Source organism: Nicotiana attenuata, unplaced genomic scaffold (genome assembly GCF_001879085.1).
Source record: "Nicotiana attenuata strain UT unplaced genomic scaffold, NIATTr2, whole genome shotgun sequence".
In the NCBI taxonomy this organism is placed as follows: Eukaryota; Viridiplantae; Streptophyta; class Magnoliopsida; order Solanales; family Solanaceae; genus Nicotiana; species Nicotiana attenuata.
The window spans coordinates 5,151-65,083 of record NW_017672097.1 but is presented as its reverse complement, the minus strand read 5'-3'; the positions used below and the strand labels follow the sequence as shown (position 1 = coordinate 65,083).

General features: G+C 39.2%; 2 protein-coding genes across 5 annotated transcripts; both read right to left on the bottom strand.

Moving 5' to 3' along the window:
- Window positions 1-2,354: 2,354 nt before the first annotated feature.
- Window positions 2,355-7,090, bottom strand: LOC109211790 (GATA transcription factor 8-like). 4 transcript variants are annotated; one of them, XM_019375370.1, is made up of 5 exons: window positions 6,901-7,090; window positions 5,708-5,804; window positions 5,251-5,311; window positions 4,603-4,862; window positions 2,355-3,500 (listed from the first exon to the last, which is right to left on the bottom strand). In XM_019375370.1, the coding sequence occupies exons 4-5, from the start codon at window positions 4,822-4,824 to the stop codon at window positions 2,706-2,708; spliced, it is 1,017 nt and encodes a 338-aa protein (XP_019230915.1). In that variant the 5' UTR covers window positions 4,825-4,862; window positions 5,251-5,311; window positions 5,708-5,804; window positions 6,901-7,090; the 3' UTR covers window positions 2,355-2,705. The 4 variants fall into 4 exon arrangements, with proteins under 4 accessions (XP_019230915.1, XP_019230911.1, XP_019230913.1 ...); XM_019375366.1 differs by lacking the exon at window positions 5,251-5,311; XM_019375368.1 differs by lacking the exons at window positions 5,251-5,311; window positions 6,901-7,090 and adding an exon at window positions 6,811-6,881.
- A 20,127-nt stretch (window positions 7,091-27,217) lies between these two features.
- LOC109211792 (acyl carrier protein 2, mitochondrial-like) lies at window positions 27,218-31,491 on the bottom strand. The gene is made up of 2 exons (XM_019375372.1): window positions 31,174-31,491; window positions 27,218-27,825 (listed from the first exon to the last, which is right to left on the bottom strand). Exons 1-2 carry the CDS (start codon window positions 31,381-31,383, stop codon window positions 27,649-27,651), a joined length of 387 nt encoding a protein of 128 aa, XP_019230917.1. The 5' UTR covers window positions 31,384-31,491; the 3' UTR covers window positions 27,218-27,648.
- Window positions 31,492-59,933: the final 28,442 nt, after the last annotated feature.

The following is a 59,933-nucleotide window of genomic DNA, read 5'->3' as shown; positions in this document are numbered from 1 at the left end:
ATGTGTGTGTAATAATAAATTTGAAATAGCTACTCCTATAGTTGGTTTGGTTCGGTTTTTTCTGATTAAAACTGAAACCAAACCAAATTTGATCGGTTTTTAAAATTCAAAACCAAAACCAAACCAAACCAAAAAGTATCGGTTTTTTTGGCCGGTTTGGTTTGATTTTCGGTTTGGTTCGGTTTCTCGGGTATTTATGAACACCCCTAGCTCTAGTAATAAAATATTTGTGTTAAATTTCTATAGTATAATGGTGCAAGTATTTGATTTTAAATACAAAGTTGTATATCCAAATGTAGTTAATTACAAGGATTTGTATTTAATTCATCAAATATTTTAATTATATCATTTTTATACTTTGAAATCACTCATATACTTATTGTTAGCAAATTATATTATATTTACTTTTAATTCTAAGCTCCAGAGTGGATCCTAACCTAGGTAATCAACTAGTGAAGAGTAATTATAAAGCACAATCGAAATCAGATGGACAAATCTTAATCGTTTTCACGAAGTATTTGACATGCAAAATTCATTCATTTTACGCTATATTTCCTTTAAGGTTAAGCACATAAGATAATTTGTTTGACAAAAAGAATTATAATATGAACGATTCAATGTATACCAAGGGGTAAACTTAAGATATTATATGTGTATAGTAAAGGGTATTATGTACTCTTTTTGTTTCAATTTATGCACATTGCTACACTCATAGATGCGTACGAGTCTTTCCTCTATGTTATCTTTTTGCCTTCATGACTTTAAACTTCATAATATGGCAACCAAAACAAAAGTTATGGTTGCCCTAAACTATGAATAACTTAGAGACATATTAGTGGATATTCATAGTTTTACTCGCGCATTGATTAACAAAATGTTCTTAAATCTCGAGATTTCATTTTCTTTTCACATTATTTATTCAAATAAGCACTTGAAAAGTTATCATACATCCAAATAGACTCAAGACTCTCTTTCAGATGAATTTATAAACATCTCTTAGTATCATCAAGTGGAAGAAAAAGATGGAATTCAACAAGTTAATTTTTTTTTACCTGATAAATAATTTAACAACTTAGAGATAGATTAGTGTATATTCATAGTTTTACTCGCGTGATTGACAATTCATTCCTCCTTGGAGCAATGGTAAAGTTGTCTTCGTGTAACCTATAGATCATGGGTACGAGCCGTGAAATCAGCCGCTAAAACTTGCATCCTTCCCCAAACCCTGCGTGACTGCGCGATGCTTTATGCACCGAACTGCCTTTTTTTCATTCCTCAAGAAAAACCCATCTCACATAGTCCTCAAAAGTGCATCAAACACAAGGAAAAAAAAAAGAGGGGACAATATCACATGTTTTCCAAGGTAAGAGCAAGAGATGGTACTTATTTTTGACTGGAATATCAAGATCAATATCACAAGAGATGGAACTAACAGACCTCAAGAACAGATAGAGTTGTAATAAAGTTTCATCATCTTCACCCTTAAGAAGAAATGATGAGAAAGTGAAGGTAAATAATAGAAGTAATAATAAAGGCAAAGGCAAGGGGTTATGTTGGCTAATCAAAGCCTTGAGCTGCAGTAATTCCTACCATGCAAAGAGAATGGTGAAGGCGTCCATTCGTCACATTCCACAAGTCAAGTGAAAGAAAAAATGTGAAGTCACATTTTATCGATTGTAACAGTAAAGTCGCTAAAGGTAGTCGGAATTATTTTACTATGATAATAGCATCTAAATAGCTAAACTTTATATATTATAACAATAAAGTCGTTAAAGTATTTTACATCTTATAACGTGATAAAAATAGTTTTGTGATTTTGTAGTTATAACGGCTAAAATTATGTGACATATATGAAATTAATCCCAAGTTGTTAGTAATTTTATAATTTAGTTGTACCAAGTGAGTTTTTCGTCTAATAGAGACGTGTGTGTAATTCTTATTGTCTCCTTTTTTCTTTGGGTTTTTTTTTTCGGGGTCGGGGGGGGGCAGTCTCTTTTTTTGATCAATATAATAGAAAATATCCTTTTAAAAAAAGATAGACATATCATGTTGTCTAATTTAACTGTCTATTTCAAAATTTGAAATATCATTTAAAAATATATTGTGAACCGGTAATTAAAGCTAGCTATAAATTCAATAACAAGTTCGGCACTTGGTTATTTACTTTGTGGGCTGAAGGGACATATTAAGAACTTAGTCGCCTTTGTATTTATAATAAATACATGACAGCCATATGTGTTGCACCTAAACTTTCTTTTTACTTAATTATGATTAATTAATATGTAGTCCCAGATTATTGATGTGAGGAAAAAGCATTAGAAGACATACTTCAAACCATAACTCATTCAAGAATATGCTAAAAACAAATTATAGTAACTGCAAAAAGAATTCCCATATTGTAAAGATGGAAAAAAGAAATAGCAATAAGTCTAACAAAAAGATCTCTAACACTGACTCCGAATCTGTTCCTAAATAACACTACAGCTGCCTAGCCTGAAACTCCATTTCTATCTAACCCTTTCGTCCCTAGCTATCACCTAAAATATGGTCATCTATTTCTCTATTCCCCCTACCTTCCTTACATCTTTGTACAAAGAACCAATGAACAAAGCAATGATAAAAACAGTAAGCAAATTAAACTAAGAACTGAAATGGCAAGGCAGAGGAGATGAAAAGACTAGGAAAAACTATTCTCTGCATTCTTGTTACTCAGGGTTGAAATCTGATTGCGCGATTGAAGTACCAGCTGTGGCATTGCTCTCAGGCGGGCCAGGGCTTAGGGGACGGATTGAGCATGGCGCAGCCTGCTTGTCGTGTGTATCCTCGGGGAAGACGTTGCTTCTCATTTCCAAGACCTTCTTGTGAGAGTTAGAGTGCAAGGATGGAACAAATGTGGGGGCTGCAGCAGGGCGGTACTCAGGGAAGAGTCGACCTTTCTTGTAGCGAACGCCACACGCGTTGCAGAGGGTTTTTGGTCCCATTGGACCTGCCCTCCATTGAGGCGTCTTTGTTATCTCACAATGCATGCATTTCCTAACTGTTTGTAGTGCCCGCTGGTAATTCTGATTCGTGTCGACTGGAACTAGAGGAATGGAAAATTTGATTCTCTTTTTCTTCATTGGAGACTCCCCGAAATTGTCAGATTCCAATGTATCTTCAGGCGCAACAAATTGCTGGTGAATCTCGGTGAAGGATGATGTTGGAGACATGAGTTGACTTACTGGCCGAGGATTAAAAGCCGCAGGGCGAGGACGCTTGCTCCGAGCACGTTGTGTACCACGACGGCATGGACTAAGAGGAGGAGTCGTTTTCCCCGCCCCCGAGCTTGATGAGCTGCTGCTGCTGCTCTCAAGCACAGAAACAGGACTTGAGGACAGGAATTTGCTATGAGATGGCTCCTTGTTGACAGGAAAATGTTCTTTCCCCATTGTCAATCCGCCACAAGAGAAGGAATCCTCCACAAATGTTGAAAGCCATTCGAGTTGAACTATATCCTCGTACTACAAATACAGAAGAGAAAATGATATCATTAAGAGTTTTTATGAAGTAAGCAATGAAACTGCATAGGCATCACCAAATTATAAACGACAAGAGTAATTAGTTGAAGGTTCCTTGTCACTATTTCTTGAGCCGAGGGTCTATCGAAACAGCCTCTCTACCTTCACAAGATAGGGGTAAGGTCAGCGTACTCACTACCCTCTCCAAACCCCACTTGTGGGATTACATTGGGTTTGTTGTTGTTGTCGTAGTAATTAGTTGAAGGACAACATACGAATTCATGTCTGATGATCCGTTTTAACGCCTAATCAAGATTAGGACACTAAACAGCACCTAATTGATACACCTAGTTTTCAATCATGACAAGATTTTCAAGAGTTAGTTAAAGTGACTTATTATTGCAAGCTAGTACCAGCTCATTTATTATGATGGTCCCTCAGACACCCACCAACCTTTACGACATCCATGTGCAAGTGCCAATGGACTGAAGAGAAATTGACTGACTTTGCCTACTATAAGGACACTCTTTTGAGCATTAAATAGGAAGACAAAGTATCATTTTGCAAATACCCATCAGAAGGTAAATACCCTCATAATAGAAGGTTTGAATTTAAAAGTGAAATTTGAACTAAAAACTTATCAACAAGTCGTTATCAGTAGAATGTGTGGACAAAATCATCAGATTCTAAAAGCTCCAAATGATTGAACTGACTGCACTTGTAGCAAGATTTTGAACAGAAATTTGAAAATCCAACCTACCATTACCATGCATTTAAGATAAATATTCAAGCATATGAGCTAGCACCATTAAAAATTCTCAGCATAATCACGAACGGAACAATCACGATAATTAGTTAAAACTAGAAGCATTTTAACAAAAAACGTATGCGTGCAAGCTGGCCCGAACACCAGCTGGTAGTCAAATGCTCAGAAAAATGATAGCAACCAATCGCGTGACAAGACATTCGCATACAACAGGTCCATGACAGTTGCTTAAATTTATAATGCACAATTTTTAAATTTTGATTAATATCGCTTAGCATTCAAATGTCCCACAATCAAGATAGCAAATTTAAGAAATCACAGTGAAGTTGCTGCACTCACAGGAACTAAGAGCTCGGCTGAGAAGTCGGAAGGTGAATTTCTGTGACTGCCAAAGAAAAGTGAGTCGGAATCCGGCAAGGGGTCGTTGCAAATGCTGGGAAAATTCTTGCAATCAGTAGAGTCAAGGTCACCACACTCATTTTCTTGGGAAAATTCAATCAAATCATCCATATGGTCAAAGAAACTGGCACAATCTATCTCATCCACTAAATTTGACCCCATGCTATATACTCTTTTTTCCTCTAAACTATAGCTGTTACCTGTAAAAAATAAAACAATACGATGAATAATGAATGCCTACATAACAATTCATCATCTTCCAATTATCCTATACTTTATAGCAATGAAGGTGAAACTGGAATGCATATAAACATTATACAGTAAGAAGATGAGCGGTACTCCCTCTGCTACATTTTATGTGACACTCCTTTTTCAGTATGTTCCAAAAATTGACCTTTTTGATATTCAGAAACATTTTAACTTAAACTTCTCATTTTAATATTATGGCATATTTAAGATCACAATTTCCAAAAATATATTTTTTTTCTTAAACATTACACCATCAAAAACCTTCACATAAAACGGACCGAGAATTCACTAGCGCAAGCATATTGTGTTTTACCCTTAATGACATGAATTTATACTCACCAATATATTAAGACATAAGTTCCAAAAATGTTTTTTTCTTAAACATTGCACCATCAAACACCTTCACATAAAAGGAGACGAGTTAGTGGCGTAAACATGCGGTGAAGGGTAGGGGCCACCATCAGCCCCAACATAGCTTCAAGCTGGAGCAATGTTGTCACAATGATGCTAGCCAGCACAAAGGGGAGCGTGGCCCATTTTAGCAGAAAAGGTTGAAAATTCTTTTTGGATTCTTGTAACTTAAAAGAAAAGCATATAAAAGATTCCCAAACTGGGATACTACTTGTACTTTCCCAAATTAATTTACATTTGGTAAAAATAAAAATAAAAACTAGAAAATAAACAAATAAGCTGGTGTGAGAATGAACAAGCACACTACTGAAAATGAGGATGAACTGATAATACTTGAATAAATCGAAGAAAATTCAAAAAAGCAAATGCAAATTCAAAACCATACCTCTTAAGAAATCCAGGAAGTCGCAGAGCCCCAAAATGCAGAAAAATTCTAAGTTATCAAAATTTCTTAAAAATTCACTCCACTAAAGAACATTCCCCTGGAATATATCAAGAAAAAAATGTTAGGAACACATTAAAAAAATGCAATAGCAGAATAAAAATTGAAACTTTATGCATAGAAGTCTCTGAAACATAAAGTATATTGGCTCGTTTAAAGCAAAACAAGTTTAAAAAAAAAACAAGTATTAGGGAAGGGTAACAGAAATACTTAACATTGTTTTAGCTTCGCTCAATTTTAAACATAAGTAGAAAAATACCTAAGAAACACTCTGAAAGCACAAGAGGAGAAAAACAAGTACCAGCAACTAAACAGGGGTCTCAAATATAAGTATCAAACTACATAAAAGGACAAAGAACCAGGGGCGGAGCTATAGCATTTGACCACCATTTGTCAAAATATTATATAGCGTATATAGATAGCGGCAAAGCCAAAAAAAATTTCAAGGTTGTTCAAAATTACACAGTGTATATGTGTATAATGTATAAAAGTAATGTATAATTTTCTATACGACTTAGTATAATTTTCGGGCAAAATGTGCTCAAATAATGCATAATTCCTAATTTGAACATGCATTTCATTTGAAAAAATGTCGGTTATGAAAATTTTAAATTTGGAAAAACTCATTTTCTAATTTTGTTCTAAAAACTTAGTAATTTCGCGGACAAACACATTTTAGAGTTTTTCTTTTAAATAAGGAAAAAAATTATGGATAAACGTAGCCTTAAACCATATATTTGTGAGAAAAAATTCGTTCAAATCTTAAACTCATGAGCTTTAAATTCTGGCTCCGCCTCCGGCTCTTCCATGTCTCTCGTGAAGCAAACCGAGTTTTAAAGGAGTAGAAAAATTTTAGGAAAGGATAAGAGGGATACTCAATTTTACAAAAAAAAAAAAACAGAACATTTCTGAGGAGTGAATAAACAGAACCAGCAAAACTAAACAGCGGACTCAAATAGAACAAAAAAAAAACACTCCGGTGCACTAAAACTTCCGCTATGCGCCGGATTCGGGAAAAGGCCATGTTTATAGTGCGCAGTCTTAACCTATATTTCTGCAAGAGGCTATTTTCGGGGCTTGAACCCAACGAAAAAGTAAAAACAACAGTATAGGTAGTGTGAATGAATGAAGTGTACCTGAAGAGAAAAGCTGAGAAGAGAAAGAATTTAGAGAAGAGGAAAGGGTTTATATATGAGTGAAATTTAATAGAAATGAAAATGAAGAAAGCTAAAAAAGGGAAGAAGAGAAAAGGAAGGTGCTGGGTAGGTGAGGCTCTTATTCATTGCTAGCTGTACTTTTTTACCAATCTCAGCTGACCACCGTCGTCTTCTTTAAGTCTCCTCTCCCTCTCTTCTCATTTGTGCACACCGGTCCCTCTCCTCTCCCACCGTTTTTTTTTTTTTTTTTTTTTTTTTTGGGGTTATACTCCCATTGTTTCATTTTAAAAAATTGGGAAATTTTCGTAAAGTACTATCTTTTTGTAGTAATTAGCCATCTATAGATACCATTTGCTATATTACGGATTATAGATACCTTTTATGTGGTTATAAGATGTATTTGATGTATTTAAGTTATTGTATTCATCAATACAGTAGCAAAAATAGGCGTGAATCAGGGAAGTTCAGCTAATTAGTTGTTGTATTCGAGTGTATTCGACTGTATTCATGGAGTGAAACATGGAATTACAGCTAGACGGATTATTGTATTCGACTGTATTCACGGCGTGAAATAGGGGATTACACTGTTTTTAAAAGGGAAAGTGAATCAATTAACACGATAGACTCCTAATATAACTCAACAAACTCAATTATAACACACAAAATTTGTATTTTCAGTTATAAAAAAGATTCTCAACCGAAAAATACCCCAAAAATATAGCAATCTTCAGAGAAATTATATAATACATCTGAATACATAAATTACATTAATTAAAAAAAACTTATGAATACATTCATGCCATATAGCGAGATAGTGAATACAATGAAATACATAGAATACAGTGGGATACATTGAAATACAATGAGAAAAAAAAGACTGTGAATACAATGAAATACATGGAATACAACGAGATATATTGAATTACAATAAAACAAAAAAGACAACGAATACAATAAAATACATGAAAAATACATCAACAAGAACAACATTAGAAGCAGGAAAACGACAGTGACGGTCGCCGTCTAACCCCACTTTCTTGCTCCAAAACGGTGGCTCCAGCGGCGACGTTCCTCCTCCTCCACCCAATAAATGTACGCTCAGCGTCTAACCGGTGGCGCTCGAACAAAACAAAATCACCAGCGTCTAATTTTTTCTCCTTCACAAAACGACTCCATCCTTTAGTTAATACATAACTTTGACTACTATTCCAATATGAATATCTAAAAGTCCATAATTTCCCTAACTCGTCCTCGAAATTCAGTAAAAATTCCTTTTCGCCAGAGTCATTATGGGTCCCAGAAGTGTTTGATTTTCGATCCTGAAGTGTTTGATTTTGGATCCGGAAGTGAAAACGTACTGTAGGAATATGCCGTTGCAGTCGTCGGATGCGGGAGGCGGAGCAATTTCTGAAGTGGGCTTTGCACAAATCCGCTGGAAGGAGGAGGAGATCGAAATTTTAATGGGATGGGGGAAGAGAATGAGATGTATCAAAGTAGAGAGAGAAAGAAAATAGTGTAACTGATTAGCGTATTTAGTGGCTTAGGGCTAGGAGGTAACCAAAATAAATATTTTGCTATAAACCTTAAAAGGTATCTATAGAATATAATTTTTTTCAATGGTATTTATTTAAAATAAATAAGGTGTTAACCTTTGCTATAGGAGGTAAAAATTCCTTAAAAATACAACAATAGCATACATTACAAAACTGCCTAAAATCGTCTAGAAATATCGATCAAAACAGGTTGAAAAAGGAGAAAAATCGATCGATTTTCGACCGACTTTAATTCGTCGAAATTAGGATGGTCGGTAATAAATACCGACTGAAGTCGGTCGCAATTTCCGACCGATATGGTTCGGTTAATAAAATTTCATATGCGACCAAAAACGAAAAAATCTACCGAAAAACCCGACCGAAATCGGTCGGTATTTTAATTATGCAATTAAAAAATGCACCGTGTAGGAACCGAAACGGGATCTGTACTGTGGCAGGATATTATTCTACCACTAGACAATTGGTATGTTTTAGTTTAAGACTATCTTTTATTTTATTTATACTCTTTAATTGCATTTTTGCGCGAAAATAACCTATTGATTTCTGTCGATTTTATTAAAAATATAAAATTATCGACCAAACTTGGTTTTTTAAAATGACCGACTGAAATAACCGACCAATTTCGGTCGGTTTTTTAATATTAATTTTAATTTATTTTATATGAAAAACTAACCAAAGCTGATCGGTTTCTTAAAAAAAAAATTCGTGGGACGCCAAAATAGTTTCCCGCATTTTGCGCCAAAAAATCCGACCAAAGTTGGTCATGTACGTAAAAAAAAATTATACTGATCGACTTCAGTCGGTTATTCAGTCAGTTTTTTGACCGATCGAAGTCGATCGATTTATTGCGGTTGATTTTGGCTGATTTTCTAGTAGTGATATTCCGCTTAATTCTATAAGTGAAGTTTAGAGAAAGAGAAGTTGTACACAGGGGGTAGGCACTTTGTCGCAAGCAACGTCACATTTCGTCAATTTTTAATTAAAAAAATATGTCAGATAATATGAAACTGAAAATATGGACTAAAAATATAAAATGACATCGTTTATTATTATCGTAATTTATTCATTTGCCTACTCTTTCAAATGGTAACACTGTTTATAAAATTTTCTACGTACACTATTGATTGTACACAAAACTTACCTCTATCTTTATACGGTAGAGGGACTATTTCTAATATATCCTCAATTCAACAAAATTTATTTCAAAATGATTCAAAAAAATATATTTCAAAATAAGTTGTCCAATTTTGAATTGTTTTACATCGAATTCGAATTGTTTCTGTTCTTTTTCAACGATTAAATTGCGGATCCTTAACGTAGATGTTCGCCCGTAATTATTGCCAATTTTGGAAAAGCTAAAGCGCGTCAATTGCCTCATCTGTAACGGCCGTTATTTTTGACATTAAGACGCCTTCACTTTGTTATTTCACTTATCGAATTTGACTTCCGCATGATACGAGCATGTAAAACTCACGGACCAATAATATCATTACACGCAGATTGCTTGACGTTGTATGCACCAATTAAGAAGGCGAGTGTTGTAGAAATGTTTCCTGTCGCGTGGAGCTTTTGGAGAAAAAATCGAACAGGTTAAAAAGTATAACTGCCGTTACTAAATGACAAAAGGATGTACGGTAAATGGCAACAGATTAACTAAACCTGCCTTTTAAATTTTTGTTAATTCAAATAAAAATCATTTTCAACAAATCGGTTTGTTTCTAAATAAATATACTTCAATGATTGGCTATATGTGTATATTATACTTTGCGTTTATACTTGGCTATTCATATTTAGAAGCATATTCAGGATTTAAATTTGAACAGTTTAATTTTAAGGTTATTAGTACTTATATATTATATTTTTAAAACTATAAGTTAATAATTTCTTTGTCGTATTATATTGGATTCAATTAAATATAACTGTATCCCTTCTGTCAATATTTACTACTAGTGTTTCTTTATTTAAAAGGAAAAAGGGGAATAAGAAATAGGCTACTTTTTCATTTTTCTTTTTTACTTGCACTTTTAACATAACTTAGATTGTACTCTTTGAATATCTTCCTTCTAAAATACTCCTCCCTTTAATTTTAATAACTTTTAACAACAATATAATAATTTAGATAGATCTCTAATTCCAAATCTAGTCCAGCGTTACAAATTAATTAGATTAATTATCATTTAAACAAGTCAATATTCGAAGCAACCCACAATTTTCCAAAATTATATGATAGGTTGGTAACAAATTGTTTTTGGAGTAATGTATAGAGAGAGCAATTTGTTATAAGTGGAAAGTGCCTATACGTAATGGCTTAAACCGTTGTCTCTATTTTCTCATTGATTCTTTATGCTAAAATTATTTGGTTGAGTGCTAATATTATTCATTAATAATAATCAATCATGAGCAAAGTAAAATTTCTCAACGAACATAAAATAATTAAAGAAATAACCAATACTGAACTATAAAAGAACTAATGATTGTCTTTTATATAAGGAAAACTAAAACCAAATTAATGATTGTCACTTCCTTCACTTCAAAGATAAGCAATTAAGTAGTTTTGTCAGTCTCATAAGTTTAAGAATCTACACTAACTTTTACTATCTGCAAATGCACATGATTTTTTTTTTTGACTTTGTTAATTCGTGCAGATCTTGTAAAAGATAAAAAATAATGAAAACTGAAAATTCGTAATGGTGATACTAACTAGAAGATTAAAATTTACCAAAAAGACTCTTCGTATATTAGAGATGTAATTATTAAAGTACATTATTAGATAACTCTTAGGGATCGTTTGGTATGATGGATAAGAAAAAATTATCTTGGGACAAAAATTTAAAATCGTCTTACTGAGATAAGTTATCTCATGATTAAAAATAGTTTCGTGATAACTTATACCCGCAAGACGGTGGAATAGTAATTCCAAGATAAAGCAGTAAAATTGACAATCACATGATTAATACAACATATCAAACAGTCAATAAGAGATAATGTCAGGAAAACTAATCACATCATAACTAATTCCAGTTTGACTAATCCCATTATAACTTGTGTTCAAACCAAAGGACCCCTTAGTGTTATATATAATCCTTAAGTCCAACATATAGAAATACAGTAAAACCTCTTTATAACATCCTCGTTTGTTCTAGATCTTTTTTGGTTGTTATAGTGAAGTGTTGTTATAAAGAACTTATATTATAATATAGCGTGGAAACTGGTTCCAAAAGAAACTTGACTTTTATAGTGAGTGGTTGTTAAATAGTGATATTGTTATAGAGAGGCCAGGCTGTATTATTAATGCTAACAGAGCACTATAATATTGAAAATTCATAGAAACCAATTTCGACTAATTTGGAATTGAGACGTAATAATTGTTGCATTAATTGTTTTGTTGTTAAAAGCTTTCAACAAATTAAACTGGAGAGTCCTTATAGACCGAAAAGAAGAAAAAAAAAATGTCAATAGAAAACAATACTATATGTGGTCATGCTATCAGAAATTGGGGTAGCTGCACATGGGAATGCATGCAAATCTAGAAGTAGATCACTTACATTAGACTTCATATTACATGCATCAAATCCAATATTCCCTTAGAAAATGTCTAATAAACAAACTATAAAGAGGTTTCTTTGCCTAATTTCAAATCAGTGCTCCACTGTGGTAATTAGTTATGTTGCTCGGATTTTTTTCGAAATCGTCGGGTGTATTAAATTCTTCTAAAATAGTATATTTTTGAAGGATCTAATACGAGTGCAGCAACATTTTAAAAAATCCGCAGAACATAGAAGGTAAGCACCGTGTCTCTAGACAATGACCCTTTTCTTATTTTTAGACACGTTCCAAATAGAAATCATCTACCTTAATTTACGTGTTGGTATTTGATTGATATGTTCTCTAAAAAGGAAAATTAAAATTTTAGGACTTGCAGCTCTAAATATGGCATGATAGATTATAGAAGCGTGTCATTAAAGATAAATAAAAAAAAAAAATTATTTTTACATATAAAATTTTACCTCTTTTTTAAAATATACAAATAAGAAAACAATACTATATAAAATGGAACAAAAAAGTATTATTTCCTCTATTTCAATTTACATGAACCTATTTTTTTTTGGGTCGGTGCAAAAAAGGACTCTTTTCATTTTTGGAAATAATTTTCCTTTGTGCAATGTTTTATAGCCCGACAAAATATACGTGCCTCATTTTACACTACAAGTTCTTAAGTCTTCTCCTTTTCCTTAAACTCCGTATCGAGTCAAATAAGTTCACATGAATTGAAACAGAGGGAGTAATATTTTCTAGACACGATGATACCACTACTCTAAGTAAAATTTTTTAGTTGTTACAATGATAGTTTGTATATTGATGTCCTCTCACTGTCTCCTAACTCCCTTGAAGTTGGACCTATTATTAATTTATTACTCCCTCCGGTTCATAATAAGTGTCCAATTTGCTTTTAGCACGCCCATAAAGAAAATACTAAATTCTATACAAAAATACTTACTATGACTAAACTACCCCTAATTAAACATTTAATGTGAGGAGTAAGAAAACTTTTTAGGGATATGTACATAGGGGTTATTTTGTAAAAACAAATTGAATTCTTTCTTGATTACATAACTGGACACTTATTTTGAACCAAAATGAAAAAGCAAATTGGACACTTATTGTTAACCGGAGGGAGTATCATATTTTCTCTAAACCAATATAGGCTTTTAGGTCAAATTTTTCTACTCTAGTTTATAACTGCACCCTCCAAGTGTATACATTATATGAAAAATTAATTCAACAGGTCATAAAAGCTATCATTAATTTAGGTATTCGATACCTGCTACCTAATCTGATGTGAGTAGTTAAAACTTAAAAAGAGTTAAATTTAATAAATAGGTGAGGTAAAGTTAAATAGAAGTATTAAATTGCATGGGGCGCCCTATTTGGTCGCCCCCTTTTAACTTATACCCGTTTTGTGTTTTCTGTTTGTATTCGTACCAATTTTTTTTGTTAAAAGCATTTTAAAAAGACGATTTTGCCCTTCTTTAATAAAAGACTATTGACAAACTGCAGGACAAAAACTTAATGATAGGTTACAAGTACTTTGGTTATAAGTACTTTACTTTATGTTCTGATAATCTAACAAACTTACTATCTAGAACCAGATAAGGAACCTGGAACTTGTTACACATTTACAAGACCTCAAGATCACAAGGTTCCAGGTTGGGACCCAGCGTGGAAATATGATTCAACTCCTCAGAATGGAAGGAACATCCGAGGGACCAGGTCACTACCAGTTCCTAAGGAGACTGTACGAAGTCAACTCTCCAGCTGGAAAGTTGCTGCATGCACACACTATAGTGCAGAACAGTGCTGCAGTCAACTTTCCAGGGAAGACTTTTACCTACCTTGCTTGTATCATTGTAAGTGATGTCACACATGTATATATGCATTCAAGGGAGGTAAAACAAAGATACTTGAACACTTAGAGATTACACACAAGCTCACTCACGTGACTATTCAGCTAGCAAGTCTCAAGTGCCTCAAGAACAAAGAACAAAGCAACTACGGACCAGTTCCCACATAGAGTTATTGTGTGTCCTTAGTTGAGTTGTAACTTTGTAATAGTTCTTCAAATTATAATTCCTATCTAGCTTATTTAGAAGCACTTTATAGGAACATCTTTGTAAACCTTAAACCTGCGTGTTTAAGTGTTGGCTAGAGTTAGTCAAGTTTTAAAGTCTTTGTAATAGAGTTATTACAAAGTGGCTTGTAATAGGTGTATTACAAGTTAGTGACGGATTAAGGGTTCAATTTCTAGGTTGCATATGTTGTAATCTGAAAGTTGCTCAATAGTGAAGTTGAAATCCTACAAGGGTAGGCCGTGATTTTTACCGTTGAGCTGGGAATTTTCCACTTAAAATTCCTCTTGCCATCTAATTATTGCTGTGTGTGTGTGTATTGTTGGACCTGATAGAGAATCTGGTTATTTATAGAAGTTGGTGGACCCATATATTCTAGGGCAAAAGGTTAAAATTGTCCCTCTACTATTGTTTATTGGTTACTTGTGCCACCCGTTACACTTTTCGACCATTTTCGCCACTGCCGTTAATGAAGTGTGAAAAAATACCCCTAACTCTAACGTTTTGACACTGTGGCAGCTGACCACATCAATTTTATCCATGTCAGCTGCCATGTCACCTGCCATGTCATTAATTAACTCACCCTTTTTCTTATTAAAATATTATCATATTCTTCTACCGCACACTACCTCGCCTTCCAACTTTACCAATAGCCATTATTCCCATCCTAAAACCACCGCTCCTCGCACTCTATGATCATTTAGAAATACCAAACAAGAACCAATTTACTCTTAAGGCCGCAAGTGCTTAACTAAAGAAACAGAAAAAATAGAAATTAATAGAAAACAATAATAACTTGTACCATAATTCCCCTTTCATAACCTTGGTCGCATAGAAACAATATAATAAATTAAACTTGCAAATTTGGTATTAAGATTCAACTTTTTCTTTCCTAAAGCACATTCCAAAATTGCTGGTTTTCCCACCTACCCTTTCTTATTTTTGTACAGATCTATGTATGTGTGGGTGTTTTCCCCTGACTTTGCCATTTTGTCGAGCATCTGGCATGGTCGACTCTACAGAATTTGTTTTCTTCAGATTTGAGAAGATTGGCCCGTTGTTGTTGTTGTTTAAGGTGTTGGGAGAAATCTCTTCATCAGCAGAAATCATTCCGCATTGGTTTTGGTCGATTTGGACGACCGAAACTCCATTTCAGGCCACCTGGTGCTCATCGGAGAGTTCCGGAGGTTTGGGGACGACGATTGGCACGGTAGAATGGCCTGCAATTTGGTGGGATGGCCTGGTACCACTCTTTCTTCGCTGAAGCTTTTGAGGCTTCTCCACCGGAGGTGATGGCTGCTCGGATAGTGGCGGCGATGACGGCAATGATGTCGGTGGTGAAGGCTCTTGTTATTCACCTACAAATTCTACGAAAGCATGCAGCAAATACATCTAAAGGTTTTATTTCCCTGGTTTCCTCCCATTTAGAAGCAAAAATACCATAAGAAAACCTTTATAGTTCCTTCTCTGCAGTCCTTTATATGTTTGAAATCAAGTACTTCGTATTAATTTGGAAGCCTTAATGCAAAAAAAATGCAGAATGTACGTTATTTCAGTAACATTAAAGCACAATTTTTTTTCATTCTTAATGGAAATGGATCAAAAGGGAAGGTGAGAAAACCAACAATTTTGGACTGGACATCCAGCAAGACTTGGATATCAATGGAAGAAGCTATATTCCATTTACATTTGAGTTGGTCTATGGGGTTTAACTTGGTGGGGTTAATTAATGACTTGGCAGGTGACATGGCAACTGACATGGATAAAATTGATGTGGTCAACTGCCACAGTGTCAAAACGTTAGGGTTAGGGATATTTTTTCAAACTTCATTAACGGCAGGGACGAAAATGGCCGAAAAGTGTAACGGGTGGCACAAGTAACCAATAAACAATAGTAGAGGGACAATTTTGACCCTTTTCCCTATATTCTATCAATTGGTATCAGAGCAGGTTCTTTCTATCAGGTTAACACCTAGAAAGGATCATCATGGCTGCTCCTCCAAACTTCGAAGAAGGCTAGTCTACGTACAGACCTCCTAGGTTCAACGGTCAATACTATGGGTGGTGGAAAACTAAGATGCATGACTTCATCATGGATAAAGACTCTGAGTTGTGGGATGTAATATGTGACGGACCCTTTGTCCCTACAAAGAACCTTGGTAATCCAGCTGTAGCCATTCCCAAGACGAGGAATGATAATGACGCTGATAGAAAGGCCACAGAAAAGAATTTTCGAGCAAAGAAAATTCTTGTGTGTGGTATTGGCCCTGATGAATATAACAGGATATCAGCTTGTCAATCAGTAAAAGAGATCTGAGAGGCTCTTCAGACAACTCACGAGGGAACAACTCAGGTGAAATAATCCAAGATTGATATGCTCACAACAGAATGTGAGCTCTTCAGAATGAAAGATGATGAATCCATGCAAGATATGCATACTCGATTCACCTCCATCATCAATGAGCTTCACTCTCTTGGTGAAAGTATTCCAAGAAACAAGCTTGTCAGAAAAATCCTTAGTGTACTGCCCAGTTCTTGGGAAAGCAAAGTTAACGCCATTACAGAGGCTAAGGACTTGCACACACTGACCATGGATGAACTGGAAACTCGAAAACGTATGAAATGAAGAAGAAGAAGGACAACGAAAGAAGAGAGCCCAAGAGGGAGAATAACCTGGTCCTCAAGACGGACAACAATGACTCAAGTGGTGAAAACAGGGACATGGCTTACTTGACAAAAAGGTTCCAGAAGATGGTTCGCAAGAATGGAGGCATTCCAAAAAAGGGAAGCTCTAGCAAGCCCGGAAACTATGACCTTTGTCATAAATGTGGCAAGCCGGGACACTTCATCAAGGATTGCCCCCTCCTAAAGCAAGATCACTATAATAACAACTTTGACAAAGCATCCAAGAGGAACCAGGTTCCTAACAAATGCTTCAAGAGGAAGAATGATGTTGACAATGTTGTAAAGCAAGCTCTTGCTGCATGGGGAGACTCCTCCAGCGAATTTGAAGAAGAAGACGACCATGGCGGTAGTTCAATGATGCAGTGGAAAATGAAACAACTGAGTGTGATTCAATCCTTGCTCTAATGGCTCAATCTAATGACGATGAAGATGACGATAGCGATGAGGTAAACTTTCTGGATGTTCAGAGAAATCTGAAATCTTACTCTCCTAAAAAGCTCATGTCATTAGCAAATGTGCTAATTGATGCTTACCATAGTCTTATCAATGATAAAAATGCTTTAACTATGGAACTAGGGAAAGTTGAACAAACCAGAGATAACTTAGTAGTCGTTGTAGTTGATTTGAAAGAAACCATAGAGAACCTGAAAAGAGAAAAAAATGCCTTAGAAGAGAAAATTGCTAGTATAGAACATGAACGAGATGATTTAATAGTGGTTGTGGTGGACTTAAAAGAAACCATTGAGTATGCAAGTAAAGAAAAGGAAACCTCGACCGAGAGAGTTTCTATCATTGAGCAAGAAAGAGATGACCTAGTAGTGGTGGTGGTAGACTTGAAAGAAACAATTGAGGAATTTAAAACAGTAAATAGGCCTGGAAACTCTAAAAAGGGAAAGGAAGTTGCAAGTGAAGCACACATTAAGCTTGAAAATGAGTTAAACTTGGTAAAGACTTAGTCTGTTTGCTGAATTTGAGAAAAACAAATAGCTTCAGGAAGAACTAGGGAAAGTAAAGAGTGATATTGAGAAATCTCCTAAGTGGACATGATCCTCAGATGCTATCACTGCCATGTACACCAATTCTGGGGGAAACAGGCAGGGGATTGGGTTTCAAAGGGAAAAGATTCCCTACAACCCTCATAGAAAGTATGTTACTGTACCTGACAATTGGCTATGTACCCCCTGTGGAACAATGGGCACCTCAAGGAAAATTGCATGGCCAGGGTTCAGTCTCATCAGAGAAATAAAGTCTTTGCTGAGAGAGAAACTGCTGCAAGAGGACCTGGTCCGTCAAATAGGAAACCATCAACTAGGAAACGCATTTTGCCTGCTTGGACTAAGAAAGCACTCATTCATCCTTTTTCTCTTAACAAGGGACCCAAACTTGTTTGGGTTTCTATATCTAACCCTTGATTTTCGTGTGCAGGGAGCAGTGAAGAGAAGCAACCAATAATGACACATGAACAGCAGCTGCTACAAGGACAGGACTGGAAATACAACTAATTCCCCTTCACTAAAAACCCTGCAAGGAGAGTGTATACCCTTTTGAAAATGGCTAAAAAGAGGGTATGCTAGGAGTTGGAAAATTTGTGTCAAAGGAAATAAGGTGGAATGCTTGTCCAGAATATGCACAATCTCAAATCCTGTGACTGGTGAGGTGATGATGTACCCAAAAGACAAAAGAGTATGTATGTTGCTGTGATTGAGCTTTTGCAGAGTGGAGACATAAGTTGGTTGGAAGCTGTTGAAGACAATACTGAACCATGGGACAAAAGTCTGGAGCATTGCACGTTGTCTATCTCTAAACAAACTGGATCTGAAGAACCTGGTTTGTGGTATGATCAAGTTGAGTAACAAGTAACATGAAGTGTGCAATGCCTGTGCAAAGGAAAGCATGCCAGATCTTCATTCAAGCCCAAAAAGGGGCAAACAACATTTCAGAACCAAGGATGAGATCTCTCAAGAAACTGTGGCTCTTGTCAAGAGGATCCAGGAACCGATAGAAACAAACGCGGCTTGCATCAGATTAAATCATGGAACAAGTTTGGATAGTGCCATAAGTGGATGAATGCTATATTCAAAGAAGAACTACTCAACCACTTAGCTCATAGAACACCACCTCAGATGGAGTTGTTGAAAAGAAGAAAAGGACTCTTGAAAATTGGGCACGGTCAATATTAGTTGATGAAGGGTCTGCAAACACCTTGACTAAAGCTGCTGACTCAATTGAGGATATCTGGGTATAAATGTTATGTTCTCAACAATGGGAAGGGCCAGCCTTGAAAATCTGATGATAGGAGAGATGGAGGAATCCTCCTGACAAACTAGTCTCAAAAGAGAACAGAAATACTAATCAAGGTTGATATCACCCATTGATTTCAACAAGGAACCGGGTCCCGCGTCAACAACAATAGAAGCTGAAAATACAAGTTGTTGGAAAGAGGGCTTTTGCATAGAGACATCACTGAATCACTCATGTATCTCATTGCAAGTAGACTAGACATCGTGGTCACAGTTGGGTTATGTGCAAGGTCTTAGTCAAATCCAAGGCATTCTCATCTAAAGGATGGTGTAAGTATCTTGAGATATCCTAGAAGAATACATAACCTGGTTCTCTACTGTCCTCTAAGTACTGGATAGGAAAACCTCGCTTGAATTGGGATAGTCTCTGAGTCCCTGTCTTGTCTCAAGAGGCTCAAGAGAGCAGAATTCAATGGCACTCTCAACAGCTGAAGCAGAATATATATAATCAGCATCCTACTGTGGTCAAGTGTTGTGGACCAAGCAACAAATTGGAAGAACTTGAGTCCAACTCAAGAGGGCAAATACAGTGACTGCTGAAGATCAAGTTGCAGACTTCTTCACCAAAAGCCTAGGGAAGAAAACATTCTGAGAAAGATTGCCTTGCACTAGGGGATGATAAAAGTCATAGTCAGGTAAAAGCTAGCTAAAGTGTTTTCTGGATAAGTCTAACTCACACATATACCATTACAGGTAGACACGCATGATGAATACAGAAGCAGATGCTGCAGTGTATAATAAATAAGGGGATAAAACTCACTTGCAAGACCTATCAGGGAACCTAGTTCTCTAACGCAGGTTAGTAGCTTCTTTGTTATTTCATGCACAATTTAAAATGTACAAAAACATAATGCCACATTATCATCAACGTGACAGTCTCTTTAAAGTCAATTCTCTTCAGCCAGTACGTCACAGGCCAAACGTCACTCCTCTTTTCTAAACGATACATCTCCCAAGAGAAAAGGGTGATGCCGTTTCAGAACGGGTCCCTCATCACAATTAAATCAACATCACAACCCTTTCTCTTCCAAACTCAAAATTCCCTGTTTGTCTTCTCTCTTCTCAAATCCATAGTCGTTCGAGAATAATCTCATCATGTCTAAAAATCAAGCAACCATTAGTATGCCTGACAACACTATGATTGAGTCCTCACCATTCAGTAGTTCAGCGGTGAACCTCTCTCCCAATACAGTCACTAGTCCAAACCCTAAAGAAGAGTCTCCTCCACATTCCACTCCCTCTCCTGCCCACTCCGAGTCCACTCTTCATCTGAACAAGTCTGAGAATGTTTGTCCTCCTCCAGTCTCACAAGTCAAACAGAGTCAACAGGGTAAACAAGAGAACCTCGTTTAGGAACCTTCAACTCTATCCATGGTTGAGCACTTGAGTGAAGATCTGGTGACTAATCATGAAGAGACTGAGATCACCGGGACAATTGTGACTCTGTAGGTATCACTCCTTCGTCTGTTGAAATCGCCGTGGAACCACAAGAAAATAAGGGAATGGAGAATACGTTTTCCATTGCGTCAGAAGGGGTCATTATAGATGAATGTGCAGGAGGGTCTAAGCCTCAGGGGGAAGAGACAGAAGAAGAGGGAGCAATTATGCCATTTGAACAACCGGCACAAGATAATGCTACTAGGGTCCCAAATGATGAACATGATCCCTCCTTGGAAGATCCAGGTCAGGAGTCATCTCCCAGGTCAGTATTGATCTTGCTCCCTCTCCCCACTTTGATGCTGAGCCTTTGAATATGGTGGGGCCTGAGATGAATCCTGATAGTGAAGAAGACACAGATGATTTGGTTTATGCTAGTTTTATCAGGGCTAGGACTAAGCCAGTGGTAACTTCAGAGTCACCTCCTAAGCGACCTACTATACGGTTGCAGCAAAAGGAGGCTTTAGAGTTTGCGCTCAAGAAGAGTAAAAGGAGTCAGAGAAGGAGAAGGTTGGTCAAAGACGAAAAAGTTGTACAAGCAGAGGATGTAGTGGATGTGGATGAGGAAACTAAAGAGGAACCTAGTTCCTTGACTCGCAAGTCTTCAAGGAAGAAGTACTCTCTCTCTCTCTCAATCCGAAAGGCACACCTCTAAGGGTGCTGAAAGTTCATCAGAGTGTTGTTGCTGGTTCTAGCGAAAAGTTGTTAAAAAATTCTAATGACAAGATAGTGAAGGAGTGTGGTAAGACAGTGAAGGAGCGTGGTGACAAGTCTGATGAGGAGGAAGTGGAAAAATCAGGTGAACATAGACAAAACAAGTCAGTGGAGAAGAAAAAGTCTGTTGGCAAGACATTGAAAAGAAAGAGGTCAGCTGCTCTTTGAGATGGTTAACAAGGTATTGCTTCCCCGCGCTGAAAGAAGATCTATTGCATCCAAAGCTAACCTATTCCTTATGGAAACCTTGGATAGTTTCTCCTCTATCAATTTTCCTGCCATAATGATTGAGCATATGCAGAAGGTAGAGAACCTTAAAGATGGGAATCCCGGACTGCCTTATGGGTTCCTTCTCACAAAGGTCTTTGAGTTTTTCAAAGTACCTCTGAGACAGGCCAAAGTGGGAACCAAAAAGTAATCATTTGCAAAAACTACTCTGGAGGAGTGTGAGTGTATTAACAAAGTCGGGGGAGTTGGAAGCAGCTCCACAATCTCTCAACTGATAAATGCTCAATATAGTGCCACAGAGGAGATCCGGAAGTTGAAGTCTAGGAACGCGGTTCTTCAGAGTCAGCTCACTCAGTTTTAAGAGGTACCGGGTTCTAGTGGTTCTCACAGCGCAGAGGTTGCACGCCTAACAAAGGAGAATGGTGAACTAAGGAAACAAGTGAAGGACCTGAAAGAAAGATTGCTCAATGAGAAAATGTCCGCGAATGCTTGCATGGATATTGTCCTCCAAACTCTTGCTTCCTCTTCCTGGCCCCCTTCCTCCAGTGTCTCTTAAAGAATGTCCCCTTAGTGTCCAGTTTCCAGTGTCTATCTTCTTAAGTTGTTTTTGGTGATATTTTGTTATTTCTGGTAATTGTTTTTTGTTTGTTCTAGACTGTGGATGAAAAAAATGATTCTGCTTCCGCTTGTAAAAGTTCAATTCTGGTTAATGAAAGTGATTTCCTTTTTGCTATCTATGTTGTTGCTCTTATATTTCTGTCTTCTATCATGTTGTGAGCACATAAGTGGCATGCGCGAGCTATGCTAGACTTTTTTATGCTGTTAACCTGTTCTGTGATTTTTTGTGATGCCAAAAGGGGGAATATTTTAATTGAATAATAAAAGAGTGTGAAAGCATGAATGAATAATAATCTGAAACTAAAATACAGATTTAGGGGAAACTCATTCAGGGGGAACTCACAAAAGTTCAGGTACTGACTAAGGGGGAATGCAGAGTTTGAGGGGCGAACTTAAGGTCCTTCTGGTTATCAATCTGGTTCTTTGTGGCTCTTTCGAGGATTTTCAATTATAAGTTTGTCATCATCAAAAAGGAGAAAATTTATAGTTTACAACTACTTTGGTTATAAGTACTTTACTTTATGTTTTGATGATCTAACAAACTTACTATCCAGAACCAGATAAAGAACCTGGAACTTGTTACACATTTACAAGACCTCAAGATCACAAGGTTCCAGGTTAGGACCCAGCATGGAAATATGATTCAACTCCTCAGAATGGAAGGAACAGCTGAGGGACCAGGTCACTACCAGTTCTTGAGGAGACTGTACGAAGTCAACTCTGCAGTTGGAAAGTTTCTGCCTGCGCACGCTACAGTGCAGAACAGTGCTGCAGTCAACTTTCCAGGGAAGACTCTTTACCTACCTTGCTTGCATCATCGTAAGTGATGTCACACATGTATATATGCATTCAAGGGAGGTAGAATAAAGATACTTGAACACTTAGAGATTACACACAAGCTCACTCACGTGACTATTCAGCTAGCAAGTCTCACGTGCCTCAAGAACAAAGAACAAAGCAACTACGGACCAGTTCCCACATCGAGTTGTTGTGTGTCCTTAGTTGAGTTGTAAATTTGTAATAGTTCTTCAAATTGTAATTCCTATCTAGCTTGTTTAGAAGCACTTTATAGGAACATCTTTGTAAACCTTAAACCTGCGTGTTTAAGTGTTGGCTAGAGTTACTCAAGTTTTAAAGTCTTTGTAATAGAGTTATTACAAACTGGCTTGTAATAGGTGTATTACAAGTTAGTGAGGGATTAAGGGTTTAATTCCTAGGTTGCATAGGTTGTAATCTGAGAGTTGCTCAATAGTGAAGTTGAAATCCTACAAGGGTAGGTCGTGGTTTTTAATCCCGTTGAGCTGAGAATTTTTCACGTAAAATTCCTCTTGCCATTTAATTACTGCTGCTTTGTGTGTGTATTGTTGGACCTGATAGAAAATTTGGTTCTCTATAGAAGTTGGTGGACCCATATATCCTATCACTTAAGCATGTTTAGGTTGAAGTTTTAGCAAATGAACTAAAAAAATTCAGCCTGTTTAGACTAAAGTTTCGGATAAAACTCAGGACAAAGTTTTAGACTACGTTACAAAACTTCAGCATGTTTTGGTATGAAGTTTTAGCAAATGAACTAAATAACTTCAGCATGCATTAGCAAAAACTCTTTAGAAAATTACATACTGCAAGACAAAAACGTAAGCATGTTTAGTCTGAAGTTTTAGCAAATGAACTAAAAAATTTAAGTATGTTTAATTTGAAGTTTTAGCAAATTAACTAAATAAGTTCATCATGTTTTATCTAAAGTTTTAGGAAATGAATCAAATAACTTCAGCATGCATTAGCAAAAACTCATTATAAAATTACATACTGCAAGACAAAAACTTAAGCATGTTTAGTCTGAAGTTTTAGCAAATGAACTAAAAAACTTAAGCATGTTTAGTCTGAAGCTTTAGCAAATGAGCTAAATAACTTCAGCATATTTTGTCTGAAGTTTTAGCAAATAAACTAAATAACTTCAACATGTTTAGTCTGAAGTTTTAGCAAATGAACTAAAAAGCTTAACCATGTTTAGTGTGAAGTTTTAGCAAATGATCTAAATAACTTCAGCATGTTTAGATTGAAGTTTTATCAAATGAACTAAATAGCTTCAACATGTTTAGACTGAAGTTTCGGATAGAACTCATGGCAAAACTGTAGGCCGTAGGATATATAACTTCAGCATGCATTAGCATGAAGTTTTAGTTTCATATGAAACAACTTCATGTTACATTAGCATGAAGTTTTAGCTTCAACGTGTAACAACTTCATGCAAGTGTGATTCTGAAGATGAATATGGATAAGTTTCTAATTTTTGAAAAAGTTACTGAGAGGAGAGGAGAGGAGAGAAGGATATCTTTTTTCACGAATGAGGTTGCAGATCACGTGATTAATGCGTGATGCACGTTTTATATCTTTTGTGGGTAGTGTAATTGTCATATTATTACGAATTTTTTGTCAGCTGGCTACCAAATCAATAATGTTTAAAATAAAGTACAGGTTAAAAGGTGGCACAAATATAGGATACGGCTGCAAATCTCATGATCTATTTGAATTGCTGTTTATGGAGCCGCTACAACATAAAAAAAAAAGGTATCTCATTTATCTCGCTAAAGTGTATAAGAATTGGAAATTAGGCTTTATTACATTAATAAAAAAACAAATTTAAACGTCAACTATAAGATTTTTCTCAACATTTTCCTTCAAAAATTGAACCAAAATCAAAATTTCATAATTTTGGTCGTGCCAATGTGTGGCTGTCACGTAAATAAAAAAGGGGAAAAAGTTGAACTGGCGGTCACGTGCAGAGAGCGTGCGAGCAAGTACGAACCCATGTTCTGTTTAAGATGGGCCCACAAGCACGTTAGCCACGTGGCACAAGGGAAGTGGAGCCCACGAGGAACGAGGAATCCAACGTGGTGATGCCAGCTTGGCAATTGCCAGAGAATAGGCCCTAGGACAGAGGTCAGAAGACTTTGCTTAGGGATTTGAGCCTCAATATATATTTATTTTTTAAAAGCAATACGTAGCTTGATTCAGACGAAAGTTTTTTCCATTTAAAATACTTTATTTATAGTTGTTAAGATTTTGTCAAGAGACATGATTGTATATAATTATTTTAGTGTCGGTTTGAAAATCACATTGTAATTATACAATCTAGTTATTAAAAAGCATATAACTACAAAGTCACGTTATTTGTTTAAACAAAACTATAATATAATTACCTATGTCATGTTTGATTGTATAAATATAATTATATAAGTAAATATTTTCTATTCTAAAATAAAAGTGTAATTAAATTTTAACGTGTGACTAATATTTGTACAACAAAGACATGAATATGAGTGTTTATAATAGGAACTGAAAATACATATTTTTCGGTAAAATACATTAAAGACTTATGCATTTGACAAGTTGAGCAGGACAAAAACAGAGTACTTGGAGTGTTAGTTCAGTGTTGGAACGCATGAAGCAGAAGTGGAAGTGAAGCTTGATACGCAAGTCATCCCCAAGAGAGATAGTTTCAAATATATTGGGTCTATTATACAGAGTAACAAACAGAGAGATTGACGAGGATGTCACACACCGTATAGGAGCGGGGTGGTTGAAATGAGGGCTTGCTTCTGGTATTTTATGCGACAAGAATGTGCCATCTAGACTTAAGGGCAAGTTCTACAAAGCGGTAGTTAGGCCGACCATGTTGTATGGAGCCGAGTGTTGGCCAGTCAATAAATCTCATGCCCAGAAGATGAAAGTAGCAGAAATGAGGATGTTGCGATGGATATGTGGGCATACCAGAAAAGATAAGATTAGGAATAAATATATTAGGGACAAAGTGGGTGTGGTACCTGTGGAAGAGAAGTTGAGGGAATCGAGGCTGAGATGGTTTGGTCACTGAGAGACGCTGATGCCTTGGTTAGGAGGTGCGAGAGGTTGCCCGTGGTGAGTCAGAGGAGGGGCAGAGGAAAGCCTAAGAAGAACTGGGGTAAGGGGATTAGGAAGGACATGGCTTTGTTCCAGCTTACCAAGGACATGACCCTCGATAGAAAGGGGTGAGGTCGAAAATTAGGGTGGTGGGTTGATAGACAATCTAGAGTTTTGCCTTGTCTTATCAGTAGTAGTAGTACTAGTCGGGTACCTTCCTATTCCTTCTATACGGTATGTCAGCATTAGCAGTAGGATTGACACTATTCTTGTAGTTTCATATCCCTAAATCTCCGTCACTATTCGTTGGATTATTTGCTTACACTGTCTTATTATATTGTTGTTGCTATTGTTTCTCTATTGCTCCATTTTTTACGTTCTTGAGCCGAGGGATTTCGAAAACAGTCTCTCTACCTTTATAGGTAGGGGTAAGGTTTGCATACACACTACCCTCCCAGGCCCCACTTGTGAGATTCTACTGGGTTATTGCTGTCATCTCAAATAAATAATAATTTAAGTTGAAATAAATCATAATAAAAAATCTAATAACTGTTTAACAACTTACGTGAATATAATATAAAATTTATGATTTGTTTATATTTTTAAATTTAAAAAGAAGAAGATAAATATGATTTTAAAAAGGAGTTTTCTATAATAAACATTTATAGTACTAATTAATAGAAAATAAAACTACTTATGTAAAAGATACCAACATCACTATCAATCTATCTACAATATAATTTATACAGAAACTCGTTATTATGAACCTAATAATTTTTTCAAATTATTATAACAATCAACCAAAATTCTTCCGATAAAATAATTATTTCAATAAAGATAAAAAGGGAAGCAAATAGTAGCATAGCAATTAGCAAGTCATTGAGTACATTACTAAGGCCAATACACCAACCTACAAAGTACTTCAATTTGTATTAGTCTACTACTATTGCAGCAATAAGAGAAAAGATTTGAAAAGGAAGAAGAAATACGTAAGGACTTATAAAGTTACTAATACTACTGTTATCTGTAAAGGAGTAAGGCTGTGGCTTCAGGTTTAAAGAAAAATTTGACAAGATGACAGAAATCTTCCTTTACTAAAAGATAAATATCTGGAAAGCAAAAAAAGGAACAGAGTTTAGAAAGTCTAGATTAGATGATGTAATTACCACCAATTCTCACTTCTTCCTTGAGAATTAGAGATTGTAATTGCTTCCCCTCAATTATGGATTAGGGCTGATTGGCAAACATGTTCAGTATCTAGTCAACTGATTCACTCAAGAACGACAAAACATAACCAATGGATCATAGTTCTGGGCAGAAAATGAACTGTAGACATGTTTGGCTTGGCCAACAATGAGAAATAAAGGGATTAAAACTTAATGTTGACCCATGCTACCATGCAGCTAAGGTTTATTTTCATCAGCAATAATCTTTCTAACATCATAGACCTCGAATCTAATAGAGATTAAACTGTGTCTGAGACATTATAACAAATCTAGCCGATTATGGTAGTTCTCATCTTCTGGAATGACCAAAATCCTTAAAAGAGCATAGAGCAGATTAACCACATGCTAGAAGTGAGCAGATGAAGAGCAGCTCAGACTTGAACTGTGAAAAGAAAGGTGTAAACAGAAATGGATACTCATCAAGCTACAGTTAGTTCCTTTATTTTGCCTGAGGATGAGATGCAATGAAATCAACAGCTAAATTTATCGAGTGGATCTTGTCAGCTTCATTGTCAGGAATCTCAAACGCAAATTCTTCTTCAAGGGCCATCACAATTTCCACAGTGTCTAAACTATCTAAACCAAGATCATTTTGGAAGTGAGCATTTGGGACAACCTGCCAAGTAAATGAAAATGACATCTGTAAATATAATACTCAACAATACTACTTCATGAAACTACAAGAGTATGAAATGCAGAAAAAAAAAACCCGGAAAGATCCCAAGTAAACATAAATTAAAGACTACAAATTTGGACAGCCGTTTTTGTCAGAGAAATGAATATGCATCCAGGCTGAAACAGGCATTGTCAGTGGTCTCCACGAAGCAATACTTACGTGAACATCAGCAAGGCCATAAACAGGTAACAGAAACATTGATGGCATCACTAGCAACAAAAATTAACAAGCAGTCACGGACATTCCAAGAATGTGCTGACGTGAAATAGAACTGGATGAGGATTTAGGGAGATGGGATAGGCATGGGAACACAAGGGGGGAATTGTTGGCGTGGAGATAGTGTGCTAAGATGTTTCCTTCCCCAACATTTCGAGTGTCATGCCGGAGAAAGATGACTCTGCAACATATTCGTAGAACACATGAAAGACATGTGCATTGGGAATCGTGGTTAGGAGGAATCTTCAGAATTGAAAGATGAATGAATTTCAAAGCCTTGTGGAACTACTTCACAAGCACATCATACCAAATGATACGGCGAACTCGTGGAGAAGCAGGGTGAAGACTGAAGAGGGACGGTTTGTTTATAGTCGAATATTACAGTCATAGATTGCTAATGAGAGAAGATTCTGACTTCTCTAACCAAACGAATTGGATCCTTAGGACATCCAGGAAGGAGTTTTCTTCTTACGGGTGGCAGCTAGAGATGCGATACTGACAACAGAAACCTTAAAAAGAAGAGCATCGCTTATGTGTTGGTGCTTCATGCGCATATATTCGAGCCAAGACATAGATCATATCCTCTGCAGTACAAGGTGGCATTGTGTTTGTGGCGGCTTGCCCTGGATAGGTTTAGAATGCAGTGGGTGATGTCAGGCAACGTGAAGAAAGTGCTACATAGATGAGCTTTTAGAAGGACAAAGAGAAGGTCTAGAGCATGGATGTCCCGTCAGCTCTCCTGTGGGTTGTACGGATACTTGGATAGACAGAAACAGAAGATCCTCCGAACGGTAGAAAATGATTTAATTAATATCAGGGATGATTTTTTATGTTTCGGTTTCTCTTGGTGCAATCATGAAATCCCTGTTTATATCTAGACTGGGCATCTTTTATGAGAATCGTATTTTGAGTAAGTTCTCTACCTTTTTGGTATATGGCTTGTACAGGAGGTTCTCCATAATTAATAAATTATTAACCTTGTCCAAAAAAGCACAAGGGAGAAATTGTTCCCTGAAACTAAACATGGACACTTTTTTTGACAAGGGAAACTAACCACTAACACTACAATACATAATTACATTGAGATTTAACTATTGAAGTTTTCCTCTTAGATTTCTATTTCACATCCACATATTTACTGTTTACGTAAATGCGAGGGTAAAAAATCTAGAGTCATACTATGACAAGCTCTCCATTTCCTTTTTGTGCTCTTCAACTCTTCTATAAGTAAACTTCCTACTATAGAATGTTAGATTTAAGTTTTCGACCATTAGAGCTAAGAATATTTGCAGAGTTCTGCAAAAAAATTGGACATTGTCTACATCAATACAAATATCGCATGTATATTGTGTTTAACTCCGGTAAATACGCATGAGTAGCATTCATTACATTATCAAGTCATTAGCATATTTCTTCTCTTATCCACTCCTCACATGATAACAAAGCATTTGTGAGAGAATAATCCCTAAAAAGCGGTGCCATCATAATTCTCCCTATGATGCCCTTTGTCATAGACTCGGAACACCGCATTTAAGTTTTGAAATTGATAGAGATTCGACTTACTCTGACCTCTTTCTTTTCAACGGAGCTCATACAAGAATCCTTTTTTTTTGGATAATGAGAACTCATACAAGAATCCTATTCTTCAATGGCCTCAAAAACTTGTTGCTATGGAAGAAGTTTTCCTCTCTATTTGTTGTATTTCCTTGCTAGAGCTAGAGTTCATAACTTATAACACTTCACCATATTGTACACTAGACTTATACTATAACTTAATTATGCATAATAGATATAAGGACAAAATGCAAGTTACCTCCCCATGATATTTAGCAACTAGCAGATTAGCTTCCTACCTCATTGCTCATATCTCTCCGTCACTCTAATGACAGAGTGATGGCTCTTAATAACACTAGTGTAGAAACTACAAGGGAACAGTCTGCATCTTTCTCAACTCTAAAATCAGAGTCTATCACCATATTCTCTAGCTAAAAGATATAATCCCAAAATCCTGAAGAAAAATTACTACACTGTATGAGCCTAAAGGAGCACTAGCCTTACAATAAATTAACACCCAGTGGAGGAGCTAAATGGAGGGAACAGGATTCAATTCTTGGCAAAATTATACTGCGCAAATAGGGAAAAACTAATATTTTTGGATATATATATTTTTTGATGATAACCGTGGCGTCCGGCCAGCTTACGCGCACCTCAACTAATTCCAAGCTATGTTATTCAGACTCTTCAAAAATGTTGTTGGGTGTGTGTCAAATCCTCCAAATTTAGTGCATTTTTGGAAGATCCGACACGAGTGCGGCAACACTTTTGGAGCGTCCAAGCAACATAGATTGCAAGAGATAACTACTACCTCCTACCATCAACAGATACCGGGTTAGTCTGTCCACCAAGGTCTGGACAAATGAGAAAAATCTCCTTTTCTTCTTCCTCAAGAGCTTGAAAATGGGCTCGCAAAAGGGAGTGAGCTGTGCGATGAACCTGCTGATATACTACCCAAGAATCCTCCGCATCAATTGTACAATAAAATATATCTCGATTGGACTAAGGAAGAACAAAAAATCTTCGCTCAATGATTATTTAGTTTCTCCTGTTACCTTGTTTCACCTAGTATTTTGCAATCTCATGGTTCTCCACCCAATTCACTGGCCACTAGCCCAGTGCTATATTTTTGGATATTTATAAACCGTTCAATCCCCTCGATATAACGAAAATGTCTAGTGAAATGGAAAAACGGGTTCAAAAATTTGCTTTTAAGTCACAGGTTCAAGTTCAAATGACAAGCGTGACATTCTAGTATTTTTCTAAATCCCCTTGTATAGATTCCAAACTCCACTACTATTAATGCCCATGGATAACGTTAAAAACAGCAAACAGAAGTGTAATTCCCATGCCTAAATTAGCAGGAACCTGAATAAAACCCTAATTTCACTTCAAGTCATTTCCTGAGTAACAAATTATAAGTACTGTATATATATATATATATATATATATATATATATATATATATATATATATATATATATATTTATATAAAATGAGAAATGTTAGAAAAATTACCTTGGAAGGATCAACTTTTTGGAAGTTTTTGACGACGTTGATGACGCGATCTCTGACTTCATCCTTATCGAGAAATGAGCCTCTTACTTCGTCAGAGAACTGACGCCTGAAAAGCTGACTGAATGAGCCTCCAATTAGCCTAGGGTTTCGAAGTTGTGCCGGCCGAGATTCCACTCTCAGGTACTTCAACAGTGCGATTCTCGCCGCCATTGAGAATGATGAGAAAGAGAACGGAGAAGGCCAAAGATTTTGGAGAGAGATAAATAGCCACGTCAGAGATCTTTAGGCGGAGAGAGTAATGTGATTTATAACACGCATTCAATCAACGAGATTATAAATCGCAATAAGACGCATTCACAATAACTTTTTAGCTGTTATAAATAGAATTCTATTTATGGTGAATGTCCATATTTAAAAAGATTGTAGGGTTGATTGCTTGGTGGCTAAGTCACCCTTTCTCTCTACTTTTCTCTATAATACTCTTCTTCTACTTTTATTGTTTTATAACACGTTATCAGCACGAGACTCTAACCAATTGAGTAGAAGCTTTGGGATCGAGCATAATGATTGTCAATAGTTCTATGAACTTCCTTCATGATTAAATTTTGGATTTAATGTAAGTATTTTACCGTATTTTTAACTTTTATTCTATACTTTGATTTTATATACAAGCAAAGACAACAAAGTTTGATTATAACTCTAATAGGGTTTGTGAGAAATTACAACCACCTGAAGTGGTAAAATTTCTATGCCTTGCCATGATGAAATTCATGTATGATTGTGGGCAAACTATTGAAAACACGTCCCATTGAATTTGCTCCATTCTCATTCCCTTAAGAGAATGTGATAACAGTATGTGACAAGTCTGAAAGAAGACAAAATTATTACTATGAATGTATCAATAGATGTGGACGTGGCAATAAACGAAATTATAATCGTCATCATTGTGATAAGGGGAATAATAAGGATTCTCAAAATAATCTTTCACTTTGTGAATGTAATATTTGTCATTGATTTGACATGAGATTTTATAAAGCACATATAGATGATTATGGTCCATTCATGATGTGAATGTGACAACATCTGATTTATAAATACATATTCATTCTTGGAAGAATGTGAACGTGCTAGTGGTAGTGAATATACCACACTCACCTCTAGAAGGAGGTTTGGGATGATTAAGAAAATAATGTCATTATTATGGCATGAATGGTCATTGGTCACGTACCTATTGTACGTCAAAATATTTTGGTAATGTGATTATTAAAGAATAACATTAATGCAAGAAATATATCTTGTATATAATTTTGACCATAACCATAATGGTATAACTTTGTCTTTAAAAGAGATATCACCACATGGATGTTGATGAATCTGTAGTAGTACAAATTAATTGAGAGCTCTGGAAGAGCCAATTATTACTACTTTGGAGAAACACAATTAATTACCAATAAGGTATTGTGTTGTAGTAAGTCTCAAAAAAACTTATTCAGTTTCCAAAGTATACGCGAAAGCGGTTGATTATATTGAGACTATATATAAAGGAAAGATTTAATATCTTCTATTACTATAACTTGTAGCGGGGTAATATGTATGTGAAAAGCTACCCGCTTTATTCTCCAATTTGTACTACAAAACAAAAGAATACCACAATGAAGTGGATATTTATTGATATAAAAACCCATATCATAGTAAACTTGGAGTTTATTCATAATTGCACACATCATGGTGTAAACCTGAAATTTATCAATATTGATAATTTATCCAGTTGGCATAATTGGTTTAGCCATGTTAATTTAAGTATGATGTGCAAAAAAATAAAAGAGAATTCACATGGGTAAATATTAAAGAACTAGAAAGTTCTTTACGGATTCTCTTACGTTGCTTGTTCTTATTAATTAATAGACCAACTAAAATTGGATTGAATCCCATGATTGCTGGAAATATCCAAGGTGAATATGGGCCCATTCACCCGCCATGTATACCACATAAGATGCATCTATGAGATGGTTACATGTGCGATTATTAATAACCCGCAACATGGTGTTTTGCAAGGTAACTTGCTCAATAATTTAATTTCGAGCATAATTTCCAGATTTTCTATTCAGAAGTTCATCTTGATAAGTTGGCTTACATCACAGTTGGTTTAGCAAAATGATTTATTAAGTGCCTCTACTTAATAGCTAAACGATTGCTTATGAGAACAAAGTTATCTATATCAGTTTGATATAGGTTATATACGAAAGTATATTATTTTCTCCCCTCACAAGTGGTTCAAGGTCAGGAACCAAATAATTTTATCTTATTATTATTATTGATGTGCGGTGTATATTTTGATTAACACCATAACGCACAAAGGTGGATTCTCAAAGTTGAGGTACCAAGTTAGTTTTTCTAACATGAGGGGGAGACATGATAAACAGTTGAGAAAAAGTTACATGGAATGAATTATTATTTATACATCTCGATCCTCGAATAAAATAATACGAACTTGAAGTTCATAAAAGGATAATTCATTTGCAATATATTGCAAAGCATGCCAGATGCATTTGCTGACCCAAAGAAAGTAACTATATTCTCATTGCAAATGCTCCTATTAGAATAAGTCCTAGAAGGACAAAGTCTATAGCACGCTTAAAGCATATAGACAAATCGATTTCAAATAAACTTCTTGATAAAGAAGATGAGCAAATGATCAAAATGATCATAATAAACGAGGCAAGTGATCTAGAAGATTACATGACATAATACTTCATTAAATCTCAGGAGAGGTTTAGGTACCTGAATATATGAATGAAGAGATCTCTATGTTATATCTTTATGAAGAATAAGGAGGTTGGAACCGATATAAAATGTTTGTCGACGACATCTATAATAGCGCTAAATATATATGAGGATATTTAGTCTGGAGAAACAATTCAAGTAGAATTTGGTCTCATATGAAAGCCATGTAGTTCAAATACTTGAAAGTATAAAGTCAATGATATGCGCAATCAGTTTTCGATATCTTATATGTCTAGCATGACATGAAAGCTTGATATGCATCTAAAGTCTATCATATAGCTTATATGACTTAACAATCCCTGAAGGATTTAAATTGCTTAAAGCATATAGAATTCATGGTCATGAAGTACTACATCCTCAGTACAATTTATGCACAAATGTATCTTGCTATAACTATAGGCATGATAATATGATAGCAAGAGTTTTCACCTCTATGTGAAGATATTGAACTGACGATTCCAACAAGATCATATGAAGACAATTCATCTCTATCAAGAATGATGATTTCAAGGTGCAATATATTCATTCAAGTTAATATGGCTGATTTGTTTATCAAATATCTACCAAAGATCTTTTGAAGATGATGCACAAGATTGGAATGCAAATGCTCAAGGATGTGAATTGATGCTCTCATTAGGGGGAGTTAATATGCGCTGTACTCCTTTTCCCTCACAAGGTTTTGTCCCGCTGGGTTTTTCTTGCAAGGTTTTTAACGAGGCAACCAAAAGGCGTATTGTTAGATATGTGTACTCTTTTTCCTTCTCTAGAATTTTTTTACCACTGGGTTTTATTTTAGTTAAGGTTTAACGAGGCACATTATCTGTTGAATAGACATTCAAGGGGAGTATTATAAATAGAATCCTATTTATGGTGAATGTCCATATTTAGAAAGATTCTAGGGTTCATTGCTTGGTGGCTAAGTCACCCTCTCCCTATAAATAGAGGGTTCTATTCCATTGTAATTCATCCTAAATCAATAAGAATTCTCTCTCTCTACTTTTCTCTGTAATACTCTTCTTCTACTTTTATTGTTTTATAACATTAGCTGAGTTTTTGCCCCCTTTTTAATTTTCATTTTGGACTTCCTTATTAGTTCCATAATAATATAAATATCCTTTTCAAATCTTACTCTTCATTTATAATGCTTCGATAGAGAATGACTTACCAAAAAAAAATATGGATTTCTCCGATATAGAAGAATGAGTTATTCTTCGTTATTAGTATTTGTACCCGCGCGATGCACAGATCATTTGAAAGATATTTATATATATATAAGTTTCTATAAGGTGAATTGTATCGGCTGTCTCTAACACTCTATAAGTTTGTTGTCAGGGGATAACCAATCCCCAAGAGCTATTACAACACACTTGAGAAATGTAATTTCAATCTTTGGCTTTAAAAGGATAATTCCACCTGGTAATGCATAAATTTTTACTCGAGTACAAACAAAAAGGGTATCACATTTAGTTCTTAAACCTCAAAAAAGATATTGATTATCTTTCGAGTGTCAGAAGAATCATTCCTCGAGATGTTATGACAAAAAATAATGAAAACTCCATGAAACATAAAGCGAAAAATCTAAGCAAAATATAACTCAAAACATCAATTTGTAGAAGTAAAAACATAGCAGAAACCACTGTTTGAGGAGCACAAAAATTGTTCCTTTTCACAAGATTTTTCTTCCACCTTAAACCCACACAAACCAGCTTTAAACTGGAACTTAGAACAGCCGCAAAATACTCCAAAAAGCTGAGAAAATAAGCATCAAACAGTCAGAAACGCTGCGACTTTCTCACCTAAAGACAGTCTAAAAATTCCAGCTGAAACCTGCTGCCGATATTGCTGAAAAACAGTAAACAAATTTGGACCAAGAGTAGCCAATACCTAGCAAAATACGGCTATAAGATCTGCCGCCAAACTCACTCTAAAAAGTCAGTCAAAACAGCCCCCCGTAAGTTCCGAAAATCAGCCTAGATCGCAGCTTAAATTGTTCCAATACGCAGCAGGAAAACGATATGTAAATATCCATGAAAGCTAACCTAAAACCAGCCCCAAATAAGCTACGGAGAAAAAGGTGTACGATGAAGTGAAGGTGTGTTTATCTAACTCTTTTTTTTGGTTTGAGACTAATCATCACGAATGAATTCTGTGTAGTTCTCTTATCTTTCTGTTGCATTATATTGTCTTGTAGGTGCATTCTCTTTCTTCCATGTTTTCCCTTCGCCTGTTTGGTCTCTTCATAAGCAGATACTTACTTTATTGACATGATTTTTACTTCATGTGCTTACTAAGTTATAGTAGCTTTCAACCTTCATATGAGACGAAAGGTTCACGTCCCTGATGTTAATTTCAAAAGATTGTCTTTAGTACCTGTGAAAGGCAATACAAAAATTCAGTAAGGCGTCACATTTGTACTTCGTGCTAACACAGTTTATCAAAATGACATTCTCAAAAATAATATTAAGTAATGAGTTCATCATATGAAAGTAGGATCAGATATTCGTTGCAGAATGATTGACCTGGTGTATATACTCGGAAATAAAGTTGTTGGCTAAGGTACTGCGTTGCCCAGAATTGAGGCCTCAGGTAGCTTCAAGCTTATATGACTTTCGTGCTACTTTATCCTTCACCTCAATTAGAATAGAGCATCAACTACATCGGAAAAATGGAAACTCAAGGTTTTAGCTAATTGACAAAATGACTGCAACGGTCTAGATGAAAGCAATATGATTTATCCCCGAGAAAAAAAAAGGAGGCAAGCAGTATGATGTGATCATTTTGTGCAAAGACGTCGAAAAATACATTTTCTAAAAGAAAAGATATCTATACATACAGATAAGTACTGTGCAAATGAACTTCACCCTAAGCAACTTCATAGCAATTGATATGAAGCTAAGACCAAGAAAGGAGCACTTACCAAAAGCCATTGCATAGTCTGGTCGCACAAGGAGAGCACGTTGGTAACACATAATGGCCTCCTGTGGCATTCCCAGAGCCTGGAAAATGCAAGGCAGAAACACATATGTCCCATATTCTTACCACGCCACTTGCACCACAGACCATATTAGCACAAAGCAGAAGGTGTTACCTTATACACGTTTCCCATGTTCAAATATGCATCTGTAAAATTTTGTTTTAGCTTGACGGCTTCCTGGATATGAGAAGGTTGAATCACAAAAATAGTGAGTAAACTTAATGCCAAACAAATCCAAAACTCTTGATAACGTAATATGCGAAATGATTTAAGGTATTCCATACCTTGTAGTATTGTAATGCCCTGTTAAGATCACCTGCATCCATGAAGAGGCTAGCAAGAGTGGACCATGCAACGGCAAATGTAGGTTGTATACGTAGTGCCTCCACATAACAATTGTATGCGTAAAACAAAACCAATAATCAAGACCACAGAAATCAATCAGCATAACAGCCAGGAACGCGGAGTAAACAGAAACGCACATAAGATGCACCTGAAGACTGAAAGATCCGTTAAAGAATAATAAAATTCGATAATGCATAAGTGTACCTAACTCAGACATATGCATAGACAATGTATAAAGTTAACGTCCACAGCCATCCCAAAACCACAAGTAAAATGAATGTATGTATATAAAAGGGCTAAGAAAGTCTTAGTATTTTACCTCTTCCACTAACCCTTGTGCTTTCATTTGATTCCCAAGATTGCTATGTGCATCAACCTAGAATGAACACAAGTGAGTTAAGAAACAAACATAGAAGGATGCAAATCATCTGAGCTATTAAAAAGAAGCCAAAAAACATAGGTAAACTCGATTACCAGACGAGGATTTAAAGCTAGTGCCTGACGGCAACATTGAGCTGCCTCACTCAGCCTTCCTTTCCTCATATATGCACCAGCTAGATTTGACCAAGCGTCAGCAAAATTGGGACGCAGCTGCAACACAAATTTTGACTTAGATTATGTCATCCAACAATAATGAACCATAAGTATTTCATAGGAAACACCTTTACTGTATTACTATATGAAGGTTTTAATGTACCAAAAGCCAAACTTGCAAATTCAGTAAGGCGTCAAAGGCAATACAAAAATTAAGTAAGACGTCACATTTGTACTTCGTGCTAACACAGTTTATCAAAATGACATTCTAAAAAATAATATTGAGTAATGAGTTCATCATATTATTCTAACCTGTGTGGTACAACGTGAAACTGCGTCTATAAGATTGTATTGTGTTTTACTTGCAGGACTCCATCTACCTTCATCCATTCTGTGAAAATTACAGTATCTTGTTGTATTGATTCAGTTATTAAATCCATGTAGTTTATTAATGATAGAATGAGATGTTAAGGAGTAATTACCCAACTATCACGACCCAATTCCCACCCGGTCGTGATGGCGCCTCTCGTGAAGACAAGGTCAGCCGACAGAACAATCAACACTACTTTTGACAATTTCTTAGCATAAACAGATTTAAACCATAGATACTGATTAATCATAAGTGCGGAAATAAACGTAACATAACGGGGAAAAACCATCCCAACTCAGCCCGATGATCGGGGTGTCACAAGTCACGAGCTACTACAGAGTTGATGAAAATACTACAAGTCTGGAAACATAGTCTGAAGATGAATAAAATATGCAGAAGATAAGGAAGAAACGGGGCTGTGGACGTCGACAGCTACCTCGTCTCTCCTAGTTCGCCTGGTCTGGAAGGAAATCAACGCTCAGGTACGAACTCAGTTGTGCCTGCCTCTGCACACATGGTGCAGGAACTAATGTGAGTACTCCTACCCAGTGAGTAATAAAATTAAATAACGACTGAGAACATAAAATCCCACAAGGGCACAAATAATGCCGTCTCAAGCAGCAACATCAGATAAACAGTAGAAACCAGTGAAAGACATAGGAAGAAAATCTCTTTGAAAACGATTAATAAAACAAGTATGCTCAAGTAGTAGGTCAGCCATTGTTACCTGACCGGTCAGCCATTGTTACCTAACCAAACGCGTGTTACAATGCCATTGTTACCACTGGTCAGACATTGTTACCTGACTGGTCAGTCATTGTTACCTGACCAAACGCGTATAACAGTGTCATTGTTACCACTGTTCAATATTTAATCACTCTAGATGGGTACCCGCGCTCACTGTGGGTGTGCAGACTCCGGAGGGGCTCCTACAGCCCAAGCGCTATCAACAAGGCCTGAAAGCCTGAACAGTATCAATACGAGGCCTGAAAGCCTCCTCACCTTACTCATCATGCCCTCACATAAGGCCCTCGGTCTCAATCAGTCCAGAAATAGTCAGCAGCCCCTCGGGCAACAGTAAAGCAATGATACTCAGCTCAAATAATAGTTCAAATATCAGTTTAAAACCCCAAGTTTGAGTAAATATGTCTGAGTTCAAGAAAACAGTGTAAATCACGTGGACTGAGTTCAAATAATATTTCAAACAGTGAGGAAAACAGTGATGATAGTTCATAAAGAGTTCAAACAGTCGGCAATAAGCCCCAAATATGGCAATAAGCCCAAATCATAGTGAAAACAACAAGTCTTTGCTAATACGCGGTAAAATATCATCCGGACTGGACCAAGTCACAGTCCCCAATAGTAAATGACCCCGCGCTCGTCATGGAACGCGTGTCTCATCTCAACATAGCACCAAGTTGTGCAAATCCGGGGTTTTCAAACCCTCAAAACATCATTTAAAATCATTACTCACCTCTAGCCGGTCAAAGTCTAGCTCGCTACGCCTTTTTCCCTCGAATCGACCTCCTCGCGCGTCGAATCTGATCAAAACCACAAGTAATACATCACAATAGGCTAATGGGTCATAACCCAATCAAAAAGACTCGAAAAATATCAAAAATCACTAAGTTGGCAAAACCCGAGCCCCGGGCCCACTCCTCGAAAAATTACGAAATTCACAACTCCGGATTCCTCGTCTCGCCACGAGTCTATACATATCAAAATCATCAAAATCGGAGTTCAAATGCCCTTTCAAATCCCAAATTTTCATTTCAAAAACCAAGCCCTAGTTCTTCCAATTTTTACCCAATTTTTCCAAGAATTAAAGGTTGATTCTTCAAAAAAAAAATGACGTTTCTAGGTCACGAGACTTACCTCCAATCGATTCCCGTCAAAATCCTCTTCAATTTCTACGAAAAAGCTCTTAAGGTGGTCAACAATGGAGGAAATAATGAATGGGGTCGCGGATGAAATAATATAAAAAGCCCCTCTGGACGCCCAGGTTTTACCTTACGCGAACGCGGTCAACACCCCGCGTTCGCAATGAAAAAATTTCGTTGACCATAAATTACCTCTACGCGAACGCGACTCGAGGTCCGCGAACGCGATGCTCCAGCTCATCCTCTTACGCGAACGCGTTCAACCAACCGCGAACGTGATGCACAAACCAGGCAGGGCCCCAGGCCCCTTCTACGCGAACGCGAAGCAGCCCTCGCGAACGCGGTGGTCTGCACAACTCCTCATCGCGAACGCGCTCCTGAGGCTGCGAACGCGAAGGTTTGCAACAGCTGGGCAAAAATCTGCGATAACTTCCAAGTTCAAAACCTCCATTAAGCCCTCCAAAATCACCCCAAGGTCCCCGGGACCTCAACCAAAGGCACCAACATATCCCAAAACATCATCCAAACTTGTTCCAATCATCAAAACACACCTAACAACACTGAAATCATCAATTCACATCGGATTCAAGCCTAAGTTCTTCAAGAACTTTCGAAACACGCATTCGATCAAAAACCCAACCCAACGACGTCCGAATGACCTGAAATTTTGCACACACATCACAAATCGCATATCGAAGCTACAAAAACTCTCGGAAATTCCATTCCGACCNAAAACCCCATTCAAACTTGTTCCCATCCTCAGAACACATCAAACAACGCTAAAACCATTAAATCGCATCGGATTCAAGCCTAAGTTTCTTAAAACTTCCGAAATACGCATTCGATAAAAAACCCAACCAAAACATCTCCGAATGACCTGAAATTTTGCACACACATCCAAAATCACCTAACGGAACTACTGCAACTCTCGGAATTCCATTCCGACCCCCGGATCAAATCTCACCCACCAACCGGAATTCGCCAAAATACTAACTTCGCCAATTCAAGCCTAATTCCACACCGGACCTCCAAAATCACTTCCGATCACGCTCTTAAGTCACAAATCATCCCCCGAAGCTAACCGAATCACCGGAAATCACATCCGAGCCCTCTAACTCAATAGTCAACTTTCGGTTGACTTTTCCAAAACAAGCTTTCCTTAAAGAGACTAAGTGTTTCATTTCCATCTAAAACCAATCCAATTCAACTCGATCACCTCAAATACCGATAATGAAGCATAGAGAAACATAATATGGGGGAAACGGGGCGGTAACTCACGTGACGACGGGCTGGGTCGTCACATTCTCCCCAACTAAAACAAACGCTCGTCCTCGAGTGGGTCAAGAAACATACCTGGAGTCTCAAACAAGTGAGGATATCTGCTCCGCATCTCCCGCTCGATCTCCCAAGTAGGCTCCTCCACGGGCCGACCTCTCCACTGCACCTTCACTGAAGCTATATCCTTTGACCTCAACTTTCGAACCTGACGACTCAAAATAGCCACTGGATCCACATCATATGTCAAATCATCATCCAACTGAACTGTGCTGAAGTCCAAAACATGGGACGGGTCCCCAACATACTTCCGGAGCATAGACACATGGAATACCGGATGAACCTCCGTCAAGCTGGGTGGCAACGCAAGCATATAGGCCACCTCCCCAATCCTCCTAAGTATCTCAAAAGCCCCAATGAACCGCGGACTCAACTTCCCTTTCTTTCCAAATCTCATAACGCCCTTCATGGGCGAAACCTTCAACAAGACCTTCTCGCCCACCATATAAGATACATCCCGAACCTTCCGGTCCGCATAACTCTTCTGACGCGACTGAGCGGTACGAAGTCTCTCCTGGATCACTTTCACCTTCTCTAAGGCATCCTGAACCAACTCTGTCCCCAACAGTCTAGCCTCGCCGGGCTCAAACCATCCAACCGGAGATCTACACCGTCTCCCATATAAGGCCTCATACGGCGCCATCCGAATACTGGACTGATAGCTGTTGTTGTAAGCAAACTCTGCAAGTGGCAAGAACTCAGCCCAAGAACCTCCAAAATCAATAACACAAGCACGCAACATGTCCTCCAGTATCTGAATAGTGCGCTCGGACTGCCCGTCCGTCTGAGGATGAAATGCGGTGCTCAACTCTACCTGTGTACCCAACTCTCGCTGAAAAGTCCTCCAAAACTGGGAAGTAAACTGAGTACCTCTATCCGAGATAATAGAAACTGGGACCCCATGCAACCGAACAATCTCCCGGATGAAAATCTCTGCCAGCCGCTTTGAAGAATAGGTAGTACACACCGGAATGAAGTGCGCGGACTTGGTCAGCCGATCCACAATCACCCAAATCGAATCAAACTTCCTCGAGGTATGAGGGAGACCACTCACAAAATCCATAGTAATCCTTTCCCATTTCCACTCCAGAATATCCATCTGCTGAAGTACACCACCGGGCCTCTGACAGTTGAGACACCGAGCTACATAACTCACAATATCTTTCTTCATTCTCCTCCACCAGTAATGCTGCCTCAAATCCTGATACATCTTCGCGGCACCCGGATGAATGGAATACCGCGAGCTGTGGGCTTCCTCTAATATCAACTCCCGCAGCCCATCCACATTGGGCACACAAATCCGGCCTTGCATCCTCAACACACAAGCATCATCAATAGTCACATCCCTGGCATCATCGTGCTGAACCCTGTCCTTAAGGACAAGCAAATACGGGTCATCATACTGGCGCTCTCTAATGCGGTCATACAAGGAAGACCGAGAAACCATACAAGCCACCACCCGCTAGGCTCCGAAATATCTAACCTCACCATCCGATTGGCCAACGCCTGGATATTAACTGCAAAGGGCCTCTCCCCAACTGGAATGTATGCCAAACTACCCATACTGACCGCCTTCCGGCTCAAAGCATCGGCCACCACACTGGCCTTCCCCAGGTGATACAAAATGGTAATATCATAGTCCTTGAGTAACTCCAACCACCTCCGCTGCCCCAAATTAAGATCCTTCTGTTTGAACAAATGCTGAAGGCTGCGATGATCAGTATATACCTCACAAGATACGCCATATAAGTAGTGCCTCCAAATCTTCAAAGCATGAACTATAGCAGCTAACTCCAAATCATGAACAGGGTAGTTCTTCTCATGGGGCTTCAACTGACGAGAAGCATATGCAATAACTCTACCCTCCTGCATCAACACACATCCGATCCCAACTCTCGAAGCATCACAATACATAGTGTAAGAACCTGAAGCTGATGGCAATACCAACATTAAAGCTGTGGTCAAAGCTGTCTTGAGCTTCTGAAAGCTCTCCTCGCACTCATCAGACCACACAAATGGTGCACCCTTCTGCGTCAACTTGGTCAAGGGTGAAGCAATAGATGAAAAACGTTGGACGAACCGGCGATAATAACCTGCCAAACCGAGGAAACTCCGAATCTCCGTGGCTGAGGACGGTCTAGGCCAACTCTGTACCGCCTCTATCTTCTTTGGATCAACCTGAATACCATCACTGGACACCACGTGCCCCAGGAAAGCCACAGAACCAAGCCAGAACTCACACTTGGAGAACTTTGCATAAAGCTTCTCCTCCCTCAATCTCTGTAATACCACTCTCAAATGCTGTGCGTGCTCCTCCTGGCTACGCGAGTACAACAGGATGTCATCAATAAAAACAATCACAAATGAATCCAGATACGGCCGAAATACATTATTCATCAAGTGCATGAATGCTGCTGGGGCATTAGTCAACCCACAGGACATAACCAGAAACTCATAGTGCCCATATCTCGTCCGGAAAGCAGTCTTCATGATATCTGAATCCCTAATCTTCAGCTGGTGATAGCCTGAACGGAGGTCAATCTTGGAGAATACCCTTGCCCCCTAGAGCTGGTCAAACAAATCATCAATACGGGGCAGGGGATACTTGTTCTTCACTATCACCTTGTTCAATTGCCTGTAGTCAATGCACATTCTCATTGTGCCATCCTTTTTCTTCACAAACAAGACCGGTGCACCCCACGGGGACACACTCGGATGAATGAACCCCTTATCCAGGAGCTCCTGAAGCTGATCCTTTAGTTCTTTCAACTCTGCTGGGAACATAGTCAGTCATACCACGCCACTCAATCCTCGGAACACCCGGAATAACATCAAAATCTACCATGCCTAACAACAACAAGTCGATTCGGGTCTCCAGACCCCCAATAGTCACCAGACAAGATCGATATACATGATCCACAATAATAGTATCACCCATCAGGGTAGATACGTGAACAGGCAAAGCAAGACACCCTCGGGTCGTACCCAGGTGATGAGCAAAATATGAAGACACATAGGAATAGGTAGAACCGGGATCAAATAAGACAGAGGCATCCCTGTGGCAGACTGAGATAGTACCTGTGATAACAGCATCTGATGCAATAGCGTCTCTCCTGTCTGGGAGAGCATAGAATCGTGCCTGGCCACCGACCGATCGGCCTCCCCCTCTGGGGCGACCCCTAGCTACCTGACTCTTACCCCTAGCTGGCGGGGCGGGTGCTGAAGAGGATGGGCCAGAAGACGAGGGCTGACCCCTCTGCTGAGACTGGCTACCACGGCGCCGAGGACAATGCCTCCACATGTGCCCAACCACCCCGCACTCATAACAGCTCCCGGGTGCTGGAGGATGGGACTGAAGGGAACCCCGCACATCAGAGTGACTGGCTGACGCACTCGGTCTCGAGGAACCCTAAACAGATGGAGCTCGTGATGAACCCTGAGCTGGAAGAGCGGTGAGAGACGGCTGGCTCTGCTGATAACCCTGATGACCTCGGCCGGATGATGACCCATGATACTCAGAGCGAGCTGACTGAGGAGGCCTAAATGAATGACCTCTGCTCTGCTGGAACTGACCCCTAGACGGAGCACCACTGAAGCCACCAGAACCTCGAGGCCTCTTGGCCTCCCTCTCCTCTCTGTCCTGACGGCGAGCCATCTCAATATCACGAGCAATATCAACTGCATCCTCAAAGGAAATACCCAGAACTCTCTCTCGAGTCATTAGAACACGAAGGTGATAGTTAAGTCCATCTACAAACCTCTTGATCCTCTCTCTGTCGGTCGGGACTATCCATGAGGCATGACGGGCCAACTCAGAAAATCTCGCCTCATACTGGGTCACAGTCATGTCTCCCTGTCGAAGCCACTCGAACTGCCTGCACAGCTCCTCTCTCTGAGACTGTGGTACCCACTTCTCCAAAAAGATAGTGGAGAACTCCTGCCATGACAAAGGCGCTGCACCTGCCGGCCTACGCCGCTCATACGACTCCCACCATGTGATGTCAGCCTCAGTGAACTGAAATGCGGTGAATGCTACCCCGCTGGTCTCCAAAATCCCTGCTGTCCGAAGCATACGTTGACACTTGTCCAGAAATCCCTGGGCATCCTGGCCCTGAGCACCACTGAAAAATGGAGGCTAGAGCCTACTGAACCTCTCAAGACGACGCTGCTCATCGTCTGGCATAACTGGGACTACAAAGTCCTGAACTGGTGCGACTGGTGCATTTGGTGCTGCTGGTGCAACCGGCTGAGCTGGAGCTGCTCCCGGTGTCTGTAAACCCTGCATAACCTGCTCCGGTGTGTGAGCGGCGGGGGTCTGACTGCCTCCCCCGGCCTAACAGGTAGCCGCTGTAGCAGTGGCTGAAACTACCTGGGCCAGGCCAGTGCAAACTGATAGTATCTGAGCCAAGGTCTCCTGGAGACCCGGAATCACAATGGGCACTGCCGGTGCCTGCACAGGTGCTGCCGGAATGTCTGCAACTGGGGCCTGATCCTGAGCCGGAGCAACTGGTGGAGCAACAGGTGCTGCCCTCGCAGGTCTGCCCCTAGCACGACCACGACCGCATCCACGGCCTCTAGTGCCCTCAGTAGGTGGTACCGGTGGTCGTCCGCCTCGTCCTGTAGCACGGTTCCTCGCCATATGCGAGAGGATACAACACAGAAGTTTAGTTCTTAGATTCAACAAAGTCGCACGACAAGGATTTCAAGAATGTGAAGTTTTCCTAAAGGTTCCGCAGCCTCTCGAGGATAAATACAGACGTCTCCGTACCGATCCGCGAGACTCTACTAAACCTGCTCATGACTCGTAAGGCCTAGTAACCTAGGCTCTGATACCAACTTGTCACGACCCAATTCCCACCCGATCGTGATGGCGCCTCTTGTGAAGACAAGGCCAGCCGACAGAACAATCAACACTACTTTTGACAATTTCTTAGCATAAACAGATTTAAACCATAGACACTGATTAATCATAAGTGCGGAAATAAACGTAACATAACGGGGAAAAACCATCCCTACTCAGCCCGATGATCGGGGTGTCACAAGTCACGAGCTACTACAGAGTTGATGAAAATACTACAAGTCTGGAAACATCGTCTGAAGATGAATAAAATATGCAGAAGATAAGGAAGAAACGGGGCTGTGGACGTCGACAGCTACCTCGTCTCTCCTAGTCCGCCTGGTCTGGAAGGAAATCAACGCTCAGGTACGAACTCAGCTGTGCCTGCCTCTGCACACATGGTGCAGGAAGTAATGTGAGTACTCCGACCCAGTGAGTAATAAAATTAAATAATGACTGAGAACATAAAATCCCACAAGGGCACAAATAATGCCGTCTCAAGCAGCAACATCAGATAAACAGTAGAAACCAGTGAAAGACATAGGAAGAAAATCTCTTTGAAAACGATTAATAAAACAAGTATGCTCAAGTAGTAGGTCAACCATTGTTACCTGACCGGTCAGCCATTGTACCTACCAAACGCGTGTACAATGCCATTGTTACCACCTGGTCAGTCATTGTTACCTGACCGGTCAGCCATTGTTACCTGACCAAAACGCGTATTACAGTGCCATTGTTACCACTGTTCAATATTTAATCACTCTAGATGGGTACCCGCGCTCACTGTGGGTGTGCAGACTCCGGAGGGGCTCCTACAGCCCAAGCGCTATCAACAAGGCCTGAAAGCCTGAACAGTATCAATACGAGGCCTGAAAGCCTCCTCACCTCACTCATCATGCCCTCACATAAGGCCCTCGGCCTCAATCCGTCCAGAAATAGTCAACAGCCCCTCGGGCAACAGTAAAGCAATAATACTCAGCTCGAACAATAGTTCAAATATCAGTTTAAAACTCCAATTTTGAGTAAATATGGCTGAGTTCAAGAAACAGTGTAAATCACATGGACTGAGTTCAAATAATATTTCAAACAGTGAGGAAAACAGTGATGCTAGTTCATAAAGAGTTCAAACAGTCGGCAATAAGCCCCAAATATGGCAATAAGCCCAAATCATAGTGAAAACAACAAGTCATTGCTAATATGCGGTAAAATATCATCCGGGCTGGACCAAGTCACAGTCCCCAATAGTAAATGACCCCGCGCTCGTCATGGAGCGCGTGTCTCATCTCAACATAGCACCAAGTTGTGCAAGTCCGGGGTTTTCAAACCCTCAGAACATCATTTAAAATCATTACTCACCTCTAGCCGGTCAAAGTCTAGCTCGCTATGCCTTTTCCCCTCGAATCGACCTCCTCGCGCGTCGAATCTGATCAAAACCACAAGAAATACATCACAATAGGCTAATGGGTCATAACCCAATCAAAAAGACTCGAAAAATATCAAAAATCACGAGGTTGGCAAAACCCGAGCCCCGGGCCCACTTCTCGAAAAATTACGAAATTCACATCTCCGGATTCCTCNAGGATGTCATCAATAAAAACAATCACAAATGAATCCAGATACGGCCGAAATACACTGTTCATCAAGTGCATGAATGCTGCTGGGGCATTAGTCAACCCAAAGGACATAACCAGAAACTCATAGTGCCCATATCTCGTCCGGAAAGCAGTCTTCATGATATCTGAATCCCTAATCTTCAGCTGGTGATAGCCTGAACGGAGGTCAATCTTGGAGAATACCCTTGCCCCCTGGAGCTGGTCAAACAAATCATCAATACGGGGCAGGGGATACTTGTTCTTCACTGTCACCTTGTTCAATTGCCTGTAGTCAATGCACATTCTCATTGTGCCATCCTTTTTCTTCACAAACAAGACCGGTGCACCCCACGGCGACACACTCGGACGAATGAACCCCTTATCCAGGAGCTCCTGAAGCCGATCCTTTAGTTCTTTCAACTCTGCTAGTGCCATGCGAAAGGGAGGAATAGAAATGGGTTGGGTGCCCGGCACCAGGTCAATACCAAAATCAATGTCCCTGTCTGGCGGCATGCCCGGCAGGTCCGCTGGAAACACATCAGGGAAGGCCCTCACAACGGGAACAGAATCGAGACTAGGAGTCTCAGCTCCAACATCTCTCACAAAAGCCAAATACGATAGACAACCTTTCCCAACCATCCGTTGTGCCTTTAGGAAGGAAATCACCCTGCTGGGAACATAGTTAGTCATACCACGCCACTCAATCCTCGGAACACCCGGAATAGCCAACGTAACGTCTTGGCATGACAGTACAGAATAGCATGGTACAGAGATAACCAGTCCATACCCAGAATAACATCAAAATCTACCATGCCTAACAGCAACAAGTCGACTCGGGTCTCCAGACCCCCAATAGTCACCAGACAAGATCGATATACATGATCCACAATAATAGTATCACCCACCGGGGTAGATACGTGAACAGGCAGAGCAAGACACCCTCGGGTAGTTCCCAGGTGATGAGCAAAATATGAAGATACATAGGAATAGGTAGATCCGGGATCAAACAAAACAGAGGCATCCTTGTGGCAGACTGAGATAATACCTGTGATAACAGCATCCGAAGCAATAGCATCTGACCGGCCCTGAAGAGCATAGAAGCGAGCCTGACCACCCGATCGGCCTCCCCCTCTGGGGAGGCCCCTAGCTGCCTGACCCTCACCCCTAGCTAGCGGGGCGGGTGCTGAAGAAGATGGGCCAGAAGACGAGGGCTGACCCCTCTGCTGAGACTGACTACCACGGCGACGAGGACAATGCCTCCACATGTGCCCAACCTCCCCGCACTCATAACAACTCCCGGGTGCTGGAGAATGGTACTGAAGGGAACCCCGCACATCAGAGTGACTGGCTGACGCACTCGGTCTGGAGGAACCCTGAACAGATGGAGCTCGTGATGAACCCTGAACTGGAATACCGTTGAGAGATGGCTGGCTCTGCTGATAACCCTGATGACCCCGACCGGAAGATGACCCACGATACTCAGAGCGAGCTGACTGAGGAGGCCTGAATGAACGACCTCTGCTCTACTGGAACTGACCCCTAGACGGAGCACCACTGAAGCTACCAGAACCTCGAGGCCTCTTGGCCTCCCTCTCCTCCCTGTCCTGACGGCAAGCCGTCTCAATATCACGAGCAATATCAACTGCATCCTCAAAGGAAATACCCAGAACTCTCTCTCGAGTCATCAGAACACGAAGGTGATAGTTAAGTCCATCTACAAACCTCTTGATCCTCTCTCTATCGGTCGGAACTATCCAGGAGGCATGACGGGCTAACTCAGAAAACCTTGCCTCATACTGGGTCATAGTCATGTCCCCCTGCCGAAGCCACTCGAACTGCCTACGCAGCTTCTCTCTCTGAGACTGTGGTACCCACTTCTCCAGGAAGATAGTGGAGAACTCCTGCCATGACAAAGGCGCTGCATCTGCCGGCCTACGCCGCTCATATGCCTCCCACCATGTGAAGGCAGCCCCAGTGAACTGAAATGCGGTGAATGCTACTCCGCTGGACTCTAAAATCCCTGCCGTCCGAAGCATGCGCTAACACTTATCAAGAAATCCCTGGGCGTCCTCGCCCTGAGAACCACTGAAAACTGGAGGCTGAAGCCTACTGAACCTCTCGAGACGACGCTGCTCATCGTCTGGCATAGTTGGAACCACAAAATCCTGAACTGGTACAACCGGCTGAGCTGTAGCTGCTCCCGGTGTCTGTAAACCCTGCACCACCTGCTCCGGTGTGCGAGCAGCGGAGGTCTGACTACCTCCCCCTGCCTGAGAAGTAGCTGCTGCAGTAGTGGCTGAAACCACCTGAGCTAAGCCGGTGCAAACTGATAGTATCTGAGCCAAGGTCTCCTGGAGACCCGGAATCACAATGGGCACTGCCGGTGCCTGAACAGGTGCTGCTGGAATGTCTACAGCTGGGGCCTAACCTGAGCCGGAGCAACTGGTGGAGCAACATGTGCTGCCCTCGCGGCTCTGCCCCTACCACGACCACGACCGCATCCACGGCCTCTAGTGCCCTCAGTAGGTGGTACCGGTGGTCGTCCGCCTCGTCCTGAAGCGCGGGTCCTCGCTATCTGCGAGAGAATAGAACACGTAAGTTTAGTTCTTGGATTCAACAAAGTCGCACGACAAGGATTTCAAGAATGTGAAGTTTTCCTAAAGGTTCTGCAGCCTCTCGAGGATAAATACAGACGTCTCCATACCGATCCGCGAGACTCTACTAAACCTGCTCATGACTCGTGAGACCTAGTAACCTAGGCTCTGATACCAACTTGTCACGACCCAATTCCCAACCCGGTCATGATGGCGCCTCTCGTGAAGACAAGGCTTCTTTTAATAATTTCTTAGCATAAACATGTCTAAATCATAGTTACTGAATAATTATAAGTGCGGAAATAAAACGTAACATAACGGGGAAAAACCATCCCAAACTCAGCCCGATGATCGGGGTGTCACAAGTCATGAGCTACTACAGAGTTTGAATGAAATACTATAAGTCTGTGTCTAAAAACATAGTCCGAAGATAAATGAAATACTGATGATAAGGAAGAAACGAAGCTGTGGACGTCGACAGCTACCTCGTCTCTCCGGGTCCGCCTGGTATGGAAGGAATCAGCACTCAGGAGCGAACTCAGCTATGCCTGTATCTGCACACATGGTGCAGGAAGTAATGTGAGTACTCCGACCCAGTGAGTAATAAAAATAAATAACGACCGAGAACACAAAAATCCCGTAAAGGCACAAGTAATGCTATCTCAAGCAATAAAACCAGATAAAACAGTAAAACCAGTGAAATATAGCAAGAAATTCTCTTTGAAACAATTAAATCAATTATGCTCAACCAGTAAGAAATTCTCAGAACACTGCCCCTCGGGCATGATTTTTGTTCCTGGTCAGTCATTGTTACCTGACCGGTCAGCCATTGTTACCTGACCAAAACGCGTATTACAGTGCCATTGTTACCACTGATGAGTCATTGTTACCTGATTGGTCAGCCGTTTTTACCTGACCAAAACGCGCATAACAGTGTCATTGTTACCACTGTCTAAAAGTTAACCGCTCTAGATGGGTACCCGCGCTCACTGTGGGTGTGCAGACTCCGGAGGGGCTCCTACAGCCCAAGCGCTGTCAACAAGGCCCGAAAGCCTGAACAATATCAATACGAGGCCTAAAAGCCTGCTCACAATACACTCGAGGCCTGAAAGCCTCCTCACATCACTCATCATGCCCTCAGATAAGGCCCTCGGCCTCAATCAATCCAAAAATAGTCAAAAAAAACCCCTCGGGCATCAGTAAAACAATAATACTCAGCTCAAACAAATAGTCCAAATATCAGTTAAAACTCTAAGTTTGAGTAAAATATAGCTGAGTTAATGAAAAAGTGCAGATCACATGGACTGAGTTCAAATAATATTTCAAATAGTGAGGAAAACAGTGATGATAGTTCATAAGGAGTTCAAACAGTCGGCAATAAGCCCCAAGTATGGAAAATAGCCCAAATCACAGTGTAAAACAACAAGTCATAGTTAATACGCGGTAAAATATCCTCCGGATTGGACCAAGTCACAATCCCCAATAGTAAATGACCCCGCGCTCGCCATTGAACGCGTGTCTCATCTCAACACAACACCAAGTTGTGCAATTCCAGGGTTTCAAACCCTCAGGACGTCATTTAAAATCATTACTCACCTCTAGCCGGCCAAAAGTCTAGCTCGCCAAGCCCTTTCCCCTCGAATCGACCTCCTCGCGCGTCGAATCTGATCAAAACCATAAGGAATACATTACAATAGGCCAAAGAAACATAACCCAATCGAAAATACTCGAAAAACGTCGAAAATTATGAAGTTGGCAAAACCCGAGCCCTGGGCCCACTTCTCGAAAAATTACAATTCCCATTTCCGGATTCCTCGTCTCGCCACGAGTCTATACATATCAAATTCGCCAAAATCGGAGCCCAAATGCCCCCTCAAATCCCAAATTTTCATTTAAAAAACCAAGCCCTACTTCTTCCAATTTTTCCCAATTTTTCCAAGAATTAAAGGTTGATTCTTCAATAAAATAATGTTTCTTGGGCATAGGACTTACCTCCAATCGATTCCCAGTAAAAACTCTCTAAAACCCCGTCAAAAGCTCTCAAGCTTGCTCAACAATGGAGGAAAATACATAACCCTCGCGGATGAAAAATGATAATAAACTCCTACTGGCCTTCAGGGGTTTCCGCTTCTGCGGTCCCCACGCCCGCTTCCGCGTGACCGCTTCTGCGGTCCTTGTCCGCTTAAGCGGAATCTCATTAAATCTCAAAGGCCGCTTCTGCGACTCATATTCCCGCTTCTGCGGAACTTCACCCCCAGGCCCAAACCGCTTCTGCGGTGACTTTTCCGCTCATGCGGATCCGCTTTTGCGAATACCTTTCCGCTTCTGCGGAAACTGCTCAGCCTCACCCTCTTCCGCACCTGCGATACCTTCTCCGCTTCCGCGCAGCCGCATCTGCGGTCTCCTTTCCGCAGATGCGGAAATACCTGCTGCAACCAAGAACCTGCAATTTCCAACTCCAATTTCTTCCGTTTAACCACCCGAAATCACCCCGAGGCCCCCGGGACCTCAACCAAAAACTCCAATACGTCCTAAAACCCCATTCAAACTTGTTCCCATCCTCAGAACACATCAAACAACGCTAAAACCATTAAATCGCATCGGATTCAAGCCTAAGTTTCTTAAAAACTTCCGAAATACGCATTCGATCAAAAACCCAACCAAAACATCTCCGAATGACCTGAAAGTTTGCACACACTTCCAAAATCACCTAACGGAACTACTTCAACTCTCGGAATTCCATTCCGACCCCCGGATCAAAATCTCACCCACCAACCGGAATTTGTCAAAATACTAACTTCGCTAATTCAAGCCTAATTCTACATCGGACCTCCAAAATCACTTTCGATCACGCTCTTAAGTCACAAATCATCCCCCGAAGCTAACCGAATCACCGAAAATCACATCCGAGCCCTCTAACTCAATAGTCAACTTCCGGTTGACTTTTCCAAAACAAGCTTTCCTTAAAGAGACTAAGTGTCTCATTTCCATCTAAAACCAATCCAGTTCAACTCAATCACCTCAAATACCGATAATGAAGCATAGAGAAATATAATATGGGAAAACGGGGCGGTAACTCACGTAACGACGGGCCGGGTCGTCACACCATAATGAACTTAGGTTAATTAAGGCTTGTAGGCTTATTTGACTTTAAATTATTTTACAAGTCATAATTGTTTTGCTTGATATAAATGGTTTGTGTGTTACTGATTTAATATAAACTATCATTCCGTTTCATTTTTTCCACTCCGGAAAATTCACACTATTCACACACTTAAGCGGTTACGTGGTTTGCGGCCGTGCACTACTAAAACACCCTTTGGTCGGAATGTTCTTGTGGATTTAGTCGATCAGCGATGCAGTCGACGGTCACGGGCTTTTCACTCTCAAGTTGTCCGCTTGGGAGAAGACCAGTATAGAAAAACCCACTCTTAGTCGACCTAGGATAGAGCTAAACCAAAACCTTTTTTTAAGAGCATGCATCATTTTAACCTTAGGTGATTTAATATCCGAGGTGTGTTAAATCCATTAGTTAACCTTACCTAAATATCCAAGTGGGTTTACAATCCCGAGTGACACCTCATCACACATATGTGCATTATTTGAAGGGTGAACATGCCAATTATGTGGACTATTTGCTTTAGATTAATTAAATAGGAGCATGACTAACTTTTTTTTATAAAGTTTTTCAAATGACATAATCTTGCGGAACAACGAGAAGCTTAGACATGACGAAAATATCTTTCCTTTGATCTTTTATTTTTAAAAAGAAGAGGTTTAAACAATTTATGTACTTTATTTTCTTTTTTCAAAAATAAAGTAAAATTGTGTAATTAATTTATAGAAATTGGATGATACATAATGACATATTTATCTTTTAAATAAACGTTAGTCCTACCTCTGGCATAAAGAGGTCCCCTACATATTAGGATGCGCAATTATTTGTCACATGCTTTGCTTGCTTGCTATGTTGCTTACTTGACGCTATTATTTTTACTAACATCATTTGTTGTTTTTCAGAAGGAAAAAGTATTGACTATCCAACTTGCTTATATTTTTTATATATTTGTTATTTGTTCATACATTTTACATTTTTACATCGTCTTTCCGAATCAATAATAATAATAATCACCAATCATTCCGCGCTTAACGACTCTAGAGCACCATTTTTGTGTTTTACTTAGGCTCAAATTTCTTTTAGGTCTACTTCAATTCTTAGATTCTAATTAAGATATCTTTAGTCTCTCGGTATCTTCTATATTTATAAAGAACGACGTCTTTCCCATAAACTCTTCAATGGACTCGGTTCTTCATGAAATCCCTCGATATTCGTGCCTTCAACTAGCCTTAAGGATTTTCTTTAAACAACAATGAGCATCTTACTCCCTATATCAAGATATCATTTTAAAACTAGCCTAATCTTTAAAATTGGGTCAAATATTTTTCCCGTCTAATTTTCGAGTTATTTTATTTGCGCCCTTTTCTTAAAAATACGGTTACATATTTTTTAAATAAAATATATTGTAACTCGTGCCTTACATAATGTTTTACACCTTCAATTCTTTCATGTCTTTTACACACAAGCATAAACTTCTATCTCCAACAAATAGAATACTTATCTCATAGCTCTATTTTTCTTAAAATTTATTTAGCATTCTACCTATGTTTTAGAATTTCAACCTTCGTGCCAACTCTCATTTACAAATTGGTAGATGTCCAAACTTGCGCAATCTACCGAGCAATAGAAGGCCACTATTTGGTCAATTTGCATCGTCAAATTATTCTAAAGATTTTCACCTATTCAATTCAAATGTTCATATCGTCTTTTATCGGGTTCTCGAGATTAATCTTCCTGCACCCGCCAATTCAAAGTCTTGGCATACGAGTCGAGGGACCATCTCATAAGTCTCAAAACGGTTGATACCGTATTCCAGGCCTCGACAACTTTTCCAATGCTAAAAAATAGGTTTTAGATTCTTTTCATGTCAATTGACTACCATATCCTTATCAATTATTTTGACTCCAAGCTTGTCTATATACATTCCAACAAATTATTCTCAAGATAAAAATCACCCGTTTTTGGCTCCTCTTATAAGTAGCCCTATTATAAGACTCGATCCATCGATTTCTTAGGAATGCATTCTTATAGTTCTACTCTCAGCTTTAGTGCTTACCATCTATATTCTGTCTTTCCTCCGAAGGTTGACTTAAGTTGAATATCAAAGCAAGGAAAACTTCAAGGACGGTATGGCTGACCAAATCGTAGTAATTGACTTAGTTGAAGACGAAGCTGCTGGCGAGAAAACAGAATCATACCCGGATAAGATTATTAAGCTTGAAGTAAAGGTGGCACAAATGGAGCAAGAAATTGATGGCATTAAGAAAATGATAGCCGATCTTAAGAACTCATCCAACGAAGAAGCTACTCTCGAATTCGCACAGCTCCACCTCCCATTTATGAATGTAATGCCTAGTCTTTTCCACATATGCACTCTTTCTTGCTAGAAAAGGCATTCAGTAGCTTGGCCGAGACAAGTAAGGATAGAAAAAGTGGTGGAAAACATCTCAATGTTGAGAGTAACCATGCTCCTTTGGGAAACGGTCATGTCTTACAACCTGAGTCAGATTTAGTTATGGCAGAAAATGAAAATGGGGATATTGCTAATCTCATTGATGTTCCAATGTACAACGGGATAGGTTGTCCTCAAAACCATTTGAAGGCATATCACGATTGGCTGGCATGCATAGGGCAAGGAAATGAATTTAAGTTGAGGCTCTTTGTTAAGACACTCACAGGGCCAGCATTAATATGGTATGCGAAGTAAGACACATGGAAATGGTTCAGTTGGAATGACCTAGTAAAGGACTTTGTTAAGCAATATAGGCCATCCACCAATACTACTAGCAGATGCAGCTCGTTGAAGAGAAAATCCATAGAGTCTCCTCAGAGTTTAAAAGCAAACGAACCTCAAGAAAAGGCGGTAGGATCAACTTTGAAGCTTGCCAAGACGATTGAGACACACCTCGAGGATAAAGGGAAAAGAGTGATTGATGAGGCATTAAATACTCCACCATCAGCACCTAAGATAAGAAAATCTCAAAACTTTACCCTTTTGAGTGAACCACCTTCTATCATTTTTGAGAGATTGAGATCATTTGGTATCATGCAACCAAAACCGGCCAAAACCCCTCCACCTAATTTCAGTCCAACCAAGTGTTGCGCATTTCACTCGGGCATGCTAGGCCATACAACAAATGAGTGTCATTGCCTGAAAGAGGAAATCCAGAAGCTGTTGGATAATGGTTGATTCATTCAGAGACCAGTGCCTCCCCCTCAATCTATGTGGTACCAACCTCCAAATGTCATACCTATACAGAATTTCACCCGAGTAGCCTATCCGCAATGTGCTAATTCAGCTCTTCCCTATAACCAAGAAATGCAGAAGAATTGAGCATGTGGAAGCGCCGCTCAGAAGAAGAATAGTTGGGAATCGTGAACTAAGATTTAGTTTTTGAAGTAGCAATATCATTAGAAGTTATGTTATTTTGTACGCTTAATTGATCATCTTTTGTATCCATCTTTTGTAACGAACTATGACCGGCTTGATTCTTGTCGGGTAAAATATGATATCGGGTTCAGCCCTTTTATTTTAAAATTTTCGATCTGTATTTGTTTGTAACTGAACTACGTCAGACCTGATTCCCTTGGTGGGATACGTAGGCAATCCACATCGGGTTCGGTCATATTTTTACTAAAATTATCCTTTATGTATTTTAGAACTACGTTTGACCTGATTCCCGTGGCGGGATATGTAGGCAGTCTATATAAGGCTTGGTCTCATTATAGCAAAATTTTTATTTTCCTTCATGAAAGAAACTGGGGCAGATTCTTGGCACGCAGGTTGAGTCTGCTCAAAAAGGACATCATGCCATGGAGTATTCATCGGAAACTTCCTAAAGATTGGAGCAATTTTTGGAAAATTTCAAGTCATGCAAGTAAATGGACTATGCTAGAGCTAAAGCTTTGATGTTCGACATGAGTCAACCTTTCACAAAATCTCAAATTAATTTGCTTCCATGACAACAAGTATCGAGCGTTAGAGCCTCTAGATAACAATTTATTCTCGTCCATCCATTTTGCAACATCGGCCATCGTTTCTAGTTTAAGGCTCCTACTTAACGATGACATGGATTAATCTATACAATCATATACTCTATTATTTTTATGTATTTATTTCATTATGATGAATGCGCTAACACTTTATTTTTGTTTGTATAGTTTTATTTTTTCTTTAAAGGTTGCCTAGCATTAAAAATTGTTTTGGCTGCGAATCTGCATAAAGGACGAGGCTATAATGACAGACCGATTTGAAGAATTCAGCACTAGTAAGGGACTATTGCAAGTACAGATTGATGGTACCAAGGCAAATGTGGTACGAAGAAACATGTTGGTTAATCTCGGAAACACTTTCGACCTACTTCCAAATACAGCCTCTGCTTCCAGCTCAAATCAAAACATTTGCTTAACCATATCTTCTTGCCCAAATCCTACTTATACAATCTCTCCACAAATACCATTAACCTACACTCCCAATCAAGTTATGATGATGCCCAATATCCAGCCTTCCGCAGTCGCAATTCCTTTTGGAGAAAATAAGCAAGAACAATTAGCATTGTGCCAATATGCTAGATGTGAAAGAGAAATCCATCCAAACAACCATAAGGATTTGGATAATGATCTCTACAGTCTAAAGAAAGCCATTGAAGAAGAGTTGCAATCAAGAAATTATCAAAGTTTGAGATATGAAGATTTATGTTTGCATCCAGATGTTGAGCTTCCGCTAGGGTATAAGCTGCCAAAATTCAACACTTTTAACGGGATGGGAGATCCCATTGCTCATTTAAAGGATTACTGCAGCAGATTAATTGGTATTGGACATAATGAGGCCATTCGAATGAGACTATTCATTCAAAGTTTGTCCGGATTAGCACTCACTTGGTACACCAGACAAGACTTTAGCAAATGGCGTACGTGGGAAGATGTGGCTCGCAATTTTTTGAAGCAATATGAGTTCAACATCAGAAGTGATCCGCACATGGCTGATTTGCTCAAAAATAAAGAAAATGTCGCATGAATCTTTTCAAGAATATGCCACACGATGGAGGTTAGAAGCTTCAAAAATGCATCCTCCATTGCCAGAGGAGGAATTAATATCAGCCTTTGTCTAAATTCAAGAAGGCATATATTTTGATAAGTTGCTTGGAACTCGTGCACGCAATTTCTCTGATTTGATTCGAATTGGAAACGAGCTAGAACGTGGCATTCAGGAAGGAAGAGTTGTGGGCAATTCAACAGCCCAAACCATTAACCAAGCCTTCCATCAAAAGATACCTGTAAACCTGCAAAGCAAAGGTAAAGAAGATAACTCAGTTGCCACGACTATGCACCAGTCAAAATGCTATGACAATAACCCACTTTTGCAATCTTATGCCACTTCCAACTTCCACAGCATGCATCCCCCGTCTAATCGCCAGCAACGTTTTCAACAAAACTTCCAGAAGCAATCTCCTCGAGCACAATGCAACCTTCGTCAACAAAAGAAGATAAAGTCCTGCTCTTTCACTTCGTTGGATGAGCCATTGGTTGACATACTTGAAAGATTGAAAGCCAATGGTCTTCTACAACCAAGGAAAGGATTTATCTCTGAGCATCCACCTCAAAACTTTGATCCATCAAAAAATTGTGCATTCCATTCAAACATTCAAGGACATGATACTGAAGAATGTTCAGCACTCAAATTCAAGATACAAAGCATGATTGAACAATGCAAGATAACGGTACAACATGAGTTATCAAGCAGTAAATGCACCGCAGGCACAATTATTGTCAAAGGCGATCCATCAAAATTGGAACCACGATGCTTGAAGAGAAAACGCACAGTAGATCAGGAGGACTGAGAACGATGTCATATCACAACCATTCTCCACCCGCCCGCCCTTAGTACTACTCTTTTGCAATTCTTCCGAGACTTTTGTAATGAACTACGTTTTGACCTGATTTCCGTTTAAGAGGGGACACGTAGGCAGCCCTATGGGTTCGGTCTCAATATAAGAAAATTTTTATTTCCCCCAAAAGTTAAAAATCGGGGCAGATTTCGCAGAAGGATTCTCATTATTCGGCAAAGCAGAAGTTAGATTTCCGAGCTAAATTCTAGTCATCTTCGCATCGACAAGTTTGAAATGTCATAGCAATACAATTGCAGATTCGATGCCAAAACTTTGATGTTCCATACAAGCAACTATTTTCTTTTATACTAACAACTCTCTTTGAGTAATGCAGGGGCAGCTATTCTTGAATAATATTGCACGCTACCCTAAAAGCTCAGCATCACGTCAGAAGTTGCAAGAGGAAGGAAAGGATCAAGCCAACTTATCGCAAACTATATATTAAAACTCATAGTTGTCTTTGAGTGCAGGAATTTACCAATAATAAACTTCAGTCATGCGAGATTCCA

Bases quoted from the DNA above. Each gene is read 5' to 3' on its own strand.
- LOC109211790 (XM_019375370.1), bottom strand. From the start codon at position 4,824: ATGGGGTCAAATTTAGTGGATGAGATAGATTGTGCCAGTTTCTTTGAC. The intron at 3,501-4,602 runs GTGAGTGCAGCA...CTGTATTTGTAG, and splicing joins CAGCCGAGCTCTTAGTTCCT to TACGAGGATATAGTTCAACT.
- LOC109211792 (XM_019375372.1), bottom strand. From the start codon at position 31,383: ATGGCGGCGAGAATCGCACTGTTGAAGTACCTGAGAGTGGAATCTCGG. The intron at 27,826-31,173 runs GTAATTTTTCTA...TTTACTTGGCAG, and splicing joins AAAAAGTTGATCCTTCCAAG to GTTGTCCCAAATGCTCACTT.